Source organism: Dipodomys spectabilis, unplaced genomic scaffold (genome assembly GCF_019054845.1).
Source record: "Dipodomys spectabilis isolate Male_0828 unplaced genomic scaffold, ASM1905484v1 ptg000221l, whole genome shotgun sequence".
Taxonomy (NCBI): Eukaryota; Metazoa; Chordata; class Mammalia; order Rodentia; family Heteromyidae; genus Dipodomys; species Dipodomys spectabilis.
Window position 1 is genome coordinate 18,531 of NW_024870898.1, and position 72,089 is coordinate 90,619.

General features: G+C 37.8%; 1 protein-coding gene and 1 non-coding gene across 15 annotated transcripts; one reads left to right on the top strand and one right to left on the bottom strand.

Moving 5' to 3' along the window:
* Positions 1-16,634: 16,634 nt before the first annotated feature.
* Pabir2 (PABIR family member 2) lies at positions 16,635-45,883 on the bottom strand. 14 transcript variants are annotated; one of them, XM_042697558.1, is made up of 9 exons: positions 44,931-45,883; positions 42,301-42,379; positions 37,422-37,465; positions 37,223-37,277; positions 36,607-36,708; positions 36,262-36,344; positions 35,277-35,338; positions 30,093-30,189; positions 16,635-18,329 (listed from the first exon to the last, which is right to left on the bottom strand). In XM_042697558.1, exons 1-9 carry the CDS (start codon positions 45,041-45,043, stop codon positions 18,260-18,262), a joined length of 705 nt encoding a protein of 234 aa, XP_042553492.1. In that variant the 5' UTR covers positions 45,044-45,883; the 3' UTR covers positions 16,635-18,259. The 14 variants fall into 14 exon arrangements, with proteins under 14 accessions (XP_042553492.1, XP_042553491.1, XP_042553490.1 ...); XM_042697557.1 differs by having other exon boundaries at positions 35,277-35,341; XM_042697556.1 differs by having other exon boundaries at positions 36,262-36,347.
* LOC122123142 lies at positions 33,244-33,350 on the top strand. Its single transcript, XR_006150326.1, has one exon. It is a non-coding gene; the product is annotated as a U6 spliceosomal RNA (small nuclear RNA).
* Positions 45,884-72,089: the final 26,206 nt, after the last annotated feature.

Below are 72,089 nucleotides of genomic sequence, written 5' to 3' on the forward strand. Positions count from 1 at the left end.
GAGAGAGGAAAGTATTCAGTATGGTCTCCTATCTGACACTCCGAGGAAAGCACCTGAGCAAGTACCATCTTCTTTATTTTCTAGAAAATGAAACTAAGGCCCTAAAGAATTTAGAGTCAAGATTCTTCAGTCAATAAGTGACAAAACTGGTCTTAGATATGTTACTCAGCTTCTTTCTGTCCCATCCCGTGAGTCTTATCTTTTGAGAGATGGGGTTAAATCACCTTTCTAACCACATTCAGAGCTGATACAGATTTTGAGTCTCCTGTCCTCACTCTACTTCAACACCAATACCAAGGGTTCATGGGAGATATTTGACAAATGATTGAATGCATTGCAAGTCTAAACTTTCTTAAGTTTTCCTTATGCATCCATACTCCTGTCCTATTTTCTTACTCCTATATTTATTCTCTTGGGACAGACTTGTGCTATCCTCTATGCTAGTTATTAGCCATATGCAGCTACTGAAATAGAATCAAATGGAATTAATAAACAGAAAAATTCACTTTTTTAATTATACTCACTACATCTTAAGTTTTCAACAGCCCTAGGTAACTAGTGGCTAGTAAATTGGATATCACAAATGTATAACATTATTATCATCACGGAAATTTCTACTAGACAGCACAGCTCAATAGTGTCATCTGATTTCTTTCTTATATGATGGGCTACTCGATCTTAGGCAGATAAATGCCTCCCCATCAACAATTGTGAAAGCAACAAATACTCTACAAGGGACTGGCCTACACATCTAGATATATTTCTAGAATGGCACTAAATTTTTAGAATAAGTACTGCATTCCTTTCTGAGTTTTCTTCCATCTGTACCTTCCAAAGACTTGTATATAAATGTGTGTGTGTGCCAGTACTGGGGTTTGAACTCAGGGCCTGGCCCCTGTCCCATAGCTGTTTTGCTCATAGCTGGTGCTCTACCATATGAGCCACAAATGTACTTCCAGCTTTTTGCTGGTTAATTGAAGAAAAGAGTGTCATTAACTTTCCTGCCTAGACTGGCTTCAAACTGTGATCCTCAGGCTTCAGATTCCCGAGTAGCTAAGATTATAGGCATGAGCTACCAACACCTGGCTTTGCCCTAAACTTTTCTTATGACTATTTTCTCTGGATTGAATATACCTATTTCGCCTAGCAGAAATTTGGCCCATATCCTCATCCAAATGGAAATGCCTGGAAGTAGCACTGTGACTCAAGTGATAGAATGCTAGCCTTGAGCAAAAAGAGCCCAAGGACAGAGCCCAGGCCTTGAGTTCAAGCCCCATAACCGGCAAAACAAAAACAAATTGAAATGGCTTTTAACACAAGGCCCTTTTGTTGTTGTGTTTAATAGAATGTCCTTTTCATTTTCTTTCTTTCCTTCCTTCCTTCCTTCCTTCCTTCCTTCCTTCCTTCCTTCCTTCCTTCCTTCCTTCCTTCCTTCCTTCCTTCCTTCCTTCCTCCCTCCCTCCCTCCCTCCCTTCCTCCCTCCCTCCCTCTGTCCCTCCCTCCCTCCCTCCCTCCTTTCTTTCTTTCTTTCTTTCTTTCTTTCTTTCTTTCTTTCTTTCTTTCTTTCTTTCTTTCTTTCTTTCTTTCTTTCTTTCTTTCTTTCTTTCTTTCTTTCGTTCTTCTTTCTTTCTGGAAGGGGGAATTTGCTAGAAATCTCTGCATTACCTTTTCGCAGTGATTACACAATAGCTGTAGACCATAATAGAAAATCTCGTCACTTTCATAAAGGCAATATCACACAATAACCCTGCAGCATGTACACTTTGGTGTTACATGAAGAAAGTTAACAGGGTGACACTTCTTTGTCAAAATGAATGTAGAATGTACACTGAATGCTTTGATAGTGTGGGGTCCTAATAACTAACAGTGAGGGAAGTCTGAACATTTTTCTACCTTAGGTTTTTTTTTTTCAGCATATATTGCTCTGCCGATTAAAAAGCTAAGAAGAGAGAAGTCAAAATAGCTCATTCAGCTACATAGAAATCAAACGAGTACTGATAACACAGTGCAGGATATTTGATTTTGTTACACTTAATTGAAGGACACTAAGCTCTGATCAATGCCCTTGAAATGTAAAATCAACACTGAAACCCACAAGTAGCCAGATGTGGTAGGGCATTGTCTGTAATTGCAGCATTTGGGAAGTTGAAACAGGAGGCTCACAAGCTCAAGGCCAGATGTACTTACAGAGAGTCTCTGTTTCAAAAAGAAGGAAAAAAAAAAGTAACACTAACAACGCTAGCAAAATGGGATACATTTACATTGGACATTTGGTGAGATGTCCCCAAACTATAATCTCTTCCAGCTACAGGGTCAAGATAGTTTCCCACAATGATCTGCGTGAAGTTTGCTTGTGAAAGAAAAACAAATTTTAGAGGGCATTTAGTTATGTGCAAGATAATCAAAGTAGCAAAAAACTTCTAACGTGATTATTTAGTAGGCAATTTGGTTTAAGATTACATAAAAGGACCATTGTTTGGACCAGAATAGAGCCCTTTTTTTTGTATTGAAACCGTGTAGATGAAGAAACAGTTTTAAATACATAAATAAAACCAAGAAAGAAAAAGGAAAAGAAAATGGCAAAGAAAAGCATAAAACAGGCCTCCTGCACAAGCCATCCTTTCCCACAGTCTTCTGCCAAACAGATTCTGTTGCTAGGTAAACATAAGCTACCAACAATTTGCGTACCAATATATATATAGCAAATTATAGTTGAGAGGAAGCTTGTGAGCTTATGAAACAGATGGCTGATTTGTGTCATGGCCCAAGAACGAATGGTGTTTAGATATAATGAGCAAATATAAGTCTCTCTGACAGTTTCCTAGCCTAATAAATGCTCTGGTTTTTTTATGTTGAAATGTTGGATGTAAGAGCAAAAATGAAGTAGAAAAGAAAGGAAAAGTCTCATGCAGAGGTAAAGACGATGCTCTTTTGGAGATGAAATCATCAGTTTGTACAACTTGGTGTTCAAATAGGTGATAATAGTAAAAAGTAAACTAAATCAGCTATGGAGCCCTCAGATTTTGCCATCTGCGTTGAAGTCAAATTTAAGAAATCCTAAAGGCACCAACTCTGTGTCTTTAATACTGTAACTAATCAAAGAAAGGCTGGCCAGTCAGGGGTAGGAACAAGAGGACATAATCTTCTATGAACTGTGTAACTAGAGAGTATATCGACGCTTATTTAAATTTTGTCAAAAGAAAATGCAGACTCTTAAGGCCTCGGCAGCTCATATTTCTCATCTAAATGAAAATGGCTTTTGTTTAATAAGCAACTGGGTCACAACTTGAACTATCCTGCCATATCCTGGAACGAACTTGGTAAGTCACACTCAGATCCACACTGACCTCTGCAGGTAATTGGAGTAGGGCTTCTTTCACTTGATTTCTAGACTCGGGATTTGCAGACCATTCATAACAGTAGGTTGCTAAACTATATAAATGTTACATCGTTTATATAGCAATATATTTATCTGGAAAGTACTCTCGATGTTGAAGTGTGTTCATAAGCTAGAATGTGCTATAATAGAGTCTGAGGTCAATTAGGCAGAAAGAAAACCCTACAAATACATATTATTTTCACTTTAAACACTTTTCCATGACTTTTTATATATTCTCCAAGGTACATACATGATTTTTACAGGAATGAATTGAAAGATTGCTATCTGCATTTTAATCCCATACTTTTAAATGTCCCATTCTATTCCTATTCATATTCTCTAAAGCCTTTTAAAATCCAGCACAACACAATTTTATTATAATAAATAAGCATGTTTATATGATTAATCAAAACTCCAAAGATAGTAACAAAAGTTACGTAGTAGATTTAATCTGCTCCAGTCTAATACATGTGATGTTTTTTTCGATAATGCCTTTCAACTGAGCAAAATTTCAAAGTAATATTTATTGGGTCAACTTATAATTACTGTGCTAGAGAAAATAAGATCTACTACCAAGAGGCAACTTTTACAATGACTGTCTGGGGAATAGCCTGTTTTTCTGGGCTTATGAAATCCAGTGACTCATTCACCTTCTGAGGAAAAATTCAACATATAAAGAAGGCCTTATCATACATGATGAAAACTAGTTGTAGCAGAAAAATATATCAATGATTTCTAGAAAAACAAGGACAGCTTGGTGTAGTGTTGCATGCCTCTAATGAACTATATAATATACTCTAGGCCAGCTTTGGTGACATAGAGAAACCCTGTCTCTAAAAACAAAGGAAGAAAGGAAAGAAAGGATGGAGGAAGGGAGGGAAGGAAGAAACAGAAAGAGAGAGAGAGGAAAGAGAAGGAAGGAAGGAAGGAAAGGGAAAGGAGAGAAAAAGGAAAATAAAGAAGAAAGATCAGAAAAGAAATTGTTTAAGGAATCACTAACAAATTCCATCAACAGACAGTCATAAACATACAGTCTCTGAATTTGTAAAATGTTTCCATTTCAAACATTTATTGATATATTAAGTTGTGGTGCTTAAAATATATTTACTTATAGAAACAAATATGAGAACTATAACTTAGACTTAAAAATGATAAAAAGCAGAGCAGTTGGGTCAAAACATAGCCTTTCTTGTATTAGGAAAAAATGTAGATGAAGCAACTGCTTTAAAAAAATTACATGCAATTTTTTTAAAATCTTGCTTCGAGTTCCAAGTTAATCCACAAAGTAAATATATTGTAGGTTTGCAATGAGATTTCAGGAAGCAGTTTGAGCAATAAGATAAAACATGTTGGAATGATTTTAACATTAATTATTTCTCAGTGTTCCCGTTTGGGTGCATGGAAAGATAATCATAGAAAGATAAGAAAGCAGGACATGTTCAAGCATTTTACATTCTAACATTTAATATCTCTTGAAAACCCCAAAGTTGTCTTGTTTTTTTTTATCAAGGCATGAATTTTATGCTTATGGGCACTACTGAAGGTTTCTCTTTAGTAAACAAATGGAGACAAAAAATTTAGGGAAAAAAGACAGGAGAGAGATTTTGCCACAGAAATTGGGCAAGAATTGAAAGGGAGAGAGGGAATTAAAAAATATATGGATTTAGATATGATTGCTTGCCTCCATGTTTATTCATTTATTCAACTCTTAAGTGGTAAGTCTAAAGAGCGAGTAATTTGATTGCTGAACAAATATTAATTGAGCATTAATGTTGTGGCCAAAGCAAGGAATATGAGTGTGGATTTAAGAATTCTTAACATATTTAGGATATTAGCCTTTTGATTAGGACACACAAATATTCTGTTTTGTTGTCCCTTGCTTTCCTTTGCTTATGTGATATTTTTGCTATGCAAAAGGTTTTTGTTTATTTTTTTAGTAGTGAAGTTTGAACTCAGGGCTTTGTGCTTGCTAGGAAGGCACTCTACCATTTGATTTTTATATAGTTGAAATTGTCATTCTTTTTGTTGCATTTGGATTTGAAGCTAGAAGTACTTGGAAAGGCTATTTCCTCATCTGAATTATAAAGAAGTTAATCTACATTTTCTCCAAGGCTTTGTCTAATTTTAATATTTACATTTGGAGTTTATTACAGAATACACTGTGAAGTATGGGACTGAATTATCTTAATGGCTATCCAGCTACTCCAACAGAAAAAAGTCTATTTTGCCTCAGTTGCTTGAGTATGCCATATTTATTTTATATTACATTTCCATATATACTTGGGTCTGTACCTAGACATTGTGCTTCATTCCATTGTTCTGTTTGCTTATGCACCACTATAATAATGGATACAAGTAAACTGAATAAGCTCTTTTTTGGTGGGGGGGACACTAGTACAGGGACTTGAACTCAGGGCCTGGGAAGTGTCCTTTCGCTTTTTCACTCAAGGCTACCACTCTACCAGTTGAACTACAGCTCTATATCTAGCTTTTTGATGGTTAATTGGAGATGAGTTCATGAACTTTACTCCCAAGTTTGAGTGGAACTGAGATTCTCAATTCTCGGCCTCCTGAATGAATAGCTAGGACTACAGGCATGAGTTACCAGTGCCCCGCTTGAATACTCCTTTAAAAATTAAAGAGCTATGCAAAAAGAAGGTGGGGTCAGTTTTATTAATATAAAATCTTACTTAATAAATGTGAAAGTAGTGCTAAAATTAGGAAACAAAATTTTGCAGCAGTCACCTTGTTAAAAAAAAAATGAAGTCAGAGCCAGGTGCCAGTGATTCACACCTATAATTCTAGCTACTCAGAAAGGTGAGCTCTGATGAGCACGGGTTGAAGTTAGCCTAGGCAGGAAAGTCTGTGAGACTCATCTCTCCAATAAACTACCAAAAAAGCCTCAAGTGAAGCTGAGGCTCAAGTAATAGTGCTAGCCTTGAGTAAAGGAATCTCAGGGACAGTGTCCAAAGCCCTGAGTTCAAGTCCTGGGACCTGAAAAAAACATAAAACCTGGATTCAGGTAGGGTCAAAATGAATGGTAAAACTATTGGGTGAAAGAATGTTGTTGGGGAACACAACATTTAGATCACCACATTTACTTTTCTATATTAATTCAATATTAATTATAGAGAGGAAAGTTTATATCTGCAATGTAGAAATCCAGACAGCATTACTTTAGCCAAGTGATCAACCCTGTCATCTCTAGTGGAACAAAAGAACATCGTGAACCTTCTGATGCAATGCAATGGGAATTACCTATGTGATAGTCTTGCCAAAAATGGTTAACTTGAACCTGGTCATGAAGAAATAATGTGACCAATTCCAATTATGGATGAAACACAAAACAACTGGCCTGGACGCTTTGAAATTAATATTTCATGAAAGATATAAAAAGGTCTTATCTGTTCAAGAAAACTGAGATGATTGTGATAGCTCATGTCTGTAATCCTAGCTACTTAAGAGACAGAGATCAGGAGAATCATGATCGAGGTCAGTTCAAAGTCAGTCAAAGTTCATGAGACATGCCACAGCTAATAAATATCAGGATGTGATGGCACACGTCTGGCATTCGAACTACACAAAAAGCGTAAATAGAAGAATTGAGGTCCACAGATCTGCTTTGGCAAAAAGCAACTCAATATTAAAAAAATAAGGAAATCAAAATGGGCTGGAGATATGGGACAAGTGATAAAGCACGTTCACGGCAAGCTCAGGGCCTGAATTCAAACCCCTGTTCCACTAAAGAAGTAGGAAACTGTGCTGGGAAGGTGGCTCAGTGGTAGAGCGCTTGCCTTGCATGCATGAGGCTCTGGGTTCCATTCCTCAGCACCACATAAGCAGAAAAAACCAGAAGTGGCACTCTGGCTGAAGTGGTAGAGCACTAGCCTTGAGCTGAAGAGCTGAGAGACAGTGCCCAAGCCCAGAGTTCAGGCCCCACAACCGACAAAAAATAAAAAAAAGCTAGAAACTTGAAAAGTAAGTGCATTAGAATAATGTTTGATCTTATATTTTGGATTCCCAGTTGGAAAAAGGCAGTTTTAGAGATGTGGGCATAGCTTAAGTGGTAAAGCATTTGCCTAGTATTTGTGAGTACCTTGATTCAATCTCCTGTACCACAAAGGATAAAGAACAAAGTATAAATAAAAGCTCTAGACAAAATAGTTGACACAATTTGGGAAATTTAAACATTATCTATGAGTTAATATTATTTGATCAATCTCAAAGTTTTGGGGCATGCAAATGAAATTGTGATTACATAGGCAAATGCCTTTGCTTTCAGGTGATACTGTCTTTATCTGCAACTTAATTTCAACAGGTTCATAAAATATGTGTATATAGGATATATAGATATACATACATATATATGGAGAAAACAAATGCAGCATATTAACAAATGTTTCATGTGGTGGGATGTGTATATGTATTTATGTGTACTATTCTTTCAACTATCTGTAGGATTGACAGCTTTTCTAAGTAAAAGATAAAAACAATTTATATTACACTTAGACAAGTATGTATCTACCAAAGCTATACCTCTGACCTAATGACTTCCCTCCTGAGAATTTATCTATGATAGTCAGTGTTTCCATGTTAGTCATTATAGCATCATTACATAATATAAAAAGCTTGGGAGCAATAGTAATTTCTTTCATTAATAATTTACCTGCATAACATGGAATTATAAAAAGAAGCTCTTTGTTGGTAGATATGAAACCACTTCCAAGATCTACTGTTTTTATTTTTTGGGGGGGGGGGTCAGGTCGTGCGGCCTGAACTCTGGGCCTGGGCGCTGTCCCTCAGCTCTTCAGCTCAAGGCTAGCACTCTACCACTTGAGCCACACAGCACCACTTCCGGCTTTTTTCTTTTTGCTTATGTGGTGCTGAGGAATCGAACCCAGGGCAACATGCATGCAAGGCAAGTGCTCTACCACTGAGCCACCTTCCCAGCCCAAGATCTACTGTTATATAAATTTTTTTCAAAAGTAAGGTACAGAACAAGTACTGTGTTTGATGGGCAAGATGGCCCAATTTTTCCCCTCTCAACCCACAAACCTTGCAATGTGATGTGCAGCTCCTCACATTCTGTGAGTCTGGACTAGCCTAGTGACACGCTTCAGTCAATGGGACAGGATGGTAGTTATGGTGTTGGAAGGCTGACCCCAGGCAACTAGAGACTTTGCATGCTTTCATTCTTGTGGAACTCTGGTGTCACAATAAGAACGTGTTCTGGCTAAGTTGCTTGCAGGCGGACAGACCCTGTTAAGGTAGGCCCTGGAGCTATTCTAGACCAACCAATCCCAAACTGACTTATCACCTGGCTGGCTAAGATCAGATGAGCCTGAGGAGTCAGATTCAAAGAGCTGACCAAATTTAAGCTTACACAATGAGGCATAGGAAAAATGAAGCACTATAATTTTAAGTCCCTTAAGTTTTCCATGGGAAAAGGAGAGGAATAGCTTATACAATGCCATAGCTTATGCCATGCAAGGTTGTGTTTTGGGAAAAATATACAGATGTATTTTGTATGCGTGCAAACTTTATAAGACTGCACAAGGAAATGGAAATAAACTTGTTTTGAGAGAGGAACTACAGGGTTGGAGTTTGTCGTGAAGCTGGGAGGGAGAGCTTTTATATCTTTTGGATTTTGAAGCACGGAAATGTATTTTCAGTGACTGAATCAATCAATTAATGAAATATGACATTTTTTCCTACTCAAGTCTTTCTCAGAATCTTTGAATAACATCTATAGGAACATGGAAGCTCATACCATCAATGAGATTATACATTGGTATGATTTTGGTGGATTAGAGTGTTAGCTTTTAAGAAGTGTCAATAAAAATATTCAAATGTGCTGGGTGCCAGTGGTTCATGCCTGTAATCCTTGCTACTCAGGAAACTGAGGTCTAAAGATTGTGGTTCAAAGCCAACTCAGTCAGGAAATTCTGTGAGACTCTTACCTCTTATTAAGCATCAAAAAGCTGGAAGTGGAGCTGTACGTCAAGTGGTAGAATTCTTGTGTTTAGTAAAAAAAAAAAAAAAAAGGCTCAAAAACAGCACCCAGGCCCTGAGTTCAAGCTCTAGGACTGGCACACAAACACACACACACACACACACACACACACACACACACACACTATTCAAATGCTGTCAGGCCCTGGTGGCTCATGCCTGTAATCTTAGTTACTCAGGTTGAAAGCCAATCTGGGCAGGAACCTCTGTGAGACTCTTATCTCTACTTAAGTACCCCAAACCTGGAAGGAGTGGTGACTCAAGTGGTAGAGCACTAGCCTTGAACAAAGCTCAAGAACTGTGCTAAGGCCCTGAGTTCAAGCCTCAGGAATGAAACTGGCACTTGTGTGTGTGCACTCACGCATGAACACGTGCACACACACATTCAAATGTGTATGCAATGCACATTGGACAGAAGCAGTCTCCTATGCTCATTTCTAGCTATTGACTCTTTTTAATCTTTTTTTTTTTTCAGGGGGTGGGGGGGTCCGTTCATGGGGCCTGAACTCAGAGCCTGGGCGCTGTCCCTCAGCTCTTCAGCTCAACGCTAGCGCTCTACCACTTGAGCCACATCACCACTTCCAGCTTTTTCTGCTTATGTGGTGCTGAGGAATCGAACCCAGGGCCTCAGGCATGCAAGGCAAGCGCTCTACCACTGAGCCACCTTCCCATCCCCAATCTTTTTTTTGTTATTGTAAATGTGTTGTACATAGGGATTACAGTTACATGAGTCAGGTATTGAGAACATTTCTTTTTGAACAACATCACCTCTTCTTTTGCTCTCTCCCAATTTTTCCTTCTCAATGCCCCTCCCCCACAAGTTATATAGTTCATTTTCAATATAGTGTCTAATGAGTATCAGTGCTCCATTTGTTCACCCTTTGTCCCACTATTTCTGTGCTCCTTCATACCCTTTCCCAAACAGAAAAACTTACATACATGATAAAAAGTACAGGAGAAAAAACAGCAACAAAGGAATAAAAAGGCAAACTAACAAAAAAATAAAACCACTCGTTTCCTTTTCTTGGAGTTCATTTCAATAAAAATCATTTTATATGATCATATTCCCATAATTATTGATGCTTTGGGATCCTCTCAAGAATATTCTCCTTTGGTCTCACTGGGAATGTCTAAAGTCTCATATGATTTATCACGTCCAAGTGTATTTTTTGTCGTTTACCATCCAGTGTGTTTACTTGTAGATTTACAGGCACATTCTAGTTATCACAAGTGAGGGGAACCATGCAGCCTGTGTTGCTTTGGGTCTGGCTTATTTTACTTAATGTAATTTTTCCAACTCTCCATTTCCTTATGGATGGTACAATATTATTCTTTCTGATGGAAGCATAGAATTCCATTGTGAATATATACTCCATTTTCTTGATCCATTCATCTGCTCAGGGGCATCTGGGTTAATTCCAAGCTATTTACTCTTCATTAATGAAACAAACGGAATACAATCACTTAGCTATCATTTAAGTTACACAGAAAATCCCAGAACTCTTTAAGCGCCCCCTAATGCCCATTTGTATCATTCACCTCTCCAGGAAAGACCACAAATTGGAAAACAAAAAACAAAAATCAGAAAACTAATTATCACCCAGGTCACAAAGAAAATTCCAGAACTCTCAAAGAGTCATTCATTCTTTAGCAATTATCACAAATTGAATATGCCCTAATAATGGTCATCCAACTCACACATTCCATACAACATGTAATGTCTAGTACATTAACCTTGTTTTCCTGTGTATGTTACACTTCTAAAATGCTTTCAGCCAGGTGTGGTGGCACAGGCCTATAGCCCCAGCACTTGGAAGGATCCCTAGTTCCAGGCCAATGTGGCCTACATAATGTTTGAGGCTAGCTAATATTACCTAGCAATACTCTGCCTCAAAAAATGTTTTAAAATGCTCATGAAGAACTCCCACAAATATGTTAGTATTTTGTATAGACAATTTAGTATACAAGTTAAACTATCACATGATGGAAGACAAGACTGATGACATGAAGATTTTTATTTGAATACTTTCATAAGGTTTGAACTTTTTTATCATGAGTTTCTTTACCTTGATAATTCCAAAATAAGGAATTAGAAAATTTGAAACAGAGTCTTGCTACATAGTTCAGGCTGGCCTTGAACTCATAATCCTTCTGTCTCAGCCTCTCAAGTGCTGAGAGTAACATATCTGGGCCATCATCTGGGGCACAAACCCTAGAATTCTTCACCCTTCATGGTCAAACCAGTTTCCTTGCCACCCTGTGCTGCACAATCTAGGAAGGAGATTGTAAATGCCATTAGGACAGAGTCAAACAGATGGACACCTCACTAGGGAGAGCTCTCTCAGTTGTGTTAAACTAAAACTTTCTTTTGCCCAAGGTCACAGGCCTTAAGGACTCAGACTAGAATCTTCTTTCTTTGAGGGGTTTATTCTGAAGTTAGCTGGACTTCAGGGAATTAAGCAAGCAATCCAAGCCTGACCAGCTTCTTAGGTCCCTTTTCCCTCAGCCCCATCAAAGTTCCCTCTTGGCCTTGATAATATGAGGCAGTCTTCTCAGAAGTTAAAAAAAGGGTACCACAGTCTCTTACCACACATCACAGGAAGAAGAAAGTAAAATGGCAAGAAAAAAATCCAAACACGAACCCCAAAAGAATGTTCCACACAGATTCAACAGCTTTTAACTTCTTCACAGTTCCATACACCAATGTGACCCATCCAATATTTTTCTGGTTTGAACTTCTTAGTATGTATTTTATTTTTAAGATTTTGGCCATGTCTAAATATCACTCATCCTCTAGTGTCTTTCAGGTTTCTTTCAATTAATTCATTTTTTTCTTTGCTGTATTTATTTTTTCAATGTATGGATTTTAAAATATGATTTGCTGAATTTATTATAATGGAAAACTTCATCTCACCAGCACAAATGAGAAAGAAACAGTATCACATGTCGCAGACAAAGTAAATATTAGATATATATGAAGAAATATTACCTAAGGGGAGAACTCCTTCACAAAGACTTCTCATGCAAGTTTTCCTCAAAAAATCTTTGGAAGATGAGGCTTGATGCTCCTACTAGAAATTAGAACAGAGGGTTTATACTTCCCAGGTTTTCTTTCAGCTTCTCCTATAGGTTAACATTTCCCTGTGATTTTTCTCTCAGCATCTCCTATAGGTTAGAGTGATATTCTTTCAGCTCCCTCTATAGGATAGAGTATGGAGTTCTTGTCAATATTTTATTGAGTGACTATTCTATTTCCCATACAAGGCTAGCTGCTGGGGATCTAGAAGAAAAATTGGGGGGGGAAATTATCTAGTAATTGAGCAACAGTTTGGAAAGAAGATGAAAAGGAATTAGACATAAACTATATATGCTAATAGTCTACTTTTGAAAAGCCCTGTTTATCAAGCCATTACAAGTTTTTTGTTTATTCCACCTCAATGAAAGTACACTTATGAAGAAGTGTCACAGAGACTTTCTAATTATCAGTTGTAAAAGGAAATGAATGCTCAGTCCCCCCAATGGACCTGTGCAATACTCCTTCCTTAGCTTCACTGGTATGGCTACTTTCTGCAGTTTCTCTCCTACCTCTCTTGTCATCTTATCCCTTCTTCAGCCTGATCCCTGAATGTTGATACTTATCACAATTTCCCCCTTTGCCTTCTCCTTACAACCTCCCTGAGTAAAACCACGAGCACAACTTCCACTGACAGAAGATAAGACTTTGATTCCCTCTCTAGCTACATTTGTTATATTGGTGTGTGACTTGTATTTCTATAAAGGTACTTTGGTCTCTTCTGGTATACGTCCTAGTTCCCTCTCATTGCTCCATCCACCCCAAGTTTTTATTTCAGAATCAGCCTGTGAATCTTCTGAGGAACATTCTAGGACCACAGGACTGGCTCTCCCTATGTGCTCCCAACAGCCTCTAATTACAGCTTCTTTTTGTATTTTGTGTTTTTTCCCCTTTTTTGTGGTACTTAGACTTGAGCTAAGGGCCTTAATCATACTTATTAGATAAGCACTTTATTACTTGAGCCACACTCCAGATCTTTTGTGGTATTTTAAAATAGGGTCTTCCCTGCAGCCCAGGCTGGCCTCAAACCCCCAATCTTTTTGCTTCAGCCTCCTGAGTGTTGGGATTTTAGGTGTGTGCCACCATCACACCTGGCTCTAATCAGTGCTTCTAATGATCTACTATGCTTATATCCTTGAACACACAGACTTAATGTGCATGTATTCTTCCCAGCACTGGGCTCAATAAATATGTGACAAATACAGCAAATATCTAGCTAGGTATGGCAAAGCATATCATACCTGTAATCCCAGCACTTTGGAAGCAGAGGCAGTAGGATTGCAAGTCCTGGGCTTGCCCAATATGCTATATAGTAAGACCATATTTCAAAAAGAAAAAGAAAAACACAAAAAAGAAAATCCTGAGTTATAAACAAACAGAAGAAAAGAGGCTTAGAAGTGGTGGGGAGGACAAGGAATAGTTAAAATATGTAATTAATACTCTCTCCCTGTTTCTCTTCTGACTAGAGAATGCCCATGCAGCAGGGCAGCAGGCTCAGACCCAAGAAGTGGTCAGGACTGAGAAGACAGCGCAGGTGGTGGCTGGAAGGATAAGAAACTGGTTATATGTGAGAAAGGAATAATTACATTAGGATGAAGGAAACAAAGCTTCTATCAGACAAAAAAATGTACCATTGAATTAGGGTTTTTTTTTTGTGGTGCTTGGGTTTGAAGTCAGGACCTCATGTTTGCTGCACAGACACTTAACCACTTGTGCAACACTTCCAGTCTTTTATTTTTCATTAGTAAGACAGAGTCTTGCTATCTAGTCCAAGCTAGACTTGAATTCCCAATCTTTCAGCCACAGTTTCCTGAGCTAGAATTACATGCATGTACCACTATGCCAGGCAAAACCATGATATTTAATAAACAGATATAAACGTGTATATGCATATATATATATATATATATACATACTTATATGGTGTATGCATTTTTTCAGGCGTGCAGATGTTTTTAAACAATGATGCCACAGTAGCAAATCAACCATACCTTGGCTGGATTTTTAAATTGTTGTTTGTTTTCAGGTACTGGCAATTTAACTCAGGGCCTCTCATTTCCTAGGCAAGCACTCTAACATATAAACAGTATGAATCTGAGATACCCTGTTAGAAAGCTTAAAAAAGAAAGAAAAAGAAAAAACCCAAGAATTAATGAGGATATGTCAAAAGGACACCGGAGTAAGCTTAGACAACTCTCACCATAAAACTCAAATATCCAAACAATCATTGTAATCCTGGACCATGGCTTGTGTGGTAGAGTGCTTGACAGGCAACTGTAAGGCCCCGAGTTCAAGCCCCAATAATGCCCCCAAATAAAATATGTGATAAAATAATAAACAAAATATATGATTTTGTTATTATAACAAAATAATTATGACAATAGGTTAAAACCTACCACTAAAACAAGGGCTGATGGGTCCATGCAGATGGAAATATATGGTAGATAAGTTCTTTACAGTTGAATAACAACTAATAAATGTAGAAGGATGGAATTAATCACCAGTAGGTAACCATCAAAATACTGTAAGGCAAGAAAGATCAATGGATAGTAAAAGTTGTGAGAAAAAAATGAGGAAAGAAGGTATTTATATAATATATAGTCCCAAAGTGGCTACACAAAATATTTTATTAATTCATATAGAAGACTGAGCAGTGGAGAAATACGGTGCATACTATCTTAAATACAAGACCAAGGTTACCATCACTAATGACAGGACAAAGTGACACCATCAAATTCTTGACATGAGTCACTGAAAACCTAGATTCACTTCTGTAATATTTCTACCTCAAATGCATAACCAAAACTTAATGAGTAGAAAACAATAGGCAAACCTGAGCTAATAGGATTTTACAAAATAGCTGAAATTGGAGGCATTATTCAGTCTAGCAAAAGCCAAATCCCTGAGTTGTTCCCCAGTACTACTAAAAAAAGCTAATGAATTTTTTTAAAAGACAGACAATGGCTGATACTTTTTTTAACAATGTGAAAATCACAAAAGGCAAGGAAAGAAAACAAGGGATTTTCAGATGGAAGATTAAATACACATAATAACTAAGTGTAAAATAGGCGTCTGGAAGAAATGTTGGTCGAGAAAGCATGTTTTACTTTCTTTTGCTAAAGAATGATTGGATCTCAGGCAAGATTGGAAAGGCAGATGAAATGGCAGTTTTGTAGCAATATCAGTTTCCTAATTTTGATAGTTGTAATGTGGTTCTATAGAATGTCATTGTCTTTAGGTAATTAGACTGAAACATTTCAGGGGAATGGAATATAACATGCGCAAGTTATTCTAAGATGGCTCAGAACTTACTCTCAGATGGCACACACACACACACACACACACACACACACACACACACACACGCACACAGAGAAAGAAGAATAAAACAAGTATACTTAAATAGTAACAATTAGGGACCCTAAGTGCAGAACACATAGGAGTTCTTTGGGCTATGCTTGCAACTATTTGCAAGGATGAAATTATTTCAGAAAAAAAACTATTTTAAAGAAAAGTAGTCTTTTTTTGAAAAACAGAAAATAAAATGGAGTGTTTGTAAATTGAGCCTTTATTTTTTGCTTACTCGCCCCATCTTGTTCTAAAAATAAGTTATAGAGGCTTCATAAATATGTAAAAAATGGCAAGATAAAATAATTTGAGGGTTGAGTGTATGGCTCAAGTGGTAAGAAATATGCAATGACCCTGGCAAAAATCAAACTTCCATACTTGTACCAATTTTCAAGTACAAGTGTATAATATACTTAATAAGTTTTTGTCTGGAAATATTTTAGCACTGCGTCAAAGGGAATATGAAGATGGTTTATTTAAATAAAATAAATTAAATATATAAAATAGATAAAAATAAAAATAAATAAAATAAATAAATCTAAAGGAAGAAAAACACAGGAAGGAGAAGGCTGCAATAATTAGTACAGGAAAGCCTAGAAAGAACTGATTGGTGGACCTATGTATACCAAGTCCAGGAAGATTGTGAAATTGTACAACAGACTCTAAAAAATTGGACAGATTATGTGGACAGGCAAGAACAATGAGTTCTTTTGTGTGCTTGATACCCTTTTACTCAAAACTTTTTGCATTAGACAAAGAATGGAGGCAGAAAACAATCATCAATAAGAACAATAGAGACTTTCAAAAACACTAATTTTTATGTATGCATATATATTTTATTAAATTTTCACTCACAGTAGTTACACATAAGGCTGATTATTTCACAAAACTTTCTATTATCCCAAAAGCATTTATCATAAAACAGTGATTATATGTTTCAAGCAAAAACATTACCTATAGGAGCTTCATATCATTTCTTAATACTTATTTTAAATAGAAGTTTGAAGTAACACAATATTAGAATAGGAAGAGGGAAGTTTATAACCACTTTTCAAATATTAGTCTCTATATAAAAATAAAGGGATACTGTCAACAAAGCTTATATGTGGGTTAGTATATCTATGTGGACTTATTTCAAAGCAATCCCTGCACAAGCTTCACTTTCTACACCATTTAAACAATAAAAACTAAAAATGACCCTTGGGAAACAATAAAGTGAATCATCCTGCTTCTAAGTTCTCATACCACTGGAACAATTTCAATTTCCTGCCCTAGTTTTCCCTAACAGTGATTTTCGAAAACAAATTTAAAAGTCATCACGTTTCAGAGGTTATTTCTTAGCAGTCCTAAATTAGAACTCAAAAGTATCCCTTTAAGGCAAAAAAGACAGTAGAGTGAAGGTGGACAAATCTCTTGAAAGACAAAAACCCTCTATTATTGTCACAGAGGCAAAAACATCTGAAAATAGTTTTTTTTTAACAAATAGAATAGATATACTGGATACTACCAAAGAAGTTTGTCTTTAAAATGGCACATGAGAGGACAAGTTTCCTAATAGATACATATATGTTAAATGTGAAGGATTATGAACTTTGCACTGGGAAAACAACATGAGACCTAATGGCTGTTAGGGTGATGATTACAATATGAATAACACAACTGACTGCAATAGAACTACTGAAAGTTAAGTGCTACTCTCTAATGATTGAAAGAGAAGTTTCCATTCAAGCTGTACACAATCACTAGTGTGTGCATGCCTTCAAAGCGCATCCTCTTCCTTTAAATCTAAGGATCTTTCCTTCAAAAAACACAAATGCAGTGGTTTTCCTTTTCTTACATTCACTTAAAAATGGAATATTATGATCCTAGTGGGCATGTGTGCATATTAAATGTAATCCATCATGTCTGAACAGTAAATCTATTGCAACAGATGCTTTAGACAGTGTAATAAATAATAAATAGCATAACAACAGATCACTCGCAGATTTCTTAAATACCTTAGTCAGGAGTTTTCTCTGGGAAAATGAGAGAACACGTGGTACCTCATACTTTTAGCATATACACTACAGCTCACACAGCTTCTTAAAAACAGGATGCATAATATTATCTTTTTTGGGCTCCTACAAGCTTCCTTGCAGATATTAAGCTACTCTCTATAAGGCAGAAGAATAAGAGCTGCCTCTGGCAGCAACACAATAATCAAAACACAAATTACCACATGACAAAACAAACCCAATGACAAAAAGGAATCAGAAAAAAAGTAGCAAGCAAAATAGTATGTGGCAATCATATACATAAAGCCTCCTTTTCCACACTACCTTATAACAGACATCCCTTAGAGCACAATAGTGGACCACAGGCACCTAAACCACCATAACACCACCAGAGACACTGACAGCTCCATGGATGCTCACTTTTGTACACAGTGGTTTGGGGTGTAAATAACATTATTCGTTCATTTGTAGATGCTCCACACATCTGGTCAAGGCAGGAATTTCTTCTCCTTGATAACACCACCTAGAAATATCAACAATATTTTATATATTCCTTACAGCAATAGATTTGGGGAGAGAAATTGCAACTGTGGAAGCAAAGTTCTAAGAACTTTGCAAAGACTAATGCAGGCATCTTGTAAGTCCATTTACATTCTCAACACTAAAGCCAATCTTCAAGCAAAGAAGCAATAATGATAGTAATGGAAACGGTTATGTTTCTTTCCCTCTGTGAGAAATGGCAAGTAAGCAGCCCAAACAGGAAAGGGAAATGAAATAATGTACTTTAAGCTGATGCAGAAAAAACTAAAATTTAATATAATCAAAAGCAGTTTGTGTATTACCATGAAATAAAAGAGACTAGAAAGTATGTAGTCAACAAAGAACAAAAAAAATCTCTCAAGCAAGATAATTTCTGATCAACTCTTTCATATCACTGCTGGAGAAAGAGCTATTATTATTGTCGTTATAGATAATACACATTTGTGCCTCCCTTGAATATTTAGACTAAAAAATAGGTGCTCTTTGAGGCACAAATTTAAAAAATCCTCTAAGCACATCAAAAGTGAATACTGACATTTAGTCATCAAATACAAAATGAGATCAGCAAAAAGTAGACATTAGTAAAGTCACTACACTTGTAAAATTAAACTTTCCAGGAAAGAGATGCCAAAAAAATAATAATAAGAGCATCGCAATGGCTGACATCTGTCAAACTTCAATCCTCATTATGGATCAAAGTTCTCTGTGTTCCTCACTATTTTAAGTGGGAAACAGTAGCTAAAACACTGAATCAGAAATCGTTAGGTCACTTGGGTGAGAGATCATCCATCAAGATGGGCGAAGAGCATGGATTGGAGCATGCTACTGAAGACTCTGCGGGAGCGCTGACTGAAGCCAGTGAGTCTGAGGATAAGCCACTGCTGCTACTACTGCCATCCAAAATATCTGAACTGAAGACAAAGTAAAAAGAATTATAAGCAAATGCATCCATTAAGGGTAAACATAACATGCAATGATATGGTTTCAAGGACTCACACATTGGTAGAGCATTTGTAAATAATAATTAAAAAAAGCATAAAAGCAATAGCAATGAACTACATAATGTACTATATTGAAAAACCTGGGAAAGAATAGTCTCAGAAACCCAAAGTAAGACTCTCAAAGTCCTGCATTATTTGTGTCCCCCGGGAGACACCAGACTGTCCAACAAACAGTAAGCATTTCTCTTAATATTGCCTTATGCTAACTTTATGCTCAAGAGATTTTTATCTTATTTATCATCTTATTTTCCCATCAGGCTTGGAGTAAGAAGAATGGTTAGTTACTGAGGTACCCATTCTCTGGCTAGCTGAAACATACCATCAAGCATACTGCGTCATAATTCCTCTTCTCCAGAACAAAGTCCTTCAACTGCCCAACAGTTGACTACTTGCTCACTTCCAAGAAGCCTCCAATTCAGAGCTGCTCCTCTATTTACATACATTTTACATTCTTCTCATTTTATGAATTCCTTACACCATTAACTTTCTCACTGCTTTCAAATCCCAAAGATCTCTCTACTATCTTTAAAAGACTTCTTTTCTTAGACCCCTTCCATTTACCCACTCATTAAGTTTCTAAAATGAATGCTTTTACCCACAGTCCCAATATCCTCACGTCAATGGCCTCTTTAATCTCAACAACTGACTTCTGTTCTCATCTTTCCACTAAAACTTACCTGGGCATAAAGTGCCTCTATAACCAAGCCCAGGAATACCTTGTCCATTGAGCTCAGACACTCAGTGCTCCCAACAATCAAGCTGGCCTGCCTCATAAATCTGGTTTCACACTTAAGGTGCGAAACTCAAGGCCTTTGCAAATTGGCATCAAGTTGCCTTTCTGGTTTTGATTCCCAGTGATCTAACATACAAGATCTATGTTCTACAGTTGGCCTGAATTTACTCATTCACTTATTCTAATATTTACTAAATGCCTGCCAAGTGCAGGAAGTCTGCTGAGACTAGAAGGACAACAGTGTGAAGGACAGACATGGTCCCTGTCCTGATTGAATTTACAGGACAGTGGAGGAGACAAAACATTGGAATAATAATGCTAATAAGTAGATAATTACAATTTGTGATCCAAGTCATAAAGAAAAATAAAAGAGGCTATGAGAGTCTAACATGTGGGTAGCCAAAAGACAGGTTCCTGAGAAATGAGATTTATGCTGTGATCAGAATGAGTAGGCATTCACTAGGTTTGTGAGGAAGCAAGGGTAGTTCTAGGAATCAAAAGCAGGCAAATGTGTAGTACAGGGAGGAAAAACACAGTGAGAGACAAAGCTAGAGAAGTAGTCAAGCAGTTTAAGAATTTACACAGGCAAATTTTTCATTTTTGGAAATGGAAAAAAAAAAGCATAAATTGGAGAAGAACTTAGGAATCAGCAAGTATGGGTCCTAGCCTAATTTTGGTCACGAGCTCCTTTGCAGAAACCCATCCTGATCTAATATGCTCTAAATCTAAATGTTGAATCTTATGTTATTTTAGTTTCCAAGTTAATGTATTTCTAATGTTAAATAACCCGTGATACATATAGAAATCTCTGCATGCTAGCTACACTATCCTCATGAAATACAACTTTCCCCCCTTCTGCTTCTCTGCTCTTTTCTTTAAAAAAAAAAATAGCATTTCTTTCTTTTCCTGCAGTTCAAGGGATAGAATTCAGGGTCTCACACATGCTAGGTAAGAACTTTATCACTGAGGTACACCCCCAGCCCCAAATGTCATTTCTTTCTATTGACTGTGCATTGTTTCGGTGGAGACAGACTATAAATAGGCTTTGGAAAAGTTATATTCCACACTCCTTCTTCACTATGCTCACTGCTGTCAAATGCATCATTAATAATACCACTGTTAAGTAAGAAGTTTGGAAAATTTATCTGGCTCTGATATTTGTTCAACCAAATAGCTAAATAGGTCTAAAATATGAATTATTCAAATTACTGAAAGTTGCATAGATAATCCAAGACACTAGAAAATCAAAAAACCTTTCTATTTACCTTTGGAACATAGGTGCTTTTTCCTCTTGCACCTTTTGCCTAAACTAATATTAAAATGAATTTACTTTCCTAAAGCACATACTGGTTGGGCAGCAGCAAGACATTCTCTATGTTACTTGGCAAGGTAAAAAAACAGGCTTAGATTAAAATTTGGCTATCATGTAGATAATCTGAATTAAAGAATTCCTTTTTCCAACCACCAGACTTCTGGTGACCCCCTGGGTTGAAAAATTCCATTTGTAATAAGATCTGCTTGCTTGGGTGAATCCTATATTTACTCTAAAATACGATATGTGGTGTAGTTTTTTTCTCCTAAGACTGTTGATTGCTTGAAGAGGAAGAAAAACAGACAGGAATGCTACCAATTAGAAAAAAATGAACTTGAAAATATTTAGAAAAAATGAACTTGAAAATATTATTTCAGAATGTCTGTTATTACATATAAATGTATATTATTTTTGTTCTAACAGAAATAGAGCATACTTACATTTAGTATCCAATTAAAATTCAGAACTTAGGAAAACTTTAAGTAGACATTTGTACTAAACTGAAATCTAGTTTCTCTTGTAATTAATCTGGCAGGTTAACACATGGTAATAAAGCAGACTACATGTCACAAATCACCCCATTATTACAACCCTATAAAGCAAGACTTATGTTCGTGTGTGTGTGTGTGTGTGTGTGTGTGTGTCTGCATGTTGGTCCTGGGGCTTTAACTCAAGGCCTAGACTGTGTCTCTGAGCTTTTGTGCCCAAGACTAGCACCCTACCAGTTCAGCCACAGCTCCATTTTTTGGCTTTTTGGTGGTTAATTAGAGATAAGAGTCTTATGGACTTTCTTTCCCCAGGCTGGTTTTAAACCATGATCCTCAGATCTCAGCCTCCTGAGTAGCTAGGATTATAGACATGAGTCACCAGCACACAACTAAAATTTATGCATATTTTTAATCCACAAAGAGATTACCATAGTTTTCACAGTGATCACTACTAAACATCTCAAAACAACAAACTCTGGTCCAATTTGACTTTTTTTTTTTTTTGCTTAAGCTCTGATAGAGGTGCTAATGAGCCATACCAAGACCTAGACAATTCACACCAGACATGAGTACCTGAATCAAAAGTGAACTACTTCATTCAAGCCAAGGAAGCACTAATGAAACCTCACAATTAAAAGTGCTATGACTGAAAACATTATCCTCAGTTTAGGAAAATCAAAGGTGAAAGTATGAGCTGGCATTTAAACATTCTAAGGATAAAGCAACAACAAAACTCAGACTCATGCTACAACCACATCTGGCTGAGCCATGTTTTACCTTGTTCACTGAATAAGCTGGGTTGTATCAGATTAAGGCCAGGCAGGCAAATGCACTATAAACTAGCCACAGTCTAGGGCAGATTTTAGTATCAGGTACATCTGTGGGGCATCTCCACACCCCTCGTTAAGGGCTGAACTGGTACATGAGGCTCTCCATTTCTACTACCTTGCCTAAGCATTATCTTCTCAAATAACCTCTAATGTTGATTTATTTTGCAATATTTGGTATTGAACCCCAAAGCTCTGACCACAAGAGACAAGAAAACGCATGGGAGAAAATTTCCTTTTATGTAGAACAAACTTTATCACTTAACCTTTTATTTGATGTATTATAATGCAGATATATACAATTCTATTCCCAGTAGAATGAGGAACAGAGTAAGAGTTCCTTGATATGGAAAAAGAATCAAAGTACCACACAAGGTGCACTTCTGAGTTATGCTCAAACTTTTGAAGTTTACAAAGACAAAATGCAAAGACATAACTCCGGTATTGTAGTTCTTCCTCAGATCTAATTGGCAATCATCTCAGATTTTTAATTTAGTAAAAGAAAATGAAAATAAGAATTATGACCACTGGCAAAATCCAAGTGGATCCATATTCATATTTCAAGTTTAGTTTTTTCTTCAGAGATGTCAGATTTTCAAGATTATTATCTAGTACATAAACGTTAATGGTTGTAAAACCTATCCTTTTCTTTGTGATGTGGGGCAGGGAATAAATATAAAGATTAGAATGATGAAATAACTACTACTAATGACTGGATCCTTTATCTGCTCTCTAAAAGGTAGCATAAAAATGGTTTCCTTACTTTTGTTAACAAGTACATTGCCATCTTAGCAATAGAAGCCAAACACAGCCAGTTCCTATCTCTGTCCCATTTTGATTTTGATAAATGAAACTGCACTTGAGAAGAAAAATTTCTGCACTAAAAGACTAACTTGTACTTCAAATCTCTTCACTATAGACATATCACCATCCTAGTATAAAAAGTACCCGAAAAGTCTTTGTATAATTTTAAGCTTTAATAACCTCAGAAGAACCGATCCTACAAACCAACTAAAAACATTATTTAAAAGTTTACTTCACTAGCCAGACGCCGGTGGCTCATGCCTGTAATCCTAGCTACTCAGGAGGCTGAGATCTGAGGATTGCAGTTCAAAGCCATTCCAAGCAGTAAAGTCCATGAGACTCTTTTTTTTTAATTTTTATTTTTTTTTATTGTGAACATACTGTACAGAGGGGTTACAATTACATAGGCAAGATAATGAGTACATTTCTTATCAAGCATTGCAGCCTCCTCCTTTGTTTCCCCTTCCCATCCCTTCCCATCCTCCCCTCACCCTCCATGAGACTCTTATCTCCAACAAACCACAAGAAAACTGGAAGTGGTGCTGTGGCTCAAGTCGTAGAGCGCTCATCTTGAGCTGAAGAGCACAGTGACAGCGCCCAAGACCAACCAAAAAAAAAGTTTATTTCACTATCTTTTTATTTTCATTTTTGAGATGGGGTCTTGCTATGTTGCCAAGGCTGAACCTGAAAGTGGGTTCTGGGAATCCTTCTGCCTCAGTCTCCCATGCGCACTACAGGTATGTACCATAGCATCTGGTAAGTACTCTTTTGAACAAAAATTTTGTGAATTTTGAGAAATAAATTTCTCTATCACAGGAGACTTGGGCCATGAATAAGGCAAATGCCTTCTATGTGAGGCAATAGCTTTTCATGTTTAAAGAGTCAAAGTTTCTGTCAGGTGCCAGTGGCTCATGCGGGGCACCAGTGGCTCACATTTGTAATTCTGGCTACTCAGGAGAGTGAGATATGAGTATCACAGTTCAAAGCCACCCCAGTCAGGAACGTATGAGACTCTCATCTCCAATTCAGCAGCAAAAAAACATCAAAAATTGGAGCTGTGGCTCAAGTGGTAAAGCATTACCCTTGATCAAAAAAGCTCAGGGACAGCACCCAGGCCCTGACTTGAAGCCCCAGACAATGTTAGAATAAATCTTGGTGTGTATTATTTTTGTGGTCCTGGGAATGTAATCCAGGGCCTTATATGTACCAAGTGTATACTCCACCATAGAATGATACCACCAGTCCCTCACCCTCAGCTTGACAAAATGCTGTTGACATTTATTTAACTTGGTCACTTGGTCAGTAACCGAGTAAGCAAACCTATTTAGAATCATGTGCCTATAATCAAACACACTTTGCCATAAAACTGATACGTAGATTGCACCAAGTATAGAGTTTCACCCACTAGTCCTCTTGACAAGCTTCAGGCATTGCTCTTTGATATCATCTACATACCTGGAAAAGCACTATATACCAAAATTAGCACAGTTACTAAGGACCCACAGAGATGAGGGCAAAAACAGAGTTTGGGACTGAAAAATAGCTGGAGCAATCAACAGGGCATCTGCTCCAACATTCCAGCAGTTCTGGTCAATGAGTGTAATAAACATGAATAAGCCTGTGACTTGTTGATCAACTAGATTGTACAGGCTATCTTACACAAAATCACCATCAAGTGATTTGAGCAGAAGGAATCGTCAATCTATATATCTTATATAGTGGTTCATATACTTCTTCCATTTATGCGAGTGCTAAAACTTAGGTGACAAAAATGTTCTGAAAAATATTATATCAGTTTTTAGTACATGGGTACAAAGCAAGCTGACTGGAACAGACTGAAAGATTTCCCAAGTCTTCCTAGTTACTTCCTAGTTCCCCTTTCTACTATTTGTACATCAGTATCTAATTGCTCAACCTTGCGTTAAAACACACACACACACACACAAAACTAGTTAACTTTCTCAGAAAATACTGAAGGACCTTAAGTCAGAGCTCTAAACTAGGATGAGTAAGACTACCAATTGTGTGATTAGGCCATAATAATCAGGAACTGAGCCAGGCACTGGTGACTAGCACCAGTAATCCTAGCTACTCAGGAGGCTGAAATCTGAGGATCATGGTTCAAAGCCAGCCCCGGCAGGAAAGTCCATGAGACTCTTATCTCCAATAAACCAGTAGAAAACCAGAAGTGGCTCAAGTTGTAGAGCATTCGCCTTGAGCTGAAGAGCTGAGTGATAGCACCCAGGCCCAGAGTTCAAGCTCTATGACTGACCGAAAAAAAAAAAAAATCAGGAACTGTTGCATATAAAAATACAAACTTTGGGCTGGTAAGGTGGCTCAGTGTTACATTGCTTGCCTAGCATACATGAGGCCCTGGGTTCGATTCCTCAGCAACACATAAGCAGAAAAAAAAAGCCAGAAGTGGTGCTGTGGCTCAAGTGGTAGAGCGCTAGCCTTGAGCTGAAGAGCTAAGGGACAACGCCCAGGCATAGAGTTCAGGCTCCATGACCAGACCCCCCCCCCAAAAAAAATGCAAACTTAAGAAGGGGTGGGTTAGGAGGGATGGGTGACAATGTTATCAGACACTTTGTATTCATATACTGTTTTGTAGAATGGGAACTTCTTCGTACAACTACTTAAACATAATAAAAAATTTAAAAATATATAAACTTAGCTGAGTGCCAGTGACTCATGCCTGTTATCCCAGCTACTAAAGAGGCTAAGATCTGAACTTCAAAGCCAGCCCAGGAAGGAAGTCCGTGAGACTTTATTTATCCAATTAAGCACCAAAAAAGCTGGAAGTAGAGCTATGGTTCAAGCTAGCCTTGAATGAAAAAGCTCATGGAAAGTGCCCAGGCCCTGAGTTAAAGCCCTAGGACCTGCACCGCCCCCCTCCCCCAAAAGTAACTTTAAACCAGGAATGGTAGAGCATACACAGATGTGGCATCAACACTCAGGAGGCAAAGACAAAAGGTTCATGAGCTTGAGGGCAGCTGGGGCTACATAATGAATTTGAGGCAGACTCTAACTAAAAAAACACAACAACAACAACAAAAAACACATTTTGTCATTTCCCTTCCCCTCCCCAAATTAGAAAAATGTATTGATATTCCTCCAGCACTGTTCTTTCTGCTACGGATTGTTTTGCTATTCAGGGTCTTTTATTATTCCATGTAAATTTTTGGATTGCTTCTATTTCCTTGAAGAATGAGGCTGGGATATTGACAGGTATCACACTGAATTTGTAGATAGCCTTTGAAAGTATTGCCATTTTCATGATGTTAATCCTCCCAATCCAGGAGCATGGGAGGTTTTTCCACACTTCCTTAGTTCTGCTTTAATTTCCTTTTTCAGGATTTTAAAGTTTTCATCATAGAGGTCCTTCCCTTCTTTTAAGTTAACTCCTATAGGTCCCATGGTTTCTCTTATCTGCAATAACTAGTATTTGTCTAGGACAAGCAGAAGAGGTCAAAAGCTATGTACATATGACCATATAACCTGATGCTAAGTGAAATGAACCCCAAGACAGGGACACAAGAGGTTCTATCTTTGTTGCTGTTCTTTTCAATGTACTTACAATGTACTATGTGATTTCTTTTTGTTTCTTTGTATGTTCTTCCCCCATGGTACAACCCCTGTTCTCATTGTATTTGATTTTGGTGCCCTGAATCTTGTATATACATTTTTCTAATTTGGGGAGGGGAAAGGAAACAAAATGATGAAATAAGGATACAGGATGACCCATTGTAACAATGAGATGTACAAGACAGTATGTTGAAAACAAACTTTGCAACTTTGCGGGGGTAGGGGGTAAGAGAGGGGAGGAAGAGTTGGGGAGGTGGGGAGGAAAGGGATGGTAGGGGAAAATTAAGGAAGGTGTAACAATGTTCAATAGGAAATGGACTCATTACCTTGCTCATGTAACTGTAACCCCTCTTTACAGTATCTTTACAATTAAAAAATATATTATGAAAAAAAGAAAAATGTATATAAAAAATGCAGGGCACCAGAATCAAATACAGTGAAAACGGGTTATACCATGGGGGAAGAACATAGAAAAGAAACAAAAAAAATGACATAGTACATTATAAGTACATTTAAAAACAACAGCAAGAAAGATAAAACTTCTGTGTCCCTATCTTGGGGTTCATTTCGCTTAGCATCATCTTATATGGACATATAACTTCAGCGGGAAGGAGTTAAAGAGGTGGGGAAGGAAGGAATGGTAGGGGGAAAAACAAAGGAGGAGGATGGTAGGGGAAAATTAAGGAGGGTGTAACAATGTTCGATATGAAATGTACTCATTGTCTTACTCATGTAATTGTAACCCTCTGTACAGTATCTTTACAGTAATATACATATATATATAGAGAGAGAGATAGAGAGAGAGAGAGTAATAAAAAAGCCAAAGAAATGAGACTTTAACATTGTGATGGCACACCTCAAGATTCTGAAAAAAATTGTATCATCATGCCATTTATAGAATAGAAATATGCCCTAAAGGTTTATATGCTAAACACGTATTTCCCAGCTAGTGGCACTATTTGAGAAGGTGGTAGGAACTTTAGAAGTTGGGGCTTCCCCTGAGGAAGTAGGTCAGAGAGACATGCCCTTTAAGGTCAAACCTACTCCCTGTTCCCTTGCTCTACTTCCTGACTACCATGATACTAGCTGCTCTGCTCTGCTCTGCTATACCTTCGCTGTCAGGATAGACTGAAATCTCTGAAACTTTAAACAAAACAAATATTTTCCCCTCTTAAATTGTTTATTTCTATTATTGGGTCACAGTAATGAAAAATTCCAATTGATACAAAAAATTGTTACCAGAGAAATTTCATTGCTGTTGTAACTACCTGATCATATGGATTTTAAGTATTTGGAACTGGCCTGTGAGAGGAATTTGGAAATTTGGATATATGAGCTAAAAAACGTTCTAGAATACTATAAGCAGAGTTTTAATAGTTGATTCAGGTCAGAGCTCAGAAGATTATAATGCCAATAGAACTGTGGACAATAAAGACTATATTCATAAGGTCTCATATAGAAACAAGACTCTACTGGAAATCAGACTAGAAACCATTTATGTATGTTTTGGCAAAGAAACGTTTGTCCATGTCCTGAGACTTTGTGGAAGACTGAGTTTAAAGGCAATAAACAAATGAGTCTGGTGAAGGAAGTTTCAAGACAGTCTGGCATTCAGTTGCAGCAGTTATTAAGACCTGTTTTGAGCCAAGTTTACAGAGAAAATTGGGAGCAAAAAGCAGAAGAAAAAGTTGCAGTTTGATCAGAAAATCCTGTGTAAAGTTGGCATTAAAGGAAGGTAAGGTTGTGGAAGAGAGCAACACCATTAAAAAGAAGTCAAGGATATTTCATTAGCATAGTAGGAATTATGCGTTGAGAGAATTTCAGAAATAAGCCAGATCCCACCCATTACAACTTTAAAAGTACAAAAGACAAAAAATTCATTTGCAAGACTTTTCGTTTTTTGTTTCCTTTTTTGCTGAAGATCAAACTCAAGGCCTCATGTATGCTCAAGCACTGAATAATGTTGGAACTTTTAAGGTTTGGGGATAGATTAAAAGCACTTTATGAGATGGCCATGTGATTTTGGGGGGCAGGAACAAAACATTATTTTTTAAATATAAAATGTTCCCCACAGGCTCATGGTCCTCTGAGAAGTCTATTCTGAGAAGTGGTTGAAGCCTAGGTGGAAGAAGTAGGTCCAAGGGGATGTGCCTCTGAAGATAATATTTAACACCAATCCCATCATCTCCTCAGCTACCTATCATAAGCTCCTACTACCAGGATGTTTTGCTTTACAATGGCCTCAGAATCAATGGAGCCAAGAACTATGGACTAAACCCTCTGAAGCCATGAGTCAAAACAAATCCTTCCTCCTTTAACTTGTTTATGTTGGGTATCTTGTCACAGTGAAAAAAGTCTAATGCACACAATTAAGAAAATGTTGCTATTCTTTGATACATCAAAATTATGGAATAAGAAATGCAAGCTGAGCAGCAATCACCAATGTACATTACCCACAGAAACTCAGAAATTCTCGGGGGCTAGGAAGGTGGCTCACTGGTAGGGCGCTTGCTTTGCATGCATGAGGCCCTGGGTTCGATTCCTCAGCACCACATAAGCAGAAAAAGCCAGAAGTGGCGCTGTGGCTCTAGTAGTAGAGCGCTAGCCTTGAGCTAAAGAGCTGAGGGACAGCACTCAGGCCCAGAGTTCAAGCCCCGTGACCGACAAAAAAAAAAAAGAGAGAGAGAGAGAGAGAAACAGAAATTCTCTCATACACCAGTCAGTTGATGACACTGTACCATATCATGTCATCTATTGAGAGGAGCTGACCTAATAGGCACTAAGTACAAAAGTAAAAGTGCTAAAATAATACATGCACTTCCAAAGAAAGTATTCATGACTTATTCAAAAATTGTCTATACCACCATGGGCATTATCCCTTATGGAAGTACAGATAGGTGAATATATATTAAGTTATCCCAATATACTTTCAATATGAGACTTTTATAAATGAATCATACCCTAATATTCTTTTGATTTTTTTTTTCATTTTTTACCATGAACTGAGATCCGACAGTTGTTCACCATCTGGAGACAGTATGTTGGTGGTGCCTTGGAAGAATCTCTTGGGCTGGCTTTCTGTCTCCATTTCACCTAAATTGGAAAGAGATAATACCACTCTAAAACAGTTTTACAAATATAGGATTGGAGCCCAAATGGAATGATCCTTGTTTAATCAAGGAACAGAATACATCTTTATGTCATCATTTAAAAGCTATTTTCTGCTGGATGTAGTGGGGTAGATATGTAACACCAACAGTTGGGAGGCTGAGGCAGAAGGAAGAATTCAAAGACAGCCACATAGATAGATTCTGTGTCATGCAAACAAACTGGAATTCTATTTGCTTTAACATAGAAGAAATATGCTTCCAGTCAGCATTCTTAGCAAAAACGTATTCATTACACATAGCATGTTATAGATGCACATGAATTCGTTTTTTGTGCCAGTCCTTGGGGTTTGAACTAAGGGCCTATGTCTGAGCCTTTTTGTCAAGGCTAATGTTTTACCACTTGAGACACAGCTCTACTTCTGGCTGTCTGGCAGTTAAGTGGAGATAAGAGCTTTACAGACTTTCCTGCACAAGCTGGATCCTCAGATCTGAGTAGCTAGGATTACAGGCATGAGCCACCGACACCAGCTTTATATTCTTTAACAGATGAGGAGAACACTGATTACATCAGGCAAAATGTATCAAAGGCAATCAACAGTGTAAAGTATTTCCAAACAATGAAAACTCACTAGATGATTAGCAAATATTGTTTATACATTTTAATATCTAAATATTTCCTAAGGTGACATCAAATGGGTTGAAAAAAATGTTGCCTGGCTGGGTTTGCTGGCATACCTACAATCCCAGCTGACTGGAGAGGCTGAGGCAGGAGGATCAAATTTCTGGGCCAACCTGGGATACCAAGAAACTTTGTCTCACATTAACACAAAGAGCCATCTGATAAATAGTACATAAATAAAAAGTTGCCTTAAACTATTTAAAATAAGAGTATAAGTTTGGGGAGGGAAAAATTATCCAAAAAGAAATATACTTATTACCTGACTTATATAATTATAATCCCTCTGCACATCACTTTATAATAACAATAAAAATTTATAAGTATGTTTGAAGGCACACCTTCAATTGAAACCACATATTTTATTCAATTCATGAATTTGGCATTGTACCAAGTGACTGTATCCTATAAATTTTCTCAGAACAAATAAAAGGGCAATGTGGCACCAATGGGAACAATGTTTAACATCATGTTATCAACTAGTGAGAACTGTCTAACACAACTCTAAAGTTGACAGATTAAAGCCCCTTTTCAAATTCACCTTACTTGGTTTGGAGGGTATACTTTTAATCTGGTCATCAAAATGAAATGTTAAAGATAATTTAATTCAAGGGCCTATCAATACTTCAATAGGAAGTATTTGAACTTTGAACTTAAAACTATAGAATTCTTATGGGGAAAACATCAAACAAGAGCATTTGTTTTCCATATTATCAATTAATTCATATTACATTTCTTCTGGAGTTATTCTGTCTTATTTTTTTGTGGTGGAACTGGGATTTGAACTCAGGGCCAGGTACTGATCCTTAGGTTTTTTTTTTCTCAAGGCTTACACTCTACCACTTCTGGCTATTTGCTGGGTGAGTGGACATAAGAGTCTCATAGACTTTCATGCCCAAGCTGGCTTTTAATTGATATGCTCAGATGTCAGCCTCTTAAACAGCCAGGGTTATAGAATTGAGACATGGGTACCTGGATGAAAATTACTGAAATTCATTTAAAAAAGTTACATTTATTTCCTTTTTACTATGTGCTTTAATATGCACCTTAAAAAATGTGCTGGGTTTTCAAATAAACATCACTAGCAAAAGACTTCAGCCCTTTTCAGCAAATCCCTCCATCTACTGGCATATTTTGGAATAGCTATGAAAGTAAAGATCACGCTACTTTCATTAATCTTTCTGCAATAAATTTCAAGTTAATAATAACAATTATGGTTTTATTTTCAAGTATATTTCCACTTAATAATCTTTCAGAATGTTCCCATAACTGTAAATAACATCATGCAAGATCAAAGAAAAGTACTTTTATTCACTAAAAATATTGTCACCATATCAGGATCTATTTTCCAAAGCATACCACCTTTAATTTTAAATTGCCTAATGAGCAGAGAGATTTCACCAAATCCTTAAGTCCCCATTCTCCTAATAGAGGAGATATGGTTTATTTATTGCCCCTGAAGGTGATCTGCATAAAGAAATCACTTATTGAATTGCTTCTTAGAAGTTATCATTAAGCCAGATGCTTGTGCCTCACGCTTGTAATCCTAGCTACTCAGGAGGCTTAGATCAGAGGATCACAGTTTTAAGTCAGACCAGGTAGGAAAGTCTATGAGACTCTTTTTTTTTTTTTTTTTTTTTTTGGGTCCGGTCGTGGGGCCTGAACTCTGGGCCTGGGTGCTGTCCCTCAGCTCTTCAGCTCAAGGCTAGCACTCTACCACTTGAGCCACAGCGCCACTTCCGGCTTTTTTCTTTTTGCGTATGTGGTGCTGAGGAATCGAACTCAGGGCCTCTGGCATGCAAGGCAAGCGCTCTACCACTGAGCCACCTTCCCAGCCCTATGAGACTCTTATCTCCAGCCACTCACCAAAAATCTGGAAGTGGAGCAGTGGTTCAAGTACCAGAACACTAGCCTTGAACAAAAAAGCTCAGAGACAGCACCCAGGTCCTGAGTTCAAGCCCCAAGTCTGGCACACACAAGAAAATGTTATCATTAAAACTCTTGTTTAAAAGGACATCTGAACTGGGCATGGTCATTCCATGCCTGCAATCTCAGCTTCTTAAGAGGCAGAAATGGATAGACTGCCATTTGGGGCCAACCTCAAGAAAAAGCAAAACCTCATCTGAACCAAACAAACTTCAGATGGTGATGCTAACTTGTCATCCCAGCTACTTGGAAGGCCATATGTAAGAGAATCTTGGTCTGAGGCTGACCCCAAGAAAAAAAATGAGACCCAATCTAAAAATGAGACTCTATCTGAAAAAAGTAACCTACAGTAAAAGGTTTGGAAGTATTGCTAGTCAAATGGTAGAAAACTAGCCTATCACATGCAAGCTCAAACTCCAGTACCTAAAAATAAAAGTGTTCACTTCAGAAGCACATATATGAAAATTGGAACCATACAGGTAAGAGTAGCATGGCCAACATGCAAGGTTGACACACAAACTCATGGGAAGTTCTGTATTTTTTTAATATATGTACAATTGTAAACCTAATAAAGTAAATGGCAGCCGATACTTCTAATTATACAGTCAAATTGCCAGGAATAACAGACTAAAGCAGTGAAATATTTTTGCTCTTTAAAAAATACAGATGCCATTGTGTATATGTACCCCATTTTCTTGATCCTCATCCACTGAGGGGCATCTGGGCTGATTCCATATCTTGGCTATGGTAAAGAAAGCTACAATAAACATGACTGTAGCAGTAGCATTAGTGTATCCTTGTTTGTGATATACTGGACAAATGTCCAGAAGTGGAATTGCTGGGTCACAGAATAGTTCTATGTTTAGTTTTTTGAGGACCTTACATACCACTTTCCAGAGTGGTTGTGGAAATGAATAGAATGCAGGCAATAATGTACTATATATGATGCAAAACTGAGAAAAATAAGAGAAAGGGTAGGTAGAAGGGCAGGGGGTGGGGAATGTTGAAGGGATGACACAGTTCAAGATCCACTGTATACATAAATCATTTGGTTAAATGGCAAAAATCCAATACATAACCTAAAAACTAAGAAAAGCAAGGGAAAGAGTGGGGTGGGAGGGGTAGGTGAGCGTGACATTGATCAAGAAGCATTGTATTCATAAACTGCTCTGCTGAATGGCAACTCCTTTGTACAACTACCTAAAAGAAGTTTAAAAATATATACAGGGGCTAGGAAGGTGGCTCAGTGATAGAGCGCATGCCTTGCATGCCAGAGGCCCTGGGTTCGATTCCTCAGCAGCACATAAGCAAAAAGAAAAAAGCCGGAAGTGGCGCTATGGCTCAAGTGGTAGAGCGCTAGCCTTGAGCTGAAGAGCTGAGGGACAGCGTTCAGAGTTCAGGCCCCATGACTGGACCCAAAAAAACAAACAAACAAATAAAAATATATACAGATGTCATCAGTAGTCTCTTAGAAGCATCTAATACTAATGGTGACTCAAGTCACGTTACTTCTTTGTGGTTCAAAATAATGTCATGAAGAGAGCACTCAGTTATATCACAGTTTACAGAATCCAATACATGACACTTCTTGCTTTGCTGAAGGAATCTTTAGTGATGGGATTTGAATCTTACCTTAAATTTGAGCAAACCATCTTCTACAGAGATATTTGCTATGACCTCATCACAAATCAACTATGTATCTCTTTTACAATCAGATCACTGAGAGGCAATTAGTTTTTGAATATGTACTGACAACATAAAAAATAAGATGCAGATACGAGGTATAGAAAAATACAGACAATATAAGGTAGCTAATTTCTGAAATTTAGAATTGGAGTATACATGGGAAAAATATCTTTCTGTCTTGTCATTTGTTTGTTTGTTTGTTTGTTTAGCCTCTTAAGTAGCTAGGATTACCAGCGTAAGCACTCGGCTTCAAATTTTTATATTTTATTACCTTTCATTTGATCTACAAAGGAGTCGCCATTCAACAAATCAGTTTATAAGTATATAATGCATCTTGTCATCCCTTTCATCATTCTCCCACATCTCTCCCAACCCAACCTCTCCCCTGAGTTTTCATCATTTTGTAGGATATGCATTAAATATTATGACTGCATTCTCCCTGCCTCTTGTCTTCATTTGTCTGCCCCCTCTATGGTCTCCTCACACTGAAGGAAAGTAATGCTATCAATTCATTCAGACAATAATTCTAGTTTTTAATTCAAACTTGGTTAGGTGTGATTCATCTGTTATCTTCCCCAGCTTTATTGAGTTATAATTAATAATGAAAGAGTACAATATAATATGTAAAATGGGATGATTTGCTATATGTATATACTATGATCATAATCAGGTCAGCTGACACATCTATCCCCTCACTTATGAACATTTAAGATCTACTGTCCTATCAGATATGAAATATATAGCATGCTACTGTCAATCAATACCATCATGCTGCTACATACCTTTTCTTTTCAGAGGACCAAGAACATTGGGCCTAATGCACTTGACTGGACTCTGACTTGCCCTGCTTTGACAAATAAACAAACAGGATGATGTGATGTTAACTTCCAAGATACAAAATAAATAGCACTACAGCCTGCCAAATAAATAAATTTGATAGCCATATAAGCAGAAATGGAAAGTGCCTATTTTAGGCTGAGTAACTGAAATGCCAATAGATGATTTGACCAGAACTATAGCAACCAACAATAAAATGGCCATTAAAAAATCATTCAATAAGACAAACTACCTACAACAATATAAAAAAGATATTTTATTAAAAAATTATTTGGATCTTGACTGATCTATAATCTTAAATTTTTATTCTTTAAAATGGGTGCATTGTCTGGTGTGTGTGAGGTATGTAAGTATGTATGCATATCTCCTCTTTAAATATAAATGAGGAAGTGGAGCTGTAGCTCAAGTGGTAGAGCACTCGCCTTGAGCTGAAGAGCTGAGGGACAGCACCCAGGCCCAGAGTTCAAGCCCCACATCCAACAAACAAAAAATGTACTAGGTGATGCCTTACTTTGGGGAGTATGGGAAGGGATGGAAAGGGGAAACAAAGAGGAGGCAACAATGCTTGATAAGAAATGTACTCGTTATCTTGCCCATGTAATTGTAACCCCTCTGTACAGTATTCTCACAATAAAAAATATATATATATATATATAAATGAGCACTAAGTCTCAAAATCCAAATGTGGCAAAATATTAATGACAGAATATAATTGGTACGCATGTTTGTTCACTATAAAGATTCGTTCGATTTTTCTGTATGATTGAAAATTCCCATAATGAAGTATTATGGAAAATTAGACCAAAAAATTGTATTTATCCTCAAGAGGATGAAGCAGAAGATTTCAAGTTCTAGGTTAGCCTGGGCTCTAGAGAGGGACGCTTTCTCAAAACAGAATCAAACAGATAAAAAAAATTCAAATTCATTTACCTTGGAAATGGTCTTGGATTAGAAATGGGATTTGGCGGCAACCCACTGCTACTCACAAACATTTGTAAGGATGGTGAAAAGCACTGCTAAAAAACATATTTAATATTAAAGCAATTCTATTGTTCCAGTTTTCAAATGACAGAAATAGCATCCTTAGAATTGCTTAGGTATATGTGTATGTGTGTCATATATATGTATATTTATATTTCTAAATTACTACCATAGATTTTTAGTGGTTTCTCAAGTCATTGGATGCTTTAAAACTGAGGTGACTTTGTATGCATGTTTTTGAAGGTAAATAGCCTAATATATAATAGACACCTAATATCATATCAATAATCTTACCTTTCCAAATCCTCTGGTGGGCGAAGGTGCTGGAGAAACAGGAGTGAAGTCGATTCTCTTTGGAGAATACAATTTCTCTTGCTTGTCAAAACCACTATCACCCTGTAAATATAAAGCATAATCATCTCATAACCATTCAGCACATCACAGCTCTTACACACTATTACAAAATACCTACATTTTAAATGTATAAATGAACAGATTCTGATACACTGCTGGAAAAGCAGAGATAAAAAAACAAGAACCAAAAAAGCCAGGCACCGGTGGCTCACACCTGTAATCCTAGCTACTCAAGAGGCTGAGATCTGAGGATCACGGTTCAAAGCCAGCCTGGGCAGGAAAGTCCATGAGACTCTTACCTCCAATAAACCACTAGAAAACCGGAAGCGGCACTGTGGCTCAAGCATAAGAGTGCTTGCCTTGACCTGAAGAGCTGAAGGATAGTGCCCAAACCCAGAGTTCAAGCCCCAAGACTGGCCAAAAAAACAAACAAACAAACAAAAAGATTCAATTTGGAAGCAAAAAAGACAGAAGTATATAAAAGAATATAAAAAGCCCATGATTGACATAAGGATTCCTGGGAAATAAAACACAAGAAAATTTAAGAAAACTTTACCAGGCTCAAATTCTCATCCCATGACTGGCTTATCTGCATTGATGTTTGCATTTCCCTGAAAGAAAGAAAGAGAGAGACAGAGAGAGAGATAGAGAGGCAGACAGACAGACAGACAGACGGGGGGAGGGGGGAGAAGGGCCATTAGTGTGTACAAATATGACATTTATTAGGTTAGGCCCTGCTTTTGTGATGCACTAACCTTTCATGTTCAATGTCTCTGTTCATCATATCCAGGCCTTCTTCCTACAAGAACAAACATATGGGCTAAAAACATAATTTTCATTCACAAGCCTTCTGTATCTCATCTGACATAATCACACAAGTGAGAAGAACAAACATACTAAGATTGTCAACTGTGTCACATCAATATTTTAGCTGCACACTTGGAAGTGTAATGTCTGCAACTAACCAGAGTTGTATCCTGACTCATTTGGAGTATCTTAATCTTAAAAACCAAAATAAAAATGTAAAATTTTTTTTAAGGCCATCAAATCTGAGATAGTAGGGAAATTTTTCCTCTTTTGATTATCTGCAGTCTGCTACGGGAATATGAGTAGGTAAGGATGACAGCAACTAAAGAAGAAAAGTAAACATTTACACTTTCTCAACCACAACGTAGCAATGTGATGTCAGTTCTGGTGTAATCTCTTCCTAGATAATATTTCACATTCTTCTTAGAAATTTAGCTCTTTAAATCCCTGAACATTAATGCACTAGCGGCAGTACATGCATTTTTACATTCACTCTTTAGCAAGTACACCAGGTGTCCAACCTCAAAGCACCATCTGTCACTAGATAGGCACTGACTCTGAGCACTTTTCCTAAATGAATGCAGAACTGTGTACATTTAGGCAGTAAAACACTCTGGGCACTGGAAATATTCGCTTCCTCAGTTATCTAAAATTAGTAACTATATGAAAAAGGAAAGGAAAAAAAACCCACCAATGCTAACAACTTTTAGTTGTAATAATGCCAGCAGGTAAAGTCAGGCTAATAAGCCCAGCATAACATTTTGTTTATGAGTGACGTTCTTCAAAATAGCTTAAAATGACAATATAGATATTTTCTTCTCATATTCTGTATCAGCTCTAAGATTTCATCCCAATGTTATCATCACAAACCTTACAAGCAAAGGAAAAGAAATCCATGTGAGAAGGCAAGCAGTTACTAAAAACTAACTACTAGTCCCTGTATAACTAATAAAATAAAAAAAATTAAAAGTAACTGTTGTCTCCTCCCTCGCCTGATAAGATCATTCTCTCTTTTTTATACCAGTCCTGGGGTTTGAAGTCAGGGCCTAGCCTCTGTCCCTGAGCTTATTTTTGCTCAAGGCTAGTGCTCTACCCCTTGAACCATAGCTCCACTTCTGGCTTTTTGGTGCTTAATAAGAGGTAAGAGTCTCACAGACGTTCATGCCTGGGCTGGCTTCAAACCATGATCCTCAGATCTCAATCTCCTGAGTAGCCACCAGCATCTGGCTAATCCTTTTTTAATAACGTGAAGCTGAAATGATTTGGTGGCTGAATTATGTTCCTTTAAAATAATGGTCTGGTTTCAAAATGTAAGCTACAATTGGTACCCACAGATCTTGCTAGGGTTTTTATAGCCATAATGTTAACTAATTGTATTTATTCCCAAAGAAATACTAATAAACTTACAATAGGACAAAACTTAATAAGACAATTATCTTATTTAAGAGGACCCGTGCTTAAAATTTTATAAATTCTAATGTAGTGGGTGGTGTAACCTAGAATTTTAAGTAAAATATAATTCAGGTAAAATTTTCAAAAGTTATCTCTGGCACGATTCATATGCCTTTAATACTCAGCCTTTTCTTTTAATTTTTTTCTCTAAGTAAAATCCTTTTCATTATGAAAACAATACATATTTACTAATGAACAATTAATGAAGACATCGAAAAACACTAAGCTAGCAGGCAAAGCAAGTAAGGCAAGGGGTTGCTTTAACAGGGTGAAGAGTCCTGGGCTAAAGAGTCCTGGGCTAAAGAATGGAAGAGTGCATGTATGTGTCAGAGAACTAACAATAGCCCAAAGGCAGCAAAATCATCAGGAAAGCCAAAGTGAGGATGGTCATAAACTGCCTGTGGAAGATTCCAAAATTTAGATGGTATATCGATATAATACACACGTGTCAATTTTAGACAAAACTACTAGCTCACAAAGAATGATAGAGCACAACAAACCTGCGTCTAGAACCAGAAAACCAAAGTGACCTATCATCTATGGCCATAGCACCCTGAATATGCCCAATCTCATCTGCTCTTGAAGGAGTAATATATCAGCTGAAATAATAATAATAATAATCTTTAATAACAATAATAATCTTTAAAAGACAAGTAAGGGGTTTAAGGAGGTACAGGCCAACAGCATTCCATAAAACAAAGAGCTCAAGTAGGATAAGAAATGAACCCCTGATGATAGCAATTAAGTAAGCACTACTGACATTTCCAAGGACAGTTTTCAATGCACTTGTAGTAGAAGAACAAGATTAAAAATTGGCAAAGAATTAGAAAACAAGGTATCAGAGGCAACTGAAACTAAATTATGCTTCAGAAAAGGTTGGGAACAGGATGGGACATGGCTCAAGTGATATCGTCCCTAGCTAGCAAGAACAAAGCTCTGAATTCAAGCCCTGGTACTGCCAATAAAAATGTTAGAAAAAGGAATAGAAGGAAAGAAAGACATAAGAAAAATAAATTAGTTCATTTTCCTCATAGTATGCTTGTGATTTGGGAGAAGATGATAGAAGGGAAAGAGGAAGAGATTGAAGGCACAAGGCAGAGAGGAGATAATAGCTGAGCAAAATGATAGGGGAGTTAGAAAATGTATGAATCACAAGGGAGAAGAGCCATATGTGAAGACAAAGACATTGGAAGAAGAAAGCTGACATTATACAAAATACATATCTATTTTCTCTGTGGAGTGAGAAAGGGTCATCAGCTTGAAGTGAAAATTGGTGAAATAAGACAGGAAGCTGGTAGGCTCTAAAACAAAAAAAAAAAAAAGATTTAGAAGATGATTTTGAACAGCATAGAGCCAGTGGCACCTTCGATCCCCCAAAAGAATTTATATTCTTCCTCCTCAAACAACCAATCCTCCCAATTTTTCTATTCTAATCAAGACACTCTGGCCACCAAGAAACATAATTTTAGTCACTTGGCATTCTCCTCCCAGGTCGTATATCTAATCAGTTGGCAAATTATGAAACTCCTATTTCCAATTGTTTCTCTTTTACTGTCCCCTCCTTACCTTCCATTGGCCAATGTTTTACTCTTTACAGATTACTATGGGGCACAGATAAGCCATTAGAACTTTTCAGTATACACTTATACAATGTAATTAATATGATGGTGTAGAAGCCTGTGAAAAGGAGACATCAGGATTAAAATGGGTTACAAGGGATGAGAAAGCAAGAAAGGAGTATGGGGGTGAAGATTGCATAAGGACCAATCAAGAACAGTGAATTACTACCACCCCCTTTTAGGACAGCCAGAGCACAGGATGTTTGTCAAGGAGTAATGAGAGATGAGCCTAGACCAGAGCTGATAAGAATCTTTGCATCTTATAAATGAGTTAAGTATGGCTATAGCTATTCTTATCAAGAACACAGCTGCATAACACGTAAAAACATTTTTCACATATCCAACAAAAAAGTAGTTTTATTTCCAAGCATCCTCAGGGAAGGAAGTGAAGCGAATCAAACCTCTAGATTGCTAGATAGCTAACATTTTCCCTTTATAAGTATTTTTAGACACTTCAGGTGGAAATTGAAAATGTGTTATATTTTGCCCTTTCTCAGATTATACCAAAGAGAATAGCCCTGGAAGATCTTTATTGGAACTCAGCTCTGTTACTTACTATTGTATGAACCTAGGAATCAAAGCAAGTCACTTACGACTTCTGGGTCTTAGTTGCTGCTGTTTTTAATTGGAAAAAAAATTACCTTGTGTCTTGCTTCAGAGGATTATAAGAATTAAATGAGTGAAAATACTTTTTTAACATGTAAACTGCCACACATATGTAGCTGTTACTAGAAATATGTAGCTATTACTAGAACTCAGAGATCCTTAAGAACATGATTACCTATTGGATTTAGGACATGCCTCAAATGGTAGCGCACTTGTACAGCAAGTGCAAGGCTGAGTTCAATCCCTAGTACCAAACCAAACCAAAAAAACCAACAAGAACACTATATGGTTATTATATGGGTCTATACCAGTGATATCCTTAAGGAACTATCAAAAAGCTTTTAGTCTTCTTACCAAACCATGAAGTACTGTTAAAAAAAATCTATCTGCTTTTCAGCTTTTCTCTCTCCATCCTTATAGCAAAAATTAGCATACCTTTAATCCAATATAACTTCAGATTTGCTGCTTAAACACTACTGGTTTGGAAGCTAATTATAATTGTGCATAAACTTTAACCCTTGTGCATGACTATGGAAATCTAGTTCTGTCAATCAGAAGTCTCTGGGCTCACATATCAGATGTCTTCCGAAGCATTAAAGCTGATGGAGGACTGAGCTCCACATGTGATGTGCTACTATATCAAAACCTCTTCCTAATTTCTCCTACTCTAACTATCTAATGAGGTGATCCTCAACAGCGTTGTTTATGGAGGACAGTCACAATCAGTTACTCTCCTGAGACTACAAATGGAAGCATTTTAAAGGAGTCTATACTTTAGAAAAATCACCATTGTATGACAGATGAGTGTCAGAAACACTCTACTATCATTTAAGCATGTTTTCTATCCTAAATCAAGTAAAGACCTCATTCTCAGCTATACATGAAAGTTAATCCTGACATTTTGCAACTGTGTTGCAAGCAGTGATAAATTAGGAACAATTTTTAAACTGTAAAGCCTCACAGTAAAGACAACACAAATTTTTAACAAAGTTTCTTTTCTTTGTACAGAGTGGCCACCACAAAACTAGTAAAGAAGACAGGTGAAATAATTTTTTAAAAAACGGGCACAGCACATGATTTCCAGAAAGAACTATATTTGGAATTATTTTCTCTAATCTAAATCACTTCAGATACTTACTTTGATACTTACCAAACTGTGATGGCTCATAATTGTTGTGCTGTTCCTCCGAGTTCTAAATGTACAAGGTTGAAAAACCTCTGAAAGGTCACTGAAAAGTAAAAATGAAACGATCACTGTCTTTCTAAAGGAAGATATATTAGCACCACTTCTGTAGTTAGAACCTTCAATGATTCCTCATTTTCTATAGAAAAGACATTCCTTACCGTCCTGGTGGCAGAGCTGGCTATCTAGTGTGCTGAGACACCGATCTCTAGTGGTTGGGGGGACAGTTCTGTGAGGTGTGGGGCGGAGCTCCAGACTGGTTCATTCCAGCTGCTTCAGGTCAGAGCTACATCCCTAAACCAGTTCCCATCAGATGTAAGTGGGTCATCTGTTTTACCCTAGAAGACCATGAATTCAGTTTTGGGTGTGTTACACCTGAAGAGGGCTGAGGTCTTATCAGCACATCTCCCAAAAATGTTTCAAGCACCTGCTCTACCTCAGAATCCTGGCATTCAAATGAATAAAACACAATTGAGAGTTTTATTTATTTATTTGTTCATGTTGTCCCTTCTGCCTCAAATGCCCAACCTCCTACTACCATTTGTCTTGCCCTCCTTTCACACTTATCCCAAAAGCCCTTCCTCCACAAAAGCAAGGCACAAACCTCTTCTCAGTGCCCAAAATTAATGTCTTCTCTTTTGAACCCAAAGAATATATTGGGAGAAGATAAATTTCTTTAAACATCTAAAAATTAAAGAATTTTTTTAAAAACACGGCCTTACTATGTTGCCCAGGCTGGTCTCAAGGTCCTGGACTCATGCATGCACCATCACTCATGGCTAACACAGTCTTTTTGTTTATATGTTTTTCTTTTGCAGAACAGGGATAGAACCTAAGGCTTTGAATATGTTAGGCAAGTGCTCTACTTCTGAGCTACCCAGAGCTTTCTGCATGCTAAGTACATATTCTACCACCAAGCTACACCTCCAGCCCTTACTTTGCCTTTCATTAAAGAAAAGTGCTGCCTAGCACTGCAACAAAGAGAAAAGAAAGAGAAAAAAAAAACTTTGCATGTGTCTTAAGCCTCTTAGTACAGAAGTGCTTTCTTCATCTTTGTATATCCCTGCAGTGCCTGTGCCCTTTATAAAAGCTCAAGAAGGTTTTTCAGAACTGACACAGCAATGATGGGGCACGTCTGTAATCTCAGCACTTGGGAGATTAAAAAAGGAGGATCACATGTTTGAGACCAGCCTGGGTTACAAAGAGAGATTTTTTTTCCCTACCCCGCCCTTTAAAAATAATGTGAATTCTTGGGCTAAATGTAATTCTTGAGCTCCAAAGGACCACTGAGATTCATGACTATTCCAACTGTTTTTTTCAACTCTCAATTTTTCAGTGTGAAAACAAACTCAGGTTAAAGGAATCATTCATAAGCATAATTAGTTGATGAAAACTGGGACTGGGCCTGGTCTCTTCACCCATTGTCTTTCACATTACCGTTCAAGGAGTTAAATAAATTGTGATTCACCCAACAGTATTTTATCTACAAGTGTCTAAATGCAGGTCAGTAGGATTGCCCAAGTCCGTAGAAAACGATTGTTTACTAGATTTTTTTAAGACAAGCAATAACAGAGCAACTGATTATTAAAGTATCCAAAAAATGTAGAGCTAAGGACAGTATCAGTTAAGTAAAGGCACTTCATCATTCCTTCATTTTCAAAATTCAATTTAATGAAAGAAAAAGCATTTTTCCCTAAAAATATGTACATTAACAGACATTATGATCAGTTCCTCTGACAAGGATTATATCTTTCTTGGTGTTCATAATGCTTGATAAATGTTTTTGGCTAACTATATTCTCATCCACTTTTGGGGGCTAATGCCATTTCTGTGGGTCTCACAGATTACCTAAGATGAATTGTCTTATAAAACTGAAATGTAATAGGCATAAGAAGAGAGCCAACTTAACCTTGACTATCAGAAGATTTACTTTAAAATAGGTCCTGTGGTTTCTGATTTACACAAGACCCTGACACTAAAATTAAAGGGTCCATTCTTTCCATTGTTTGCTCAAACCTGTACTTTCAACTAACCTAAGTAATCTACAGACCACCTTTAAGAAATTACTCTCTGAACTGCATTTTGGACAGTTTTATAATCTGAATAAAACATTGTGATAAATTCAAATCACTTACTGTGAAGTGAATACACTATTTAATGACACGTTCTTAGATAAACTGATTTATTAAAGCAAACCAAGGTTAATGCCAAAGTTCCTAAACTCAGCTTAGAAATAGCTGCTCTTAGAGCCAGGTGTCAAATTGCAAGCCTAGTTCCAGGGGCTTCAGTTTGACATTCCCTGATGTAAAATAGCCAGGACAAGCAACCTGTCAGAAGAGCCAAAAGCTTTCTGCAATATCTTTTAGAGTGGGGCAACATGGCCCCCAGGTTGGGGGTAGCTGGGCATTTCTCAGCATGGAGTTTGAGGTCAAACTTTCATGCCACCTTGGGACCCAAGTCGCTGTTAAGCAAACACGTCTCCCAATCCCTCCGTTTGGAGTCCAAAATGAACTAACACTTTAGGGAAGGAAGACTATTTTCATACGGGGTCAAGAAGCCTCTGAACCCCATACTCCATCCTTCCCAATCGTGCTCACCTGAGCTCATGGATCAGGGGAGCACTGGTGGATTTCCTCAGGGTGCCCCCATCAGATGTGTCAGGCTCAAAGTCCAGCTCCATTTGCTCCTGAGCCATGTCGGAGACTTGCATGAAGACAGGCAGAGCGGGCAGTGCTCAGCTCCTGGTGCTTAAGCTATGGGTTCCCAAGACTGACTGCTGGACTGAGTTTCTAGGGACTGGAGACTGGGGGCGGGGGCTAAGGGGCGGAGACTCGGGCGGGGGCGAGGGGCGGAGACAAATAAGAGGGAAGATAGGGGATGATGTGTGGGAGGGGAAACGGACAGTTTGTATTGGAGGATGACAGAACGAACTAGAGGGTGGCGAAAAGGAGTGGAGGGAATACAAGACTAAGAGGAGGAACAATAAAGAGCAGAAAGAGGAAAGCTGTGGGAGGAGGGAAGGAGAATAGAAGTTCTGGAAAAGAATACACACAGGGACGGGAAAGAAGGATGGGGAGCGGGGACGAGGAAAAAGGAAGAAGGACAGAGGGAGAGTTGACACAGAGACTACGCAGTGACAGAACGCATGCTGCTGGCTTTCCCGCCGAAGACCGCAAGCCCTGGGCGGCTACAGTTGCCACAGCTGCCCGAGCACTAGCACCGTGGACGTGACTGTTGGGCAGGACCGGGCCACGAGGCACTGGCAGCTCCAGCCCCCCATGTTCGGGGGCTCACACCAGCCCCCCATACTCCAGGCACCGTCCGGGAGGCTCCTCAACCGGGGGAGCGCTGCTTCTCCCGTCCCTGCCCCCCTCGCGCCTCGAGGACTGGGGGAGGTGGTTCGGCCCCTCCGCCGCCGCCAAGATGCCTGCTCCCTCTCTCTTGTGCCCTAATGGCACGAGGGGACACGTAACGGCCAAAACCAAATTCTACAATGTCTCGTTTTTTCCGCCACCCACGCGTCAGAAACGGGAGCTTCCAGCGAGCCAGTTCCGCGTCCAGGCACCCGCCGTGCTCTGCGCATGCGCCCGACGGTCGCTCCAATGGGCCAAGGAGCACAGAGCATGCGTACTAGTGCTGTCCCGCCCTCCTCTAACGGAGAGAAGCGTTTCCAGGGAGGGGGTTTCTGGTGCTTTCCTCAATAGCATTGGCCTGGAAACCCTGGCGCCCTATTTCGAAAAGAGCCAATAGTTTGCAGACTGTAGCACCAGCTTTCAGGAGTTTGGACTCATATTTAAAGGAAAAAGAGAGAATGAGGTTTCCACGTTACTTCATAACTAATTTATACAAGTCAACAACTGTAATTCCTGCTTATTACTTAAATCTCTGTATTTTGCCTGGAGAGGCTGAATTCTTCAGATAATCCATTTGAATGCACTAATGACAACGTGCACACACATCTACCACCGTGTGTGTGTGTGTGTGTAATGTAATATCTGTAATATGTAATGTAATATATGTAATGTATAATGTAATATATATTTGTTTTCCTTCCTAGGGATTACAGAGATCCTACCAATGATGACTCGGTGCAGGGGAGACCTGAAATTAATCATTTTACACCTGCATAGCACTTACTAGTGCTAGGCAGTATTCTAACAACTGCAAAAGAATTAACTTATTTTAATCCTCACCAGCTAAAAGGTCCTAGGCGGAGGTCCTAGGTCCTGAAAGGCCATTATATTTTTTAAAATTATACATACTTGGAAAATATGGGAAATACAATAATTGTAAAAGTGGTTTCAAAATGTATGAACAGTAGTTTACCTGCCTCTTCAAATCAGTTGCCCTCTATTAAACTCACCACACCAACTGTCATACTAGTCTTTAATATGTATACTTTCCTGTTGTTATAAGAGAGTTTTTAAAGCACTATGGAATAATTTTCTTAAATCTACTAGCTACATTAGAAACAGCAACTTTAAGATTTTTAAATGATATTTTAAAATTATGTTTAAGTAGTTGTACACAGGAGTTTCAATTCACCATGTCATTTTGTAAACACAATGCATCTTGATCATTGTCATCCCTTTCATCATTTCTCCTCCATCACTCCCAACCCCACCCCAAATTGACCTGATTCCATTTTCACATATGTATATTCAAAATTATGACCCTATTTCTCTCCATTCTTTGCCCCCTACCTCCCCCCCCCCCCATAACACAAGCTCTAACCACCTTACCCCTCAAAAAACAAGAGTTCTAGCTTTCTGGTTTTTATTATGCTAAACTGTAAGTTTATTAGGGGTTTTCTTTGTTTGGTTTTCTTTTGCAGGTACTGGGGGTCTTGAATTCAAGGCCTTGGCCTAGATTGCTCAACTTGCTCATGGCTCATACTCTACCACTTAAGCCACATCTCCAGCCTTCAACCTCTGGTACTGAAATTTTTTATCTCAAGATTTCAACAACATCCACTTCCTTTGCTCAAAAAAATTGTAAGTTCACAATAGTACTAAACAACCATTTGTTGTCCATGTGTACAGCTGCTAAGACTGAGAAACCAATTGAAATGAATTTATTTCAGGAGCTTAACAGTTGTGGAAAAGCTCAAGAATTTAAGGAAAGGGTATTATTTTGACCACCATTTTGGCCATTGTTTCTAGCTTTGATTCACACCATTTTTGCACTCTTAAGTTTTCTTTATATTCATGTAACTCTTTCAGTACATTTGGGTTACTTGTGATTTATAGCCTGAAATTCAACTTGTATTTCACTTGGTCTTGTGGCAACTAAGGGTTGAAATGTGCCTTTAAAGTTGCTATGACATCTGGCAAACTAAAGCACTGATTATGACATACTTGTGGGACACTTTTTCAGGTTAGACTTCAGTAGACAGCAGACTGGGACAAGGCAAGAAGTAGAATAAGTTTTAAAGCTTAGGTCTAAGCAAACCACTAGTTCAAGACTATGCCCTGCTGTTATGGAATGGAAAAAACTGAACAAAACTGAAATACAGCCAGGTTGGTATAATAAGATAGAGATAGAAATAGTAGAGAAGTGAAGATCATTTTTCTCCAATATGTGTACCAATGTAGTGTATAGAGTTCTTTCTGATTTTGTTATATTTGTTCCTTTCGCTATTCTAACCTATGTATATACTCTTTTTTATTTTTTTTTGTTGGTCATGGGACTTGAACTCTGAGCCTGGGTGCTGTCCCTCAGCTCTTCAGCTCAAGGCTAGTGTTCTACCACTTCAGACACAGCGCCACTTCCGGTTTTCTGAATCGTTTATTGGAGATAAGAGTCTCATAGCCTTTCCTGCCTGGGCTGGCCTTGAACAGTGATCCTCAGATCTCAGCTCCTGAGTAGCTAGGATTAGAGGCGTGAGCCACTAGTAACCGGCTTATGTATATACTCTTAAGTCCTGTCTTCATTTCAACAGGTTTTGGGTTCCTGATTTGTTAACTGCTCTTTAGTCAAAGTTATATTAGAAATATATTGCCATCTCATATATTTACTCAGTTCATTTTACTTAGTTACACTGTTCTTGTTTTAATTATATCCATTTTCTTCGTATCTCTGTATTCATATATGCACATATCTATATATAAAATATATAATCTGTATGTTTTATATTTTATATTATTTATAAATTATTTTTATAATGTTATATAATCTGTAATGCTTTGGCATTTTGACATTTTGTCTATTCAAAATATATTTAATAAACTTTATTACTTTCCAAGAATATTAAACTGTGAGAAATCAAGTGAGCAGGAGAATGTAGGTAAGAGTTCCCTGTTCATTGATTACTGTTATGTCATCCAGACAGTTTGGTTTTGACTCTTTGTGTATTTAGCCACTGCCTTTTATTTACTCCAACTTTACTCAACTTCTGGAATTATCTTTTATAAATTTTGCAGATGCCCTGGGATTTTAACAGTGATTTTCATATGGTGGCAGCAGCCTAGATTCTTCCAGTACCTAATTATTCACCATTAATCTCTGGATTTGTATGAACTGGAAAATAGTAGTAATTCATCTACTTTACAAGACACCTATAAGGGAAAAATTATTTAAGCCTGCAATTATTCATAAAATACTTTAATAAATGTTATTGAACACTTATGATTACAAAAATCACTTACTGAAATAGTCAAGGCACCTCATGTGTTTATTAAACAGAAAGGGGAAGGAGTCTTTGCTTTGCCATTTAATGGTTATAATGTGACTAATTCCTCTGAGCTTTGGTTTACTCCTTTGAAAATGGGTATTGTGATGTTTTCTATCCCACAGAATTATTGTAAGCATTAAGTGTGATCACAAATTTAAACTCATTAGAACAGTACCAGGCAATAAGTGCCCAATAAATGGTAGTTATTATCAGCCTACCTTGCATCAGGATTGGAGACTCCATATCATCCTCATGTCTGGTATTTAGGTAATCTAATTCTGCCTAATATAATCAAGCTTTCCTTATTCTGTTCCCAGAGTGACTGAAGAACCAATTATTTGGATCTTATGTGGCTTAACTTGATGAACTGTGTCAAGATGACTCCATTATTTTAAACTGACCACTGATTAGCTGAGCAGTTGGTGAGTATGCTAATTGAGATATAGAATAACATTGTATAAACTGAAAAGTGCTATAGCAATGGTATGACTATTATAATTTATAACTCGTATTTCACTTGGTTCATTTACTTTCACTTACCTTCACTTCTTAAAGTGTGGGCTTTTCCACTATTATTTGGGTACAATTGCTTTCAGTACCCAATGTGGCTCATTAACTGGTGGTGAAAAACCCTAAAAGAACAGTTCTTCAATTGTTACAAGTCCCAGAAGCAATGCACAGATGTCAGTACTCTCTGAAACAGAAACATTGATTTGGGTGGATTCTGAGATATTTGTTTGAAGAAAATATGCCTGATTGCCTTAGGACTTTCTTAAATGAACAGGCACAGGGAGCTAGATTTTATACAATGTAAAAATATACACCTTATCCAGGTACAGGAGGTTCATGCCTGCAATCCTAGGTACTCAGGAGGCTGAGATTGCACTTCAAAGCCAGCCTTGGCCAGATAAATCTGAAAGAGTTTGTCCAATAAAAACTTGGAACTAGAGACTTCGTTTAAGTGGTAGAGTACTAGCGTTGAGCTACAAAAGGTTTGAGGCCCTAATTCTAAGTCCAGTTCTGACATGAACAAAAAATACATACCCTGTAAGCAGCTTCATTGACTGGGGAGTAAGGGGGAGAAACTAAGCATTTATGTGATTTTCTTCCTCTTCAGACTTTATGGATGTCGGGCTTGGCCTCAGGGTATTGGGCTTTCAATTTCACTCTAGGTTGATCTTCTATCCCTTGAGCCATGTCTCCAATTCTGGCTTTTTTGGTGATAATTGATGATAAATCTCGTAGATTTGTCTTCCTGGCCTGGCATTGCACCATGATCCTTAGATTTCTGACTCTTGAATAGAGAATTGCCAGTATGAGCCACTGGCACCAGGCTGTGAGCAGTTTAACCCAGATGGCCAACATTTGTTTTTGTGTGGTTACTGGGGACTTTACTCAGAGCCTCACTCTGTCAGTACTGGTGCTCTACCTCGTGAGCCACACCTCTAGTTCTTCTTCAGACTTTAGGGTTACTACTGCTACTGCTGCTGCTGCTACGACTATGACTACTACTACTACTGCTGCTACAAAGATGTAATGTATTGTTAAAGAAAAAAATAGCTGTCCTGGAAAATTAAACAAGCTTGTTAGTCTCAGTCAAACTGGATGATAGACTAGCCAAAAAACTGAGAAAATGGAGTGTAGGATTGAAAGGAAGGTGCTCTGTACAATTCATTCCTCCTAACTTTCTTTTCTAAATAATGGGTAGGAAAACCATGCCCTGGTTATCATAGATGCAGATGAAAAACAACAGCCAGCAACTGTACACTAGGACAAGAGAATAGATGTCAAGGCACAAGGAAGGAGGGCATGCTTTGCCCCTCACAAAGCTAATGAAATCTGCAGAAAATTATGCTAATGGAAGATTTTTTAATATAATAATTGAACTTTTGCAGTGTTGGGAGTCTATAGAATGTTATAAAGAACAGATCTGGAACCACTCTGGCCAACTTTGTGCCCAATAGTGTTAGGGATGCTAGGACTACAAAGGTGAACAAGCTTGCTCTTCTAAGATCCTTCTCCTCCCCTTTCCTCCCTGCCTCTTCTGTTATAGTGTCTCCTCTACCAACTTCCAGTTAGGTGAATAGAGTTTGGAAAACCTTGAGAACTTCAAGTTAATTTGTGATATTGTCCTTGACATGGACATGGCCCAGGAGAAAATGGAGGAAGATTGGGAAGTTGCATCAACCTCTATCCCCACCAACGGGAGCATCTTGACAAGATCTAACCATGTCCCTATGATCAATGGATTGGGGTGAGCAGGACTAGATACTGAATATGACTAGAGGAAAGGGGGAGGATTTATTTTGCCTGTCCTGAGGCTTGAACTCAGGGCCTGGGCACTGTCACTGAGCCTCTTTGTGCTCAAGGCTAGCACTCTACCACTTGAGCCACAGCACCCCTTCTGGCTCTTTCTGTGTATGTGGTACTAAGGATTCAAACCAAGGGCTTCACGCATGCTATGTAAGCACTCTACCTTCCCAATCCCATGGGAAAGGAATTTTTTTAATGACTTCTGCTAACATTCCCATGTATTAGAGGTGCTACTGGTAACTCCCTTGTTCCTAGTATCTAGAGAGATCACCGTTACCCTGGTGGGGAGAGAGGGGATGGGCTGACCTGAGAGAGCTTGACACACACACACACCCAAAAGCAGCAAGCAACTTGTATAGAACACCCCTTTTTTTGAAAACATTTCAACCCCTTACTCCTTTAAAGAAATTGAATACGCCCCATACCCTTGCTTCTAGATCTATCATAAAAAATGTTTTTCATTTTCTCAGCTGATTTGTCACCTTGGTTGTGACCTTCACCTCCTACACACTGTAAATTGAAATGTTTACCAAGTTAAAAAAAAACTTGGCCTTTTATACATCTAGCTTTTGTTATTTCAACAAAGAAGTTTAGGTACTAGAGTAGCGGATAGCCTTAATAACACATTACTGATCAGTAATATTCCTCCCGAATGGATAATGTTTTGAGGAACAGATAAATGGATGGATGGATGGATGGATACATATATATTACATACATACATACATAGATCTGTGGTGTTAAATTTTAGTGCAAGAGGAGTGATTTTGGGGAAAATTTGCCTTAAAAAGTCATCTCAGAGGCACTAAATGATTGTGAACTATTTCTTGAGCATCTGAAGACTTGGCTTACAAGTTTGCTTTTCTAAAAGTTTTGAAGTTTACCTTTTTTGTATATTTGTTTTGTGGTACTGGAAATTCAATCCTACTAGCCAAGCATTCTGCCACTGAGATATACCCCCAACTCCTTGAAGATAGTTTCAAACATTACCTTATATTAAGCTACAAAGGGTGTTCACATATGCATATAATCAACTTTGATCATATTCACCCCTCAGTGAGATTGAAAAAGATTGGAGGTCTGGAGATTTAGCTCAGGTGTCAACTTTGTCTAGCATGTGTGAAGGTCTGGGTTTGATCTTCAGGAAGTAGTGCAAAAAATAAATACTAAAGCAAGAGGAGGTAAGGAGAGGTAAGAGAGAAGAGAAAGAGGAGAGAGAAGAGAAGAGGGAAGGAAGGTAAGATCATGTATCTCGAATCCTATTATCATGAGTTTTTTCTAGGTCTTATAAAAAGCGAAAAATGCATTCACTACATATGGTTTTAACTTTGCTTCTTTCTTCTTGTGACATTATATTGATAGTAATAATACACATAATAGACTGTTAGAAAGATGGCAAAATAAGTTCAACCCTCCTTGTTTAACATATGAGAAGACTGAAGTTCAGAAATCTACAAAATGATACAAAATGACTGGCAGACTAGTGCTGGGACCGGTGTCTCGTGGCTTTCAAACTTGCCTTTTATCCAATACTAATCACCATTTATCAGCTGGGTGCAGTAGCACACATCTGCAATCTCAGCACTTGGGAGGCTGAAATAAGAGGGTAGAAAGTTTGAGGCCTGCCTGGGATATAAACAAATCTCAGATCAGCATAAGATATAGATAGATAGATAGATAGATAGATAGATAGATAGATAGATAGATAGATAGATAGATAGTTTACTAAATCGTTTTATTGTAATTTAACCATATACATTGGCTTACTTATTGTCTGTGACTACTTTTCTACCACACTGGCAGATATAAGTAGTTGCAATAGAAATTGTGTATCCCCCAAAGCCTGAAATATGTATTGTGTGGCCATTTGTAAAATATATTTGCCCACTATCTGAGTTATTGAACTCATACTAGCCTAGAGAAAGAGTAATGATCATGAAAAATGATTGCTTTAAAAATATAATTTACATGTCTATTCACATATAGATAGTTGCTTACTGATCATTTGATGAGAGAAATATTCTGTTTACTTTTAAAAACCAAATTAGAAATAGATTTAAACTAACATCTCAATATCACTTAGGGTTTATAAATTTATGTCAATGATATCTATAGAAGTTGAAGTATGTGCTGCTTGACTTATTTCAGTTATAGTCACTTACTAAAATTGGCAGACAAAAATTTAGGTAAGAGTATACCTTGACAATAAAATTTAAATTTAAATTTAAAAAATTAGGTAAGAATATAATTAGCAACACTAAAACTGCTTCCCCCTGCACATATACATATAAACAAACAATATTAGAAATATATGATCCATTACTGTCTTTTCAATTTCCTTCCTGCCATGAACACATTCCAATTGCTGTAAAGAAAATAATTGGAGAGGGAAGTAAAAGTAAACACAACCATATACTTTCTCATTCATAAAATATTGAGTTACTGCCCACTTTATGCTGATTCAAGCTAAGTTTTTTAACCAATCCATGTTTTTTTTTTAAATTTAATTAAATGCAGCAGTGAGGCATCAGTGATTTATGAGGATCTGGTTCAAAACCATCCTGGACAAACAATCTGAGATCCTCTTATTTCCAATTAACTAGCAAAAGGATACAAGTGAGCCTGGTGCTGGTGGCTCACGCCTGTAATGCTAGCTACTCAGGAGGCTGAGATCTGAGGATCACGGTTCAAAGCCAGCCCGGGCAGGAAAGTCCATGAGACTCTTATCTCCAATCAACCACTAGAAAACCAGAAGTGGTGCTGTAGCTCAAGTGGTAGAACCCACTTGCCTTGAGCTAAAGAGCTGAGGGACAGCGCCCAAGCCCAGAGTTCAAGCCCCACGACCGACTGAAAAAAAAAAAATGGATACAAGTGGAAGCATGGCTCAAGTGATACAGTACCACCTGTTGTTGGGGGAAGAAAGGGCCAGGAAAATCTCATGAGGCTCTCAGTTCAAGCCTCAGAACTAGCACAAAATAAGTGCAGTGTACTTAAATGTGTTATGTAGTTGCTAATTGCCTTTTTCTGGGCAATATTGTTAATCCTTTACATTTTTTATACCAAATGTTGTTTTACAGGTGAAATATTTGTTTGGTCAATAGTGGGATTAAAAAATTACTATTATTTTAATTATTTTAATTGTGTATGGGGTACAAGGTGATAATTTGAAACTTGTATATACAGTGTGCAACGATCCAATCAGGGTAGTTAGCATTTCCATTTCCTTAATGTAGAAAATTAGATTAATATAATTTTATGCATTTGTCAGACTCAGTGTAATATTTCAGTATGAAAACACAGAATGTACCCATCAACTCAGGATAACTCACAGTTCCAATTCATTATCAATAGTTTGAATTTACAACTTTTGAGTTCTCCTCTTCTAGTTGAGAAATATAATTGGTTACTGTGGCTATAATCATCCCAGTATTTTGTATTTTGCAAAAGGTAAGGTAAAAACTGTACGTCTGTGCATTGATTTTGTTTGCAATTTTTGCTTCCCCTTGAAATCCAGGAGACTAGAACCAAATTGTAGAGGGCTCTGAACGTCATGGTAAGGAGCTGAGTCTGCCAGACAACTAAGAATCATTGAAAGTTGTAAGCAGGGGAACAAGCTGTTCTTTAGGAAGGTAACCCTGACAGTCTTAATAGATAGCTTGAAAGGAGGGAAAGAACAGGGGTGAAAAGGCCAATAAGACTATTGTATGGTCTGTGGGAAAGGAAAAATGCTTTAGACTGCATCTTGGTGTGGAGTCTGAAAAGAATAAGATAGATATAAGACAGTAGAAAGGTAATCACCTAAAAGGATATGAAAACAAAGTGTTATAGGTGACTTCTTATTTTCTGTGGAGAAACCTGGATGCAGGACACCTAGGAGCCATCTGTATTCTTTTTTGCAACCTCTTATATAACAGTCTGTATATATCTATATATAGAAGAAAATCATAAGAAAAGGAAAGATGACTTCTTCAGGATTACAAGTTCAAATAGTATTGGGGCCATCTGAGTGGCAACAGTCAAAGCTGAGGACATAGAGTCTTTATTTATTGGGCTATCTCACTTCATTCTCTTGTTGCTACATAGGTATATGGTCCGGTTTTTAAAATATTTCTTGCTAATTTTCAAAAGAAGCCAGAAATCTAGAGTTTCATTTTTATATGAATTCTCTTAGTATACCCAAGGAATTTGGACAACATTTTTTGTGGAGAAGGTAGATGAAGATAAATATGGTCAACATATTTTATTTGTACATAGGAGAATAGAACAATGAAACCTATTGAAATAGTTTTAGGAGAGGAAGGTAGCCAGGGGCAAAAGGATTGAGTTTGGTCAGGATACTTTTATGCATGTATGAAAATATCATAATGAAACTCCCCTTGCACAATTAAAGTATACTCATTAAGAAATCACTTAAAAAACATTTTATTTACTTATTTTTTTTTTTTGGGTCCAGTGGTGGGGCCTGAACTCTGGGCCTGGGTGCCATCCCTCAGCTCTTCAGCTCAAGGCTAGCGCTCTACCACTTGAGCCACAGCGCCACTTCCGGCTTTTTTCTTTCTGCTTATGTGGTGCTGAGGAATCGAACCCAGGGCCTCGAGCATGCAAGGCAAGCGCTCTACCACTGAGCCACCTTCCCAGCCCTTAAAAAACATTTTAATACCATGTTGGCCAAACAAAGAAATCTATGATCTCAGTTCTTTTGACCCATGTTATTGGTTACCCCTCTATGAACAGTGTAAAAGTCAAAAGGGAATTTGTACTTGCACATTGTAGCTCCAATCATAAATTTAAATCAATTACAGGTTAACACTGTAATTTCCAAGGTCAAAATAAATTATTCTTATTTTCAGTAGTGCAATTAGAGGTGAAGTGGGATGTTTAAAAATGCCTTACCTTACATGGAAACTTGCTTTGGCTTAGCTGACTGGGCCTGTGTGTGTGTGTGTGTGTGTGTGTGAGAGAGAGAGAGAGAGAGAGAGAGAGAGAGAGAGAGAGAGAGAGAGAGAGAGAGAGAGAGGGAGGGAGAGAGGGAGGGAGAGAGGGAGAGAGATACACACAGATTGATCTCCATGAAGAGGTTAATTACATTAACAACATTGATGTTTAAGTATTAGAAATCTTATATCTTTAAAAAATTGTGACTAACTTTACATTATGAATGTGTTTTCTTCTTAGTGATAACTGTCCTGTGTTACAAGGGGACAACTTAAGAACTAGAAGAAACAATATGGTACTTGTGAACCAACATGGCCTGGTAAGAAAATACTTCTGGACAGCCTTTCTGTCAAAGTCTTGTGTTTATCAGTCTTAACTAGTGCTTCTCAAAATTGAGTGTGCAAGTGAAGGGCTTCAAACAGGGACTTTTCTGCTGAGACTGGCTTTGAACTGCATTGCTCAGATCTCAGCCTCCCAAGCAGTTAGGATTACAACAGTGAGCCACCAGTGTCTGGCTGGGAAGTTACATTTCTTTTTTTTTTTTTTTTTTTTTTTTGTCGGTCGTGGGGCTTGAACTCTGGGCCTGGGCCCTGTCCCTCAGCTCTTCAGCTCAAGGCGAGCGCTCTACCACTTGAGCTACAGCGCCACTTCCGGTTTTCTGGTGGTTTATTGGAGATAGGAGTCTCATGGTCTTTCCTGCCCGGGCTGGCTTTGAACCGCGATCCTCAGATCTCAGCCTCCTGAGTAGCTAGGATTACAGGCGTGAGCCACCAGCGCCCAGCTGGAAGTTACATTTCTAACAAGCTTTCACTGTGTGAAATACTGCTCTAAATATTACTGAGGAAAAATAAACCCATGCAAAACAATTATTTTTCTGAAATGGTTTCAAAATTGACTTTTAAATCCAATGTGGATTTAAAATATTGAGATTTGTTTTTAATGTGTAAGACCATCAATGTTGCAACTGTATTTTTTTGCCGGTCCTGGGCTTGACTCAGGACCTGGGCACTGTCCCTGAGCCTCTTTTGCTCAAGGCTAGCACTCTACCATTTGAGCCACAGCACCACTTCCAGCTTTTTTTATGTGGTACTGAGGAATCAAACCCAAGGTTTCATGCATGCTAGGTAAGCACTCTACCACTAAGCCACATTCCTTGCCCAAGGTTGTAAGTTTTTAAAGAACATTCATTAATTTGTTTTTTGGTTGGTCGTGGGGCTTGAACTCTGGGCTTGGGCACTGTCCCTCAGCTCTTCAGCTCAAGGCAAGCGCTCTACCACTTGAGCCACAGTGCCGCTTCTGGTTTTCTAGTGGTTTATTGAAGTTAAGAGTCTCACAGATTTTCCTGCCCGGGATGGCTTTGAACCACAATCTTCAGATCTCAGCCTCCTGAGTAACTAGGATTATAGGCGTGAGCCACCGGTGCCTGGCTAAAGAACATTCTTTGAGAGCAAAACTCACTGGCTTCCCTAAAAGTAGTTGTCAAGTTTATAGTTCAACATTTATTTTATATTTATCTTGAGTTGTAAATAAAAAAACTTGCTATTGGTGATGTTATAATGAAAGCTTTAAATTATAGCTTCTTGTCTACTAAGATATAAAATATACTTGTAGATCAATAAGCCAAAGTGACTCATGATTCATTATATGAATGGGTTTTAATTGAGGTGAAATTCACAGAACATTCAACTATTTTAAAGCATACAACTAATAGCATTCAGTACATTTACTATGCTTTTCAACTATAACCTCTCTGTAGTTGACAAAACATAATCCTTGTCTTAATCCTAATCTTACAAAGAAAACTTTCAGCCTTTCCTTTCTAGTCCTATGTGCTGAGCTTTTTTTTTTTTTTTTTTGAGTATCATAAAAGGTCGTTGGATTTGTTGCAACTGCTTTTGCTGTGTGTTTTTAGATGATTATGTATTTTACCTGCTTTGTTCTGTTAATCTATTTTACATTGATTTCCTTATGATGAACCACCCTTACATACCTGGGAGAAATCTTTTTGTGCCTTATTTATAGGTTATAATAATCTGTAGTTTTCTTGTAACGTCTTTGCTCACTTTGCTATCTGGGCAATGCTGGGCTCATAGAATGTATGAGAAATACTCCTGTTTTCGTTTTTACTTTTTTTTAGTGCTATTTTCTATTTTTTAAAATTTATTGGAATTGACCCCAGGAACTCATACAGATTAAATAAGCATGTGTTCTATCACCAACTACACCTGGAACTCCTGCTCTTCTATTTTGAAGGAGTTTGAATAGGACTGATGTTAATTATATATATATATGATATATATCAAATACATATCATATGTATATATGATGTGTATGTATGTGTGCTGTAGTCAAGGTTGAAGTCAGGATCTTCCACTTTTTCTTAACTTTTCCTGCTCAAGCCTGGCAATCTACAATTCATCTCCAGTTCTACCTGATTCTTCCTTTGCATGTGGTAAAATTCACCAATGAAGCCATCTAGTCCTACATATTTCCTTGTTAGGAATTTTTTTTATTACAGATTTTAATCTCATTATAGGTCTGTGAGATTTTCTATTTCTTCTTGAATCAGTTTGGTAATTTGTGTGTATGAATTTTTCCATTTCATATCAGTCATCTCATTTGTTTTCATGTACTGATTCATATCATTTGTTTTCATATACTGATTCTTTATCCTGTATATTTCCAGATTAGTGTAAATTTCTTGTTAATCTATAGAACATATTTTAATGAACCATCATAGTTTAAAACTATTACCTCCTAATCTTAAACTGGATATATACCCCATCATAAAATGATATTTAACATTATTTCCAGAAGTACATTAATATTACGGTGGGAAAATCCGAATTGTTTATTACACAAGTCTTTCTGCTTTATACTCATGGATGCATTTATTCACCAACATATATTGAACACTACCTGTCCGTACCGCCACCATATAGCTAGACCTCTTTTCTACTCACCTAAGTCAACCAATTTTAGGACTTACTATGTATTAGTAGTTGATCTAAAGCCATCTAGCCGGTTTGGGAACTTCAGAAAGGAATATCTTAGTTGAAATCTTCCTGATGTGTAGGAGTTTATTTTAGGTATTGGCAGCAGCAAGACAATATTCCTGATTTAAAAAAAACAAAAAGCAACAAGAAGCCAGGTACTAGTGACTCACGATTCAAAGCCAGCCCAAGCAGTAAAGTCCATGAAATTCCTATCTCCAACCAATTACCAAAAGAGTGGAAGTGGAACTGTGGCTCATGTGGTAGAGTGCCCAGGCCCTGAATTCAAGCCTTAGGACTAGCACACACAAACACACACACACACACACACACACACACACACACACACACACACACACACACACACACCAGCATGTTTCAAGGGCAGGTAGTGGAAAGAGGGTATGTATAGAAAGAACAGGGTTTGTGCGGAATTGAAAGAAGCATAGTATAGTTAGAAGCACTTTATAGTTAGTGAAAAAGTGGAGAGTGAGAGATTTGGTTGGAGTAATAGACTAGTATATGATTTTATGGCCTTCAAATTATGCTAAAGATTTTCCACTTTACCTTGCACTCAATAAGAAGCCAGTGATGAGGTCAGAGTCAGTGATTGGCATGAATAAATTTGCATTTTTAAAGATTACCCTAGTGGGAAAGTAGACTGGAATAGGGCAAAAGTGAACACAAGAAGATTAGATAGGAGGCTACTACAATGATCCTGGCAAAGAATTGATGGTAATTTGAACTATTGCAGCAGTAGTGCCAAGGGAGAAAAGTAGCAGGTTTCTGAGATAGCAGCAGTAGAATTGATGATAGATTGGATGAAGGATGGGAAACAATGGGGGCAAAAATGACTTCTATCTTTGGCTAGCTTGAGCAACTGATCCAATGGTGGTATGTAGAATAAGAAGGCAACACTGGATAAAATAGAGTAAGAAAGGAAGCTGAGTTTAGCTTGGATCTATTTCACTAGATTGTTGGAAATCTCTAAGTGGAGGTGTTTTGTATACTAATTTGAAACTCAGGATATAGGACTAAGCTAGAGATACACATTTAGGAATTCTGGGTAAATCATTATTTAAAGCAAGGAGAATGAATAATATGACCCAGGGAGAGAATAAATGGAGAGAAAAGACTGCAGGACAAAATTTCATTTGAAAGCAATTTAAGTGGAGAAAGGGGTAGGTGTAATGAAGCCAGATTGGATTTTGTTAAAGAATAATGGTGGACTAAAAATCTATAAATGGCATTGTATATGCAAGCTCTGTTAGTTGAGAACAAATTACCCTTTCTATGCTTTAATTTCCTCATTTATAACATGTAATAGTGTAGACCTTTAGAGAGTTGTTTTGGTGACTATATTAATCAGTATAAAAGCACTTGGCACAGCACTGGCACATGCTAAATGGCCAATAGATATTATTTATTTTTATTACTAATATTATATACAAACAGCAACAATGTACATCTCATCTTTCAGCACATATTATTCCTTAAGAACTTTAGGCTTTTAATTTTCAGCTTAATATAATACATATTTAAAATTAACCATCCTATATAACAGGCTATGTTTGGCAAAATTGAAGTCATTTTAACTTATTTGATCAAGGCTTATTGGTTTAGCTTGCTTTAACAGTACTAGGAATATTGCTATTATTGTGTCAAAATAGCATTTTATTATTGTTGTTGTTGTAAGACATATAAGTATGTACTTGCCTTTAGTACAGAATACCAAATTACATAATTCCTAGATAAGAGTATGACATGATGGATTAGAAAACTGTACGATACAGCAACAAAATTCAATTAGATGAGACTTAAACAAATAAGATCTTAGATAATAAGATGTCATGAGGAGAGGAGGCTCAGAGTTGGTTAATTCAGTGGTTCAGTGATGTCATCAGAGATACAGGTTCCTTCTTTCTCTTCACTTTTCTATCCTCAGCAGCCTCAAACCTATGTTCCCAGTAACTAGCCTCATAGTTCAGCATCTGTAGATACCATGAGAAGAAAAAATATATATGTAGTCACATATATAGATGTTAGGAAGGATCCGTATCAACATATTATTCATAGCTATTTCAGGAATAGCTTCTCCTTCAGGAATTTCTATACTATTGAGATGTTTTTCACAGCCACTTGACCGATTAATTTAAGTTAGTATCTTTTCTAAAAGTAGTTTTTGGAGTTGGGGATTTAGTTCAGTGGAAGAGCGCTTGCCTGGCAAATGTAAGACCCTGAGTTTGGTCCTCAGCTCTGAAAAAGAAAAGAAAAAGATTATTCACAGCCAGGCATCAGTGGCTTATTCCTGTAATTGAAGCAACTCAGGAGACTGAGATCTGAGGATCAAGGTTCAAAGCAAGTCCTGGCAGGAAAGGCTATGAGACTCTTATCTCCTGTTAACCACCAAAAAGCCAGAAATAGTCGCTGTGCCCCAAGTGGTAGAGTGCTAGCCTTCAGCTAAAAAACTCAGAGAAAGTGTGTAGACCCTGAGTTCAAGCCCAGGACAGAAACAAAAAAAATATTTTTTTCACAGACATGAAGAATAATGGCATTGCCATTTCTAGGTAACATATGTCATATTATAATTGGAAACATCCTTCCTGAGCCAGGGAGTTGTGGCTCACGCCTGTAATCCTAGCTACTCAGGAGGCTGAGATCTAAGGATTGCAGTTCAAAGCCAGCCCAGGCACAAATGTCCATGCGACTCTGCAATTAACCACCAAAAAACCAGAAGTGGCACTGTGGCTCAAGTGGTAGAGCACTCACTTTGAGCTGAAGAGCTGAGTGACAGCACCCAGGCCCAGAGTTCAAGCCCTACAACCAACAAAAAAAAAATCTTTCCTGAAAAAATACAAACATTGTTGAGTGATAGCATAAACTGTATTTTTAAGAGTTTTCTCCCACAATGGACTTTTCTTAAAATTGGCACTACAGGTACCTAGAGTAGTCAAATTCATAGTGATAGTGGAACAGTAGTTTCTAGGGACTGGGAAGAAAGGGTAATAGAAAGGAAGTGTTGTTTAATGAGTACATAGTTTCAGTTTTGAAAGAAGGTTTTAAAGATTCCTTTGCACTGCATTGTAAATGTACTTAACACTATTGAATGATACACTTAAAATAATGACAATGGAAAGTTTTATGTTATGCATATTTTACCACAATTTTAAAAGTTCAGTGGCTGTGTATGGTGGGCATCCCTGTAATCCCACCTACTTGGGAAGCAGAAATCAGAAGGATTGTAGTTCAAGGCCAGCTTCGGCAAAATATTAGATTCCCATCTCAACAAAGCTAGATGAGTAATACATGCCTATAATGTCAGCTACCTGTGGGCATGGGTATAAAGATCATGATCTTCCCCAGGCAAAAATTACAAGACTATTTTTTTAAAAAGCAGTTTTTATTCAAGTTGTAGAGTGCCTGCCTTTCAAGTGCAGAACACTGAAATTTAATCCCAGTACCACCAAGAGTTTTTTTAGAGGATTGGCATGATGGTGTATACTGTAATTCCACCACTCAGGAGACCAAGGCAGGAAGATCTCATGTTTGAGCCCAAAGTGGTTCACATGGTAGTTAATGCCTATAATCCTGAATTCTTAGTGGGCTGAGAGATGAGTATTGGAGAGCCATATGTTTTTTATTAACACACAAATTACTATACATATGTCAAAAATATTATAGCAAACATTATCTCACAACTATTTTAAAAAGTACAGATATTTTCTTCATCACTCTGAGAAAATCTTTTTTAATTTTAGCAGCCCTCTGCTATATACTCAGGTAGTCATGCTTACAAGACTGGTGTTCTACCACTTGAACCACACTTCCAACCCTAACCAATACTGCTTTTCAAAGATGAGTGCGCACGCGCGCGCGCGCACACACACACACACACACACACACACACACACACACACACACACACATTTGATCATTTTTAAGAAACTCCACAGTTTTCAGACCCAGTTCAGATCATTGTACAACTTCTAAATGATCAGCACTAGTGAAAGAGTACAATGGGGAAGAAAATCCAAAACTGTATAGTATTTAATGCCTGTTGAGTGATCATAATCTTATAATATGTCTTAATACTGGGCATACAATTTTAATTTATTTTGTTCTGATCCTGGGGCTTGAACTTAGCTTTGACACTCAAGGCTGTTGCTCAACCACTTGAGCCACAGCTTGCCCTCTGGCTTTTTTTCTGGCTAAATAGAGATAAGAATCCTATGGACTTTCTTGCCCATACTAGTTTTAAACCACAATCTTCAGATTTCGGCCTCCTGAGTAGCTAGGATTACAAACATAAGCCACTAGCACCTGGCTTAATTTTTTTTTAATTGCCAGTATTTAACATTGAAAACATACAAAGAAATTGATATTATCATACCCTTCTGGAAAGTAAATCTGTGTGAACTTTCTGGGCAATAATTTGGTAGTTTGAATTTATGTGAACAAATTAAGAATGTACATACACAAAGGTTAGCTTAAAAAGACACTATCACAATATTACTTATTAAAAGCCCACTCCAAAATGGCACTAGTCTGAATATCTAACAATAAGTAAGAGATTCAGTGGAAGAGCTTTTGTTCCCAGCTTTTGAGTCCCAAGTCTGCCATGATCAACTGTGGGACTTCCAACCAGTTGGTAATCTCTCCAGACCTCAGTCTTCCAGTGTTCAAAACAGGAATAAATGGGAACAGTGCTTACATAATTGGGGACATGGTAAGAATTGAGCGATATAAAATCTATCTGTTACACATACGTTGCTTGTTATTATAGTATGATAGTCAAAACAAAAAGGAAAAACCACAAGTATTATAGAACATCAATCTAGTATAATATTTGGATTTAAAAACATGCTTAGGAGCCAGGCACTGGTGGCTCATGCCTGTAATCCTAGCTACTCAGGAGGCTGAGATTTGAGGATCACCATTCAGTGCCAGCCCAGGCAGGAAAATCCATGAGACTCTTATCTCCAATGAACCACCAGAAAACTGGAAATGGTGCTGTGGCTCAAGTAGTAGAGTGCTCACCTTGAGCTGAAGAACTGAGGGACAGCGCCCAGGCCTATAGTTCAAGTCCATGACCAAAAAAAAAAAAAAAGTATTTTGGATAAATTTGAACATAGAAAGATGTCCAGAATAGATTAAGTTATATGTGCAAATCCAAACTACAAAACTGTAATTCACACTACTTTCCAGATCTGAAAAAAACCCTGAATTATTTAAATACCACAGATATGACCATGGCCATTTCTGGACTTCACTCTACCACTTGAGATGAATTTGTTTTTAAATCTTGATCTTAACACTCACATACACGAGGCACTCAATATTTTATATAATTCAGCATTAATTTAGTATTTAGAAATTATTAATGATTCTGGGCACTGATAGCTCACGACTATAACCCTAGCTACTCAAGTGACTGAGATCTGAGGAACAAGGTTTGAAGACAACCTGGGCAGAAAATTCCATATGCTTTTTAACTCCAATTAACCAACAAAAAGCCAGAAGTAGAGTTGATACTCAAGTGGTGGAGCTCCAGCTTTGAATATAAAAGCTAAATAAGAGTTTGAGACCCTGAACCACACCCCAGTACTAGCACACACAAGAAAGGAAGTAAGGAAGGGAAAGTGGTCAAGGAAGGAAGGGAGAGAGCTAGAAGGTTGGTTTGACTTTTCTGTTTTTAATTTCAGTTGTATACACCTCCTACTCGTACATCTCCTTGCCGTCTTTATCAAATCAAACAGGTAAGACTTTCAAAGTTAATAGTTGTTCCTTTTTTTAAATATAAGGTCCTATTTTAAAGAAAACAATGTTTCAGGAATTTCAAGCCAGTTCACATCTAACAAGTTTTTTTAAAAGTTTCTTAACACAAAACCATTTCAAGTATGTTGTTATTGTTGTACTGGTTTTGATCTCAGTGTCTCATGCTTGTTTTCAAGCGCTTTATCACTTGAGCCATGCTCCTACCCCCTTTTTACTTTAGGTTTTCTTTTTATAGGAACTCCATGCTTTTAAGCCAAGGCCAGTCTTAAACTTGGTAGTGCCTACCTCTGACTCCTGTGTAGCTGGGTTTGCAGGTAGACAGTGTATGTACTGGTTCTATGGCCTGAACTCAGGGCCTGGGCACTGTCCCTGAGCTCTTTTGGTCAAGGCTAGTGCTTTACCACTTGAGCCACAGCTGCACTTCTGGTTTTTTTTGGAAGCTTATTGGATATGAGACTCTCATGGACTTCCTGCCTGACCTGACTTCCAACCACAATCCTCAGATCTCAGCCTCCTGAATAGCTAGGGTTACAGGAGTGAAACACGACAGCCCAGCTTATTTTAGTGATTCTTAAAGAATGAAAGAATTTCAAACCAATAGCTTAAGTGGCCTCTGTTATTTGTACTGTTTCTTTGCTTCCCCTAAATTAAACCAAATATTTGAAAATGGATTACCTGGTGTTATTTGATCCTAAAGGTTGAAATAAATACTAATGTAATTTATAATAATATAAATTGTATAGCAACTTGTTTCTATCATGTCAGAATATATATTATATACATTTAAAGTGAAAAATAGAAAGTAAATGAGATAAGCAGATAGAAATAACATTAATTTTCAATCTAGGTTCTGATTAAATTAAAAAAATTAAGACTTACTCTCAATAATTGACTGGCCTAACAAATATCTTAAATTGAGTATTCTTTTTTTCTTTTGAGATAGTGTCTCACTATGTAAACCAGACTGGCCTGGAACTTGTGATCCTCCTGCCACAGCTTCCCTAGTGCTAGGATTACAGCACTGTGCCACCATGCTTGACCTCAACCCTCTTCAATAATAGTGGCTGATATTAATTATTGGTCCTATATTGAATGAGAATGACAATAAGCAAATTCCTGTGTCGGTTTGAAGTAAGGAGACTGGGTCTAAGCAAACAGCTTTAATATTAGAAGATATTCTTCTTTAGTTTACAAATGTGTTGTCAGTTCTAGAAAAGTCTCCTTAGATGATTGGTTCTTGATTTCCCTTGATTGTGTCCCCATTTGATTTGTTTTGGCTTATATTTAATGTCTTTGTTAGATTTGTGTGTCCACTGGCTTTTGATTTACTTTGTGTTCACATCTGGTTTGCTTTCTACTTTGTTAAGATCAATTCCATGCTCCTTTTGTGGTTTTTGGACCTTATTAGCTGTGTGTTAGTTGTATTCAGGACGGTAAGGTTTTGTGACTGGAGTCCCCCTGTGGCCTGCTAGGGCTCCAATAAAGACCCCCAAATTCAGCCTTTTAAGTGGAGCTTCTCTAGTCTCACGACTGGGTCTACCATCCAACAATTTCCAGGAAACATTGCTCTATGCCTGTTTATTGAGTGAATTGCAAAATAGACTAGGCTTTCACTAAAGGTAAATGGCTACAGAAATGTGAAATAGAAGAACTATAGTAATATGTTTTTCTGAGATAGGGTTTCAATAGGTAGTTCAGTCTCTTATATCTAATTTATCACCCAAAGCTAGAAATGGAGCTGTGGCTAAGTGGTAGAATGCTAGCTGTGAGTGGAAAAGATCTGGGGCAATTACCAGGCCCAGAGTTCACATATATCCAAAAAAAAATCCCATTGTATGGAAGTGCCTTATTCATGCACCTGTTGAGAGACACTCAGTTGTTTTCAAACAATTATGCTTAGAGTACTTGGTATATAAGTACCTATTTGAGATCTTGTTTTCACATCTTTGGAGAATATATGTTGACATAAAATTACCAACTAATTTGGTGATTCTCTATTTAATTATGGAGAATATATCAAATTTTCTAGAGCTTGAACCATTTTTATTTACCCACCAGCAATATCCAAGAGTTACAATTCCTCCAGATTTTCACCAATACTTGTCATCTTTTTGATAAGCAGCATTCTGAGACAAATTCACATAACATAATCCATTTTTACCACTTAGCATTGAATCCAAGTTTTTTATGTCATTGACTAGAATTAAACCATGCTTATCCTTCCATTTACTCAGGCAAATACATACTGGTAGACATTTATTTAACTTCAGACTATTCATAAAAAGATCATCATATCAATAGTAGGGAAAGCATATAATTTTGCATCTTTGGTGTTTTGACTTTGAAGTGAAGAAAGGTACACATTTTTTCATCTAATCAGTTTCCAGTATATCTGACGTACTGTAATGTGTAAGTAATAGATTGTTGCTGTGGTCATGTCAGTGTAAACAAGTTTAGAGATGTGTTTATAGTGATGAATAATAAAGGTACAAGTCGGCACCAGTGGCTCATGCTTTTAATCCTAGCTACTCAAGAGGCTGAGATCTGAGAATGAAGGTTCATAGCCAGCCCAAACAGAAAAGCCCATGAGACTCTTATTTACAATTAACCATCAAAAAGCCGGAAGTGGGGCTGTGGCTCAAGTAGTAGAACCCTGAGCTTAAGCAAAGAAAAACTTCAGAGATAGTGCCCAGGCTCTGAGTTCAAGCTCCATTATTAATAATAATAATGGTACATTCCAATGAAATTTTGAAACTTTCAACAAGAATAAAACTTTTAAACCCATATGAGCTGAGCGTTCTGTTTTTTCTTATTTTTTTTTCTTTCTAGGAAGAACGTATGGATTTATCAAGCAGAGAGATGATGCATGAAAGGTAAGTAACGTACTTGGAATTACTATTTTTTTCCTCTTTTTTCTGCCAGTTCTGGGGCTTTGGCTTTTTTTTTCCAGTCCTTGGGCTTTAACTCAGGGTCTGGGCACTGTCCCTGAGCTCTTTTGCTCAAGGCTAACACTCTACTATTTTGAGCCATAGCACCACTTCCGGCTTTCTCTGTAATTAATTAGAGATAAGAATCTCACAGACTTTCCTGTTGGCTGGCTTTGAATCACAATTCTCAGATCTCAACCTCCTGGGTAGCGAGGATTACAGGCAGGAGCCACCAGCACCCAGCTATTTTTTTTTGAAACTTAATCTCAGCCATTCTTCCGTTGTTTTTCCTTTACTGCCTGTGAATATATTCAGGGGGGAGAAAGTAAAGGTCTCAATACTAAATTAATCTCCCCTCAGACTGAATGTCAGCAGAAGCCCTCAGAATTTTTGAAAAAGAAACAAAGGTCTTTCAGAACAAAGGCTTGATTTTTCTGAGTAACTAGTACTGTACTCAAATCTGTAGGCAGAAAATGTTGCCAAACCTTCAAAATGTATCTTTCATGTTTGTAAGCCATTCCCTATGGCCAAAAAGGATTATTTTCCACATTCCTGTAACTTCTGAGGTTTGACTAATCTACTTTCAGAGAATGGCAATATAACGGAAGTAGAGCACCTACTTTGAGCAAAAGGCCAAGCAAGAGTATAAAGCCTGCACCTAGGTGTCAGTGATTTATGCCTGTAATCCTAGCTACTCAGAAGGCTGAGATCTGAGGATCGTAGTTCAAAGCCAGCCCAGGCAGGAAGGTCCATGAGACTCTTATCTCCAATAAACCACAGAGAACCGGAAGTGGCACTATGGCTCAAGTGGTAGAGCGCTAACCTTGAGCTGAAGAGCTGAGGAACAGTGCCCAGGTCCAGAGTTCAAGCCCCACAACTGACAAAAAAGGCCAAAAATCTGAAAGCAGGGCTGTGCCTCAAGTGGGAGAGTGCTAGCCTTGAGCATAAAAGCTAAGGGAGATTGCCCAGATCCTTAGTTCAAGCTCCAGTATCATCATTATCATCATCATCATCATCACACACACACACACACACACACACACACACACACACACACACACACACACAACTGGAGATGAAGTTTTAACTGGGGCAAACATACACATACACTCATCTGCCTTTACTTGCCTTTTGTTTCACTTTTGCTTTAATTTTTCTACTTCCTTCTCTTTCTATTATATAGCATAGTTGTCAGGAACATTGGTGTCAATTCTTTGAAAGTCTTGTGAATGAATTGCTACTTCTTTCTCTCTCTCTCTCTCTCTCTCTCTCTCTCTCTCTGCGTGTGTGTGTGTGTGTGTGTGTGTGTGTGTGTGTGTGTGTGTGTGTGCCAGTACTGGGGCTTGAACTCAGGACCTGAGTGTCGTCCCTTGGCTTTTTCACTCAAGGCTATCACTCTACCACTTGAGCCACAGCTCCTCTTGTTTTTGAGGTTAATAGAGTTGAATTCAAGGCATTGTGCTTGCTAGGCAAGCACCCTACTACTTGAGCTTTATTTTTAATTTTTATATAGGGTTAAGATTGTGCCCAGGGCTGGCCTGAACCAAGATCTTCCCTCCTAAGACCTCCCACCTTAGTTAGAACTCAGGCATGTGCCTGATCACCTGGCTTATTAGTTGAGATACAGTCTCAAACTTGGGTTGTCCTTGAACTACCATTTCTCCTATGTTGTTAGGACTATAGAGGTGAGCTACTGAATCTGACACTATTTCTCTTTTGTAGTGCTGGGGATAGAACCCAGAGCCTTGCACATGGTAGGCAAACACTCTGCCATTGAGTTACATCTTTGGCCTTAATTTTTTGGCAACAAAGTCTCACTATGTAGTTCAGGCTGTCCTTGAATTCATCATTCTAGTACCTTAGCATTCCAAGTAGTGGTGGGGTTATGTGTGCTATATCATATCCAGCTTGAATTAGGTTTTTGTGTGTGTGCAAGTACTGGGAATTAAACTCAAAGCCACCCCCCCTTCCTCTCTCTCTGCTTTTTTTCCCCCTCATAGGTGGTATTCTACCATTTGACCATACCTCCAACTCTAGCTTTTTGCTGTTAATTGGAGATAAGAGTCTCTCTGGTTTGTCTGCCTGGGCTGTCTTCCAAGTTTGATGCTCAGATCTCAGCCTCATGAATAGCTAAGATTATAGATATATGTGAGCCACTGACACCTGACTTTGAATAGTCATTTGCATATTCTGTAGTATCTTTTCGTTCTGATGGGCATACTACAATATTAATTATTTTTTTCTTATAGGGAGTTACACACTTCAATGCAGCTGTGTCATGCTTTGGAAACGAGTTTGAAAATGGTAACATTTCAATTTTGTATAAATTTTCAAATTTGCACTGGCAGAGTACTATGTCAAATAGTTTCACTAGAATCCTTAGAAATCCTAGCTCTGCTTTGATACTAAAGTTTTATTTTTTTGTTTGTTTTTGGGTTTTTATGTTTATTTTTTAATTTTTATTTATTTTTTATTGTGAAAATACTGTAGAGAGGGGTTACAATTACATGGGCAGGATAATGAGTACATTTCTTTCTTTCTTTCTTTTTTTTTTTTTGGGGGGGGGTCTGGTCATAGGGCCTGAACTCTGGGCCTGGGTACTGTCCCTCAGCTCTTCAGCTCAAGGCTATCACTCTACCACCTGAGCCACAGCGCCACTTCTGGCTTCTTCTTTTTGCTTATATGGTGCTAAGGAATCGAACCTAGGACCTCAGGCAGGCAAGGCAAGCGCTCTACCACTGAGCTACCTTCCCAGCCCCATGAGTACATTGCTTATCAAGCATTGTAGCCTCCTCCTTTGTTTCCCCTTCCCATCCCTTCCCATCCTCTCCCCACCCCACCACCCAATCCTCCCCGCCCTCCCACCAAAGTTGTAAAGTTCGTTTTCGACATAATGACTTGAACTTCTCATTGTTGCAATGGGTCCACCTGTTGATACTAAAGTTTTATATGTTATATACATTTTTGTGACAGAATATCTTGTTATGTAGCACAGACTAGCCTAGAACTCTCTGTGTAGCCAATCTGGCTTCAAGCTTGTGATTCTACTGCTTTACCCTCCTAAGCACTGGGATTACAGGCATGCACCACTACTGTTGGTATAATTTTTTTATTTATCTGAAGAAACAGACTTTGGTTCTGGCCATGAAAATATTTATTCATTGTTTTAAAGTGGTGTTCAAGTTGTAGGCATGGTTGTGTATCTGTTAGTCCTAACACTCAGGAGTTTGAGGCTGAAATACCCTTACAACCCAGAATTTCCAAGCCAGTTTGGGCAATAGAGTGAAACCCTGGTCAAAAAAAAGAGAGATAAAACTACAGCTGCTATGGATCAGTTTCCTTTTTGACTTAGTGAGCCTAAAACTAAAAAAGATTCCATTGTGCTACAATACAAGATAATAAAATGAATTCAGGGCTGGGAAGGTGGCTCAGTGGTACAGCGCTTGCCTTGCATGCCTGAGGCCCTGGGTTTGATTCCTCAGCACCACATAAGCAAAAAGAAAAAAGCCGGAAGTGGCGCTGTGGCTCAAGTGGTAGAGCGCTAGCCTTGAGCTGAAGAGCTGAGGGACAGTGCCCAGGCCCAGAGTTCAGGCCCCACAACCGGACCCAAAATAAAATAAAATAAAATAAAATGAATTCACTCACTTGTATACAACTCATTAGCTATATCTTAGAGTTTTAAGCTACAGACAAATGATTTACTGGAAAAATATTACATTTTCTGTATCATATTTCCACTAACTCATAACCTTTCATTTGAACGTATTTGGAATATAGTTACATCTCCCATTCATGTTATTTAATTGAATTTTTTTCTTTTTTGGTACTGGGGATCCAATCCAGGACATTGCACTTGCTAGGCAAGCACTTTGCCACTGTGTTACATCCCAGCCCTCCCATTCTTGTTTTTAAATGTCTCTTCAGGGACTGGGTAGGTGGCTTTGTGATAGTGTGCTTGCCTAGCATGCATGAAGCCCCAGTTTCAATTCTGCAGTACCACATAAACAGAAAAAGCTGGAAGTAGTGCTGTGGCTCAAGTGGTAGAGTGCTAGCCTTGAGCAAAAGAAACTCAGGTACAGTGCCAGACCCTGAGTTCAGGCCCCAGGACTGGCAAAAAAAAGTATCTCTTCGTATACTATG

Coding starts and splice junctions, on each gene's coding strand:
- Pabir2 (XM_042697543.1), bottom strand. CDS start 45,043: ATGCAAGTCTCCGACATGGCTCAGGAGCAAATGGAGCTGGACTTTGAG. Junction 36,709..37,222: donor GGGATGAGAATTTGAGCCTG/GTAAAGTTTTCT, acceptor TTATATTTACAG/GGTGATAGTGGTTTTGACAA. Junction 36,348..36,606: donor CCACCAGAGGATTTGGAAAG/GTAAGATTATTG, acceptor TATGTTTTTTAG/CAGTGCTTTTCACCATCCTT.